The 72,089-nt window shown below is 35.8% G+C and overlaps 1 protein-coding gene across 3 annotated transcripts; it reads right to left on the reverse strand.

Moving 5' to 3' along the window:
• Window positions 1–12,128: 12,128 nt before the first annotated feature.
• Window positions 12,129–40,884, reverse strand: CRISP1 (cysteine rich secretory protein 1). Of its 3 annotated transcripts, none has more exons than XM_046005923.1 (8): window positions 40,716–40,884; window positions 34,473–34,540; window positions 28,483–28,620; window positions 24,528–24,618; window positions 23,288–23,436; window positions 20,207–20,304; window positions 18,007–18,095; window positions 12,129–13,067 (listed from the first exon to the last, which is right to left on the reverse strand). In XM_046005923.1, exons 1-8 carry the CDS (start codon window positions 40,774–40,776, stop codon window positions 12,940–12,942), a joined length of 822 nt encoding a protein of 273 aa, XP_045861879.1. In that variant the 5' UTR covers window positions 40,777–40,884; the 3' UTR covers window positions 12,129–12,939. The 3 variants fall into 3 exon arrangements, with proteins under 3 accessions (XP_045861879.1, XP_045861880.1, XP_045861881.1); XM_046005924.1 differs by lacking the exon at window positions 40,716–40,884 and adding an exon at window positions 35,628–35,644; XM_046005925.1 differs by lacking the exon at window positions 28,483–28,620.
• Between the last annotated feature and the right edge of the window lie 31,205 nt (window positions 40,885–72,089).

Below are 72,089 nucleotides of genomic sequence, written 5' to 3' on the forward strand. Positions count from 1 at the left end.
TTGGAGCTCAGCTTGGGGCTTGTCCCCAGGACCTTAAGATCATGATCTGAGCTGAAATTAAGAGTCAGATGTTTAACTGAACCACCCAGGTGCCCCAATATATTGATTATCTTGATAGTTATGATGTTTTTGTGATACACACATCTATTAAAACTCTTCAAAATGTACTTTTTAATATGTGAATTTTATTAATATAAATTTAAATTTAAAAAGTTTTTAATAAAAGGTATAAAATACCAATAACAATTACCAGTATTTTCAGCATCCAACAAAACTGATGTTGACAGTTAATTGATATCCTTCAAATCTATTTTTGTTCTGTATATATTCAATACTTTCTTGTTTACTCAATGAAAATATAATGCATATAAAATGTTTTATCATGGTTTTTCAAACCACCCACATTTCCCTTATTATTGATTTGTTATGCAAACGACAAATAGAGTATATATACATATGATATATATGACTAAATGTTTATATAATACTTAATAATTCAATGTAGCTAATAACAACTCAAATAACCTATTAACTCAATAAAGTATGATATAATAAAAATAATAATAATCCTGGCTAGATTTAAATACTGGAGGTCCGACTTAGGTTTTCTTACTATTTGTGATATTGATAAATAACAAATTTTCTGGAAACCCACTTTTTCATGATTAGAATAGAGTACAAAATGTTCAAAATTAACTGATTTCAAAATTCTGTGTCTGTTATAGTACCAAAGGACAAAAAGTAACTTCATGACTATCATTTACCAAGTAATAAAAAAAAAAAAAAGATTTCTACTTTATTAATACTATTATTGATTTGCATATTCTGTGCTTTCAGAAAGAAACGTTAACAGGTCAAAAACCAAACAAAACCAAGCACTGAAAGAGGAAGAGTATTGATTTTCAAGATAGAAAATATACAAATAGGCCTTTCATAATCTTATTCTGTTTCTGGGGAACCAAAGACTTTGAAGCTGAAGAAACTTGATTAAGGAGAAGGAATTCACAGGGTCAGACAATTCCTAACCCTTGCAAAGCATCCCCTCTGTGATGCCCTCAGAGCTCATCCCCCATCCAGAGCATTTTTTTCACTCCCAGATCCGCCCAAGGTCAATTAGTTCCTTTTGTTCCATTTTCTCCAATTCTCTCAATACAGAGATTTCCAACTAAAAAATCATGATCCAGCCCATAGAAGCATGGCTGTATGCCCTTCTAGGGTCTCTCTGACATTCCAGTCCCTGAGTTCTTACCTGCACATGGGTCAGTTCTTGAGTGAAAAGGCTTTGGTGCTGGAGCCCCTGCCTGGCTCTGCCACACAGAATAGGTACATATGGAGAAACCACATTTCTGTCAATACCATTACAAAAGCTACTGTTTGATCAGAGACTGCAGCCAAGCAAAACAAATTGAAAGAGAAATTTGAAAAGGAGTTGGGTATTATTTGCTTTCAATCTAGATGGGCATGGCTATTTCGACTTCCTCTTATTAATATTATTTTTTTTATTGTGTTATGTTAGTCACCATAAAATACGTCATTAGTTTTTCGTGCAGTGATTTCTGTTCACAAAATGTTTCCACCCACCACTTCCATTGCATGACAGGGACAATTTAAAGGGAAACTACAGAGAGTCCCCAATTTATGATGGCTCAACTTACAGTTCTCTCGATCCTTCAATGGTGCAAAACTAAAATGCGTGAAGTAGAAACTGTACTTTTGATTTTGAATTTTGTCTTTTATGGAGCTGGTGATACTGTCTCTGATCTTCTCTCCTGATGCTGAGCAGTGGCAGTGGCTCCCAGTCAGCCATGTGATCACAAGGTTAAAGAAATGATACATTTGCTACCGTTTTGTGCCCATCCTGTTTTTCACTTGCAGTGCAGTATTCAATAAATCACCATATTTATTATTATAAATAGACTTTGTGTTGGATGATTTTGCTCAACTTCAGACTCCTAGTATTCTATTGATTTCCTTATCTATTTTTCTTTCCCTCTAACATAGCACTACACAAAAGATTAAGACAACTCAGCATTCACATTTTTATGCTTCAAGTATTGACTGGTGTTTTGTTAGTGACTCCAAAGGATATCCGGTAGAGGGACAAAATAAAATGACTAAACCATTCAAACCACAAATATATATTTCCTTAGGGTATTTAACACTGAGTTCCTACTAAACTCTATTTTTAGTTATTAATTTAGATAAGCAGGAAATAAGACAAGTCTATTATGTGAGGACTTGAATGGGAATTTTAATTTTATTAAATTGATGTAAACAAGAGTCCTTTAAAAATAAACAAAAAAAAATCATCTCCAGCTCAACCTAAACCCATGAGAGAATTGTTGTGTTGCTGAAATTACATTTGCAATTTGCACTTCATATTCACTTAAAAGCCCAAATTGTAGCTGCAAAAAATGTGAATAATGTTCTATTATGTTCTAAAAATATCTTTCTAAAAAATATTTGTTTCAATGGAATATTTCAAAAGTGAACGCTTAATTAAAATGTTAACAAAACAGTGATTAGAAACTATAGAGTTCAAATAAACAGTAAGTTATTTTTCTAATGATACATCAAACACTAAGATTTTTCAAAATGTAGTTTTAAACATTTTTTGTATGATAATATTATCTATCTCTATGAGTTGTTCTTTTTTATATTTTATTTTATTTTATTTTACATATAATGTATTACTTACCCCGGGGGTATAGGACTGTGGATCATCGGGCTTACACAATTCACAGCACTCACCATAGCACATACCCTCTGCAATGTTCATAACCCAGCCACCCTATCCCTAACACCCTACCCCCAGCAGCCCTCAGTTGGTTCTGTGAGATTGAGTCTCCCTCCTGATCCTATCTTGTTTCATTTTTCCCCCACCCACCACGAATCCCTGCCCTGCCTCTCAAATTCTTCATATCAGAGAGATCATATGACAATGGTCTTTCTCTGATTGACTTATTTCGCTTAGCATAATACCCTTTATATCCAACCATGTCATTGCAAATGGCAAGATTTTATTTCTCTTGATGGTTGCATAGTATTCCATTGTGTGTTGTGTATGTGTGTGTGTGTGTGTGTGTGTGTGTGTGTGTGTATATATATATATACACCACATCATCTTTACCCATTCATCTGTTGATAGACATCTAGGTTTTTTTCATAGTTTGGCTATTGTGGATATTGCTGCTGTAAACATTCTGGCGCATGCGCCCTTTCGGATCATTACATTTGTATCTTTAGGGTAAATACCTAGTAGCGCAATTGCTGAGTCACAGGGTAGCTCTATTTTCAACTTTTTGAGGAACATCCATATTGTTTTCCAGAGTGCCTTGCACCAGCTTGCATTCCTACCAACAGTGTAGTAGGGTTTCCCCTTTCTCCGCATCCTCTCCAACATCTGTCATTTCCTGACTGGTTAATTTTAGCCATTCTGATTGATGTGAGGTGATATCTCACTGTGGTTTTGATTTGTATTTTCCTGATGCTAAGTGATGTTGAGCACTTTTTCATGTGCTAAACATTTTTTTTTAAATCGTAAGACAAGGTAATAAATTGATTAATCAAAACTTGAAATCAAGGTGCCTGGCTCGCTCAGTTGGAAGAACCTGTGATTCTTGATCTCAGGGTCATGGATTCAAGCCTCACATTGGTGTGAAGATTATTTTAAAAAATAAACAAACTTAAAAAAAAAGAAAACCTGAAATCAAATTCAACATGCGTGTATAAATGTCTTCTAATATCCAGTCCCAGGAGTCTTATTTTCTTACATAAGTTTTTATTACTGAAGAGTTTACAACTTCCCAGAGGAAATAGAAAAATGTCACTGAGGTAATTTCTCAATGAGTTTTCATAAAACATATCTTTTTATCACTATCATAGATAGGCTTTATCCTTTAGAGGTCTGGATAGTGTAAAATATATTTTTCATTAAATAACCTTATTATTCTTTATTATACTAAATTTTATAATGCATTATCAAATTTATTCATTATTATAAAGATTTATTTATTATAAGAAATATAGATTTGGTGTTCATCTCTGTTTCTGGTTCACAGTTCTCAAAACACTTGGAATTTCATTAGTGTTGGGAATGAGAAAGGTGTCTTTCGTTATGTTAATGAGGTTTCCTTTCCAAAGAAACTTTATTAGGTCTTGCTGCCTGGAGGACCAAGCAGGTGATTAGAAAGTTGGAATTTTCAGTCCCACCCCCAGACCTCCAGGGAAGTGACAGGGACTGAAGGTTAAATAAGCCAATGGCCACAATCATACCTCTTTCATGAAGCCTCCATAAAACCCAAGAGGGAAAGCTTTTTAGTCTTTCTCTTTTGAAGCACTCCCAGGTTTAGAGGACCTGAACACTCTTGTGTGTCACTGAGCCAAGGACCCAAGTTCCAGGAGGACAAAAGCTTCTTTGTCCATGACCTTGCCCTATGTATCTCTTCACCCGGATGTTGAAACATCAAGTGTTTTCCTGAGCTCTATGGGGCTCTTAGCAAATTAATCAAACTTAAAAAGAAGGTCATTGGAGCATTCGATCTGTAGCTTGTAGATCAGAAACACAGGTAATAGACAATGGGTTGCCTCTGTCATCTGCAATTAGGAGTGAGGGGCAGGCTTCCAGGACTGAACCCTTAACCTGGGAAATATGATAATAATTCAAGTAAATAATGGCAAAATTGAGTTGAGACACTGTGGTGTCTGAGAATTATTAGGTGTTGTATATAAGGGAATCACCTACTCCACTTCAGCACTTGGTCCAGGAATCCTAAAAATAATTGTATTCAATTGACTAATTTTCCCACTGTGATGTAAAATTTGGATTCATCCATTATAACATGTTGAATATAACAGTGCCATAGAGGAGATGTAAAGATTTTAGAGAAGAAAGTTTTAGTCAGCATAAAATCTAGTAAAGGGAAGACAAAGAATGAAACTATATGTCTTTGTGTTTCCAGCATTAAGCAGGTCTGAGAGTTTTTAGATTATAAAGGGGACAAGGATAATTAACTCTAACAACCTCAACAGAAATATCCTACAAAAATATAGATACTGAAAACATGGCCAGAAAACACAAAGTTTAGTATAAATTAGAGACTTAAACAATACATGCTTCTTTCCTGTCCCTCCTCTAGCCCTTGAGATGACAGAAACAAGACAGGAATTTTGAAAGCCTCTTTTTGCAGTTGTAAAACAGAAGTAATGTGGATGGATCCCAAGATGGTTAGATCAGTACTAACTAAGCCTGGAATTTATGTCAGAGCAGTCAGCACAATAAGGTGTCAAATGAAAGGAAATTGCAAAATTAAAGGAAGAAGAAGACACCTGTACCTAGTCATGAGTGTCCTAGAGAGATTGTCAATATGTGTTGCTCTTCCTTTGCCAATTACAGAGTAATGTTGAGTGTTGAAACCATGCCTGGGGCAGGGAGACCGAGAAGCTAAGAACCTAGAACAATAAATATACTTAGTTCTGGCAACCTCTGGTCCTTTTTAGTTGAAAGTGTTGCAGCCAGGAGGAGAAGTTATGGAATAGAGGAGCAAAGATGTTATCTTGAGGATGGAAAATATCTACTTGTGTGAATAATTGGGGAGCAGATGACCAGTGATTATAACATAAAGCCTCAGAATGAACATCTTTTTCCAACTCTACCAAAACACACCATGAAAAAATTGAGAATAAAACCCTATCTGATCTTTGCAGACTTAAGAAATCAAACTAACAAATACATTCATGGGGAAATTTTCAGTATATCTGAGTTACCTTGAGTATTATAGGAGAACGATAACAATGGAGCATTTGTTCAGGAAGCTGAATTATTGAAAAGTCAGTACACATTTAAAATAAACACAACAAATATCATTAGAGAAAAAAACAAAATGAAAATTAACTAATCAAGTGTTTATAAATCATAACCACTTGGCAATAATGGAAATAAAAAAATAGTTGAGATGAAAAATTCAAAATGAAAATCGCACAGTAAATAAGATACAAATGTAGGCAAAGTATAAATTAGTAAAAAGAAACACTGATGGAGATAATGCCTATGTATTGGAACACCTTTTTTTTTAAGATTTTATTTATTTATTTGACAGACAGAGATCACAAGTAGGCAGAGGGGCAGGCAGAGAAAGAGAGAGAGGAGCCTCTCTCTCTGCCTGCCTCTCTATCTACTTGTAATCTCTCTCTGTCAAATAAATAAAATAAAATCTTAAAAAAAAAAAAAAGAGAGAGAGAGGAGGAAGCAGGCTCCCTGCTGAGCAGAGAGCCCGATGTGGGGTTTGATCCCAGGACCCTGGGATCATGACTTGAGCTGAAGGCAGAGGTTTTAACCCACTGAGCCACTCAGGTGCCCCTGGAACACCTTTTTTGATTGTTGACTTTTTGTCTGGTTTCCTTGATGATCTAATAAATTTAAATATGAATTTTAACAGAAAAACATAAAAGTAACATGGGTGATCATATGTTATTGAAAATTAAAAAAATTAGCATCACAATCTTTATCTTTTAATCCCCTGTTAATTCTTTGTTAAGTACTTCTAGCCATATTTTGAACGCTTACAGTAATGACATGCATATTTTAATTTTTTAAATATATAATATTTGTTATAAGTTGTTTATATTCTCTATCAGTTTATCATATCTCTTAATTAGGTCTAATAATTTTCCTTCCATTTCTTAATATATTGGGGAAATTGAGAGAGTTACAGGTTAATCTAAGAATAGGAGACAAACCGTATCCCCTCTAGTATTCAAAAGTTCAGGGTATATGATCTCTGAACCGCCCTGGGAATCTCTGTACCCTCAATGGTGAAGGAACAGTGGTGCCTTTCCATATTAGGGAAAAGAAGCTCATGTCAATGCCGTTCCTTGGGCACATTTAAGCCTTGGGCACATTTTGAAAATTCACAATGATCCCTGAAATTTAGGCCAGCTGTTAGTCTGCACATCTTGGATAGTTTTATTATCCATGCCCCCATATAAATCTGTACAGAGCCCAGTTTTTAATATAGAGTTCTTATTATTGAGAATCAGGAGTGTGTTATCTTTGCTTATGGTATCAAATAAAAGGGGCGCCTGGGTGGCTCAGTGGGTTAAAGCCTCTGCCTTCGGGTATCAAATAAAAGTCATTTAGTCTGGCTTTTCTTCATGTTTTCCTGTAATCTGGATCCATTTTTGTGCCCATTTGCTCTCCACTGTGAACCTTACAACCTAATCGGATCTCTCATCAATGCCGCTCTTTACTATCTTTGCTTCACGGGCTTTGTGGACATGTATTAGCATATGTACACACACGCACACACACACACACACACATGTGCATATGCACATGTGTGTTCCAGCTCTTTAGTCTAATCATGACACTTCCCCTGACAGTGACTCTGAACTTAGCATAGATTTTTTTCTATGAGTAAGTGGTTGCTTGTGCACAAACTCCCCTGATAAGCTTTGGTCATGGGAGTAATGTTATGAAGCATTCAACAAGCTGCATTATAATTTGTATCACATTTCCTTGGAGATATTTAGCATATGAAATTTTGGAGGGGTGTCACACAAACAATTCTCATCCTTGAAGTAAAATTTGGTTTCTATTGTGTATTTCTTCCTTTCTTTCCTCTCTTCCCCCTTTTCTCTCTTCCTTCCTTTCTTCCTTCCTTCCTTCTTTTTCTCTCTTCTTTCTTTCTAATTTTTTAAATATTTTTTTATATTTATTTTTATTTGTTTATTTACAGCATAACAGTGTTCATTGTTTTGGCATCACACCCAGTGCTCCATGCAGTACGTGCCCTCCCTATTACCCACCACCTGGTTCCTCAACCTCCCACCCCCCCCACCCCCCTGCCGCCCCTTCATAACCCTCTGGTTGTTTTTCAGAGTCCATAGTCTCTCATGGTTCATCTCCCCTTCCAGTTTCCCTCAACTCCCTTCTCCTCTCCATCTCCCCATGTCCTCCATGTTATTTGTTATGCTCCACAAATAAGTGAGACCATATGACACTTGACTCTCTCTGCTTGACTTATTTCGCTCAGCATAATTTCTTCCAGTCCCGTCCATGTTGCTACAAAAGTTGGGTATTCGTCCTTTCTGATGGAGGCATAATACTCCATTGTGTATATGGACCACATCTTCCTTATCCATTCATCCGTTGAAGGGCATCTTGGTTCTTTCCACAGTTTGGTGACCATAGCCATTGCTGCAATAAACATTGGGGTACAAATGGCCCTTCTTTTCACTACATCTGTATCTTTGGGGTAAATACCGAGCAGTGCAATTGCAGGGTCATAGGGAAGCTCTATTTTTAATTTCTTCAGGAATCTCCACACTGTTCTCCAAAGTGGCTGCACTAACTTGCATTCCCACCAACAGTGTAAGAGGGTTCCCCTTTCTCCACATCCTCTCCAACACACGTTGTTTCCTGTCTTGCTAATTTTGGCCATTCTAACTGGTGTTAGGTGGTATCTCAATGTAGTTTTAATTTGAATCTCCCTGATGGCTAGTGATGATGAACATTTTTTCATGTGTCTGATAGCCATTTGTATGTCTTCATTGGAGAAGTGTCTGTTCATATCGTCTGCCCATTTTTTGATATGATTATCTGTTTTGTGTGTGTTGAGTTTGAGAAGTTCTTTATAGATCCTGGATATCAACCTTTTGTCTGTACTGTCATTTGCAAATATCTTCTCCCATTCCGTGGGTTGCCTCTTTGTTTTGTTGACTGTTTCCTTTGCTGTGCAGAAGCTTTTGATCTTGATGAAGTCCCAAAAGTTCATTTTTGCTTTTGTTTCCTTGGCCTTTGGAGACATATCTTGAAAGAAGTTGCTGTGGCTGATATCGAAGAGGTTACTGCCTATGTTCTCCTCTAGGATTCTGATAGATTCCTGTCTCACGTTGAGGTCTTTTATCCCTTTCGAGTTTATCTTTGTGTATGGTGTAAGAGAATGGTCGAGTTTCATTCTTCTACGTATCGCTGTCCAGTTTTCCCAGCACCATTTATTGAAGAGACTGTCTTTTTTCCCTTGAATATTTTTTCCTGTCTTGTCGAAGATTATTTGACCATAGAGTTGAGGGTCCATATCTGGGCTCTCCACTCTGTTCCACTGGTCTATGTGTCTGTTTTTATGCCAGTACCACGCTGTCTTGGTGATCACAGCTTTGTAGTAAAGCTTGAAATCGGGTAACGTGATGCCGCCAGTTTTGTTTTTGTTTTTCAACATTTCCTTAGCAATTCGGGGTCTCTTCTGGCTCCATACAAATTTTAGGATTATTTGCTCCAGCTCTTTGAAAAATATCGGTGGAATTTTGATCGGAATGGCATTAAAAGTATAGATTGCTCTAGGCCGTATAGACATTTTAACAATGTTTATTCTTCCAATCCAAGAGCATGGAACAGTCTTCCATCTTTTTGTGTCTTCTTCAATTTCTTTCATGAGTGTTCTGTAGTTCCTCGAGTACAGGTCCTTTACTTCTTAGGTTAGGTTTATGCCCAGGTATCTTATGGTTCTTGGTGCTATAGTAAATGGAATCAATTCTCTAATTTCCCTTTCTGTATTTTCATTGTTGGTGTATAAGAAAGCCACTGATTTCTGTACATTGACTTTGTATCCTGCCACGTTACTGAATTGCTGTATGAGTTCTAGTAGTTTGGGGGTGGAGTCTTTGGGGTTTTCCATGTAAAGAATCATGTCATCTGCGAAGAGAGAGAGTTTGACTTCTTCCTTGCCAATTTGGATACCTTTTATTTCTCTTTGTTGTCTGATTGCCATTGCTAGAACTTCTAATACTATGTTGAACAAGAGTGGTGAGAGTGGGCATCCTTGTCGTGTTCCTGATCTCAACGGGAAGGCTGCAGCTGGACTTATCGATTATGGTGCAGTCAATGTGCACCCTGGAACGCTTCTGTGCAATCAGGATTCCCCACCCAAATGAGAGAAAAACGAAAAGAAAAAGAAATAGAGAAGAAGAAAGAAAAAAAAAAAGGGGAAAGAAAAAAGGAAAAAAAAAGAGAGAGAGAGAGATAGGAAAAAAAGGGAAGATAAAAGAGAAGGCTCAGCCCAAATGGGCCACAAGGTAAGATTTGTGGAGTATACAAACAAAAACAGACAGACAAAAAGAGTGATAAAAGTATATGACAAGAGAAAAAAATATGTATATATAAGCAAAAAAAAAAGGGAAGAACCTCATCAGAAAGAACCCCAAGTATAAGGTTTATATATTATCAGGACAAACACAAATTCACAGAAACACTGACAGAAGAAAAAATTGGGAGAATGGTTATAGATTCTCAGTGTGGGTGAGGAAGGTTATTTTGATTCTTCCTGAAGGTATCTTGATGTTTTTGTTAAGGGACTCAACTTTCCTAAGTTACAGGAGGATTAGAAACTGGTTTGCCTATAGGGGTAGCATTGACTGGGGAAAGGGGATTACCTTGAAGTTTAACTCTATATGTATAGTAGAAAATAAAAATTAAAAAAGAATAAACTAGACTAAACTAAGTTAAAATTAAAAAAGAATTAAAAAAATAGAAAAACAAAAGAAAAACACGGGTGTATGTATCAAAAAGTTCAGGTTAGAAGGTTATTAAAGAATTTGATGTACTGGACATCTCAGTGTGATGGTAAATAGGTTAAAAATTATCTGTATGTATATAAAAAAAGAACCAGAATATTGGTAAAGAGTTAAAAATAAAAGTTGTATTTATGAAGTAGTGGTGATTGTTCTCTTGTAGTCTTTTTTTTTTTTTTTTCTTCTTCCTTCCTGGTTGGTTTTCTGGGGGAGGGACCTGCCACGTGGGTTTTCAGACAATGATGTTCCCTGAGTTAGGTCCTCCCACTCCCCTCAAGGGGGTGAGCTCTTTTTTTTTTTTTTTTTTTTTTTTTTCAGGAAACTGTTTTTTTCAGCCTTTTGTTCTCTGGGGGTTTTTATGTTCTTTCATCTGCTTTCTCTCGCCTTGACAGCTTTTGATGGTTTTTGGAGGTTTAGATGAGAGCAAACAGCACCCCAACCTCCTTCTCAGAGAGAAGCCTTAGACTGTTTTGCAAAAGCTGCTGGCAGAGTCGGTTCTGAGTCACTGTCCCTGGGGATGCAGGAGCTCCTCGTTGTACCCAAAACCAGGGCAGCGGTGGCTGTCTAGGCAGCTCCAGACCACCAGAGAGGTTCTGAGCAGAGATCGCACACTGAGATTTTCCCGCTGTCCCGGGCTGGGAATGTCTGGTTTTTCCGGCTGCCAGAGCTCCAGGCTAGCGCCTATGAGCACCTATCCCAAGGGAGGGTGTGGGACACGCACGTTTCAGGATTGCCGTCTGGCCAGGCTCCCAGCCCCTCACGGGAGCCAGACCCCACTCGTTCTCGGGCGCGCTGGCATTCAGGTGCACTGGCGGTTCAGGGACCGAGACCTGATTTCTCCGCCGCACTCTCTCTGGCTCAGTGCCAGGGGAGGCTGTCCTGGGTCCGGGGACTTAGGTCCCTGATCCTAACCGCCCAGGTTCCCACTATTACCCCCCGCGATCCTTTGCTGTTTGTTTTTTGAGTGCTTTCAACCAGACTCCAAGTTAATGCTGGTCCCCAGATGCAGAGCACTCTCGTGTTGGGGTGTTACTTTCCAATCGGTCACCTCTGGTGGCTCCCTCCCCCTTTTGTTTATCTTCCGATATCAGTCCAATGCTCCCAGTCTGCTTTACCTGCCACTAGCGTCTTCTGCTCCTATAGAGATCCAGACATGTATAATTCTGATCTCAGGCTGATTTCATGGGTGGTCGGAGTTCTTTGGTAGGTAATCAGCTCACTTTAGGGTACAGGTTGAAATGGTGCCTCCTCCTACTTCCCCGCCATCTTGACTCCCCCCTAATTTTTTAAATATTTGCTTATTTATTTTATATAGAGAGAAAATGAGTGGGAGGGGCAGATGGAGAGGGACAGTGAATCTCAAGCAGACTCCCTGCTGAATGTAGGAACCTGGCCTGGGCTCAATCCCACAGCCCCAAGATCACTACTCGAGCTGAAAACAAGAGTCTGATGCTCAACTGACCATCAGACACTCCTCCACTGCTTCTTATAAATGACATGACACATGATGAGAAACTAGAGAATTTTCATTTATATAAACTCTTAGAAAGAAAGAACACAATTACAGGGCGTGAGGGGGGAAGCCCTGTAACTGAAACCAAAACAACAGGTACTAGAATTTCTGTGTGGTCATACACGTCTCCAGGTTACTTTAATATTCAGACTCACTAATATTTACATCTTCATTTGAAATAAGGTGTACAATGTCCTCTATAGATGCATTACATTTTGTATGTAATCAGTGCTGAGCACATATTTTGTTAATGTAAAGAACACAATTTTCCCCCACTTTACAAATGTTTACAGATATAATAATAAAACAATGAGACATTTAAGCCTCCTCCAATTAAGCACTTTGCCTTACAAGTAGTAATACTTGACTCTTCATTTGCTTTGTGGATTTTTTTATTGCTCAATTTAGAATAGAAATAAGGTTATGGAATGGAAAATTACACTGCAGGTTAGTTGGAATTTTGAAAGCTTCTTTTTGCAGTTGTAAAACAGAAGTTAATGTTAATGGGTCCAAAGATGGTTAGATCCTTTTGTTTTCTTGTCTTCTTGGGAAGACAACATCAGGAAGGTTGGAGACACGGGGAAGCAGGGGAAGGACCCTCCTCTAGCAGAGGTTATTCTCAAGGTGGCCAGTTAAACCATCAGTTGAATTTTGTCAGCCTGTTTCAGAAAGTATCAGGACAGGAGTCAGTGGAATTAATGTAATCTATGGATGCTCATATATGATTAGTAAAATTTATCATCTCTAATGTAATTAAAACCAAATGAAACTTAGCAGAAGCTACTGAAGCAAAGTGAAGTAAAAGATGTAATCCAGTGGACATTTCCCCAACAACACATTATAGCTGCAAATAACCAAGATTATTTTATCTCCTTGTCACAGAGACAACTAGCTTTGCAGAATTGTTGAACTGACTGGGACCCGCATCCGAAACTTCGTTTTTGTGTCTTACAGTTACTGTATTCATCATAGTAGAGGCAGGGGTTAGCTGGAAAGAAAAAGCATATTTACACAATATTACCTCCAAAATTCACCATTACCAAAGAGATAATCTTCTTAAAGACATCAATGGAACTATCCACCCCATCCCTCCGCCCCCACATCCCCAATGCCTCTGAAAATTACCAATCTGTTTCTTCTATCTGGGAGTTTGGTTTTTTCAGATTCCACATACAAGTGAAATCATAGGGTGTTTGTCTATGTCTGACTTATTTCACTTAGAATAATCCCTTCAAGATCCATCCGGGGTGCCTGGGTGGCTCAGTGGTTAAGCCTCTGCCTTCAGCTCAGGTCTTGATGCCAGGGTCTTGGGATCAAGCCCCGCATGGGGCTCTCTGCTCAGCAGGGAGCCTGCTTCCCCCTTTCTCTCTGCCTGCTTCTCTGCCTACTTGTGATCTCTTTCTGTGTCAAATAAATAAATAAAATCTTTAAAAAAAATCCATCCATGTTGTCATAAATGATAAGATTTCTATTTGTTTTATAGCTGAACAATATACATTATAAATATATATACATACATATATAAAATACTTTATATATGTATGTATGTGTGTGTGTATATATGAATGATACTTTCTTTATCCACTAAATCTGTCAGTGAATCCTTAGGTCATTTCCATGCCTAAGTTACTGTATCTTCTTGAGTTAATGTTTTTGTTTTCTTCAGATAGCTATCCAGAAGAAAAATTGCTGGATCATATGACTGTTATATATTTAAATTTTTGAGTAGCCTCCATAAGTGATGGCGCCTATTTACATTCCCATCAGCATTGCATAAGAGTTTCCTTCTCAACACCCCTTTGCCCCCTACTTATTACCTCTTGACTTTTTGATAACAGGTATGCAGTATATCCTTGCATTCTCTGATGATCAGTAATACTAAACACCTTTGCATGTACCTGTTGACTATATGGATATCTTCTTTGGAAAAATACAAATTTAACTTCTTTGCCAATTTTCTAATTGGATTTTTTATTCAGCTTTTTAAGTTCTCTATAAATTTTGGAGATTAACATCTTATCAGACATATGATTTGCAAATATTTTGTCTCACTCAATGGGTTGTCTTTTCATTTTGTTGATGGTTTTCCTTGCTGTGAAGCTTTTTAGTTAGATACACTCTCGCTTGTTTATTTTTGCTTTTGTTATTTTTCTTTTAGTGTCAGTTTGCCCCATGTTGTTGTTTTTCTTTTAAGATTTTACTTATTTATTTGACAGAGATCACAAGTAGGCAAAGACGCAGGCAGAGAGAAAGGAAGGGAAGCAGGCACCCTGCTGAGCAGAAATGACCCAGGGGCTTGATCCCAGGATGCTGGAATCATGACCTGAGCTGAAGGCAGAGGCTTTAACCCCTGAGCCACCCAGGCGCCCCTGTCCCATGTTTTCTTCTTGTTTTATGGTTTTAGGTTTTATGTTCAAGTCTTTAATCCATTTGAGTTGATGATGTAATAATATGATTCCTGTTTCATTCTTTTGCATGTGGCTGTCTGTGTAGTTTTCCCAGCACCATTTATTGAAGAGACTGTCTTTTCCCCTTGTATGTATAAGTATGTTCCCCTTGTATGTATATGGCTTCTTCGTTATAAACTAATTGACCCTATATGTATTGGTTTATTTCTGGGCTCTCCATTGTTTTATATATTTTTTATTATGTTCAGTTAGCCATTCTGTTCCATTGATCTAGGTATCTGTTTTTATGCTAATACCATACTGTTTTGATTACTATATATAGCTTTGTAATATAGTTTGAAATCCAGAAGTATGATACCATGAGCTTTAGTCTTCTTTCTCAAGATTGCTTTGGCTATCTTTAGTTATTCCATACAAATTATAGAATTATTTGTTCTAGTTCTTGAAAAATGCCTTTGGAATTTTGATAGTGATTGCACTGAAACTGTAGATAACTTTAGATAGTATGGAAATTCTAAAAAATATTAATTCTTCCAATCCATAAGCATGGAATATATTTTCATTTATTTGTATCTTCAATATTTTTCAGCAATATCTTATAATTTTCAGTATATGGATCTTGGTGAAATTTATTCTTAGGTTTTTTCCTCTTTTTTAATGCATTTAAAATAGGATTTAAGTAAATTTCTTTTTGTGATTGTTTGCTGGTAGTATACATAAAATAACTGATTTTTGTATATTGATTTTGTATCCTACAATTTTTAAAATTCAGTTATTAATTCCAATAGTTTTCTGGTGGAGTCTTTATGGTATTTTATATATACCATCATGTCATCTGCAAGTAGAGAATGTCTTATTTTTCCTTTCTGATTTTAACTACTTGTATTTCTTTTTCTTGTCCTACTATTCTGACTAGGACTCCCAGTACTATTAAATTAAAATGGTAAAGGTAGGCATTATTGTCTTGTTCATGGTCTTAGAGGAAAGGCTTTTCAGTTTTAACCACTGAATATGATGCTTCTCATATCTGGCCTCTATTATGTTGAGGTAATATGATACCTATGTACCCAGCTTGAGGTTTTTATCATGAAAGAATGTCAAATTTTGTCAAATGCTTTTTCTGTATCTATTGAGATGACTATATGATTTTTATTCTTCACATTGTCTGATTTGTGGATGTTGAGTCATTCTGGCTATCTTAGCATTAATTCCACTTCATTGTGGTGTATGATCTTTTCAATGTATTGTTGCAATTGGCTTGCTAACTTTCTTTTTTTTTTTTTTGCTTGCTAACTTTCATTGAGACTTTTCCATCTATGTTCCTCAGATATATGGCTGGTAATTTTTTTTTTTTTTCTTTTGGTATTGCAGTGTTGTTTTCTGATATTAGTATCAGGGTAATGCTGGCCTCAAAAAATGAGTTTGGAAGTGTTCCCTTCTCTTCTATTTTTTTAAAGAGTTTTAGAATTGTTGGTACTAAGTCTTTAAATGTTTGGTAGAATTCACTGGTAAAGCCATCTGGTCCTGGGCTTTTCTTAATTGGGAGATTTTTGATTATTGATTATATCTCCTTATTAGTACCTAGTCTGTTCAGATTTTCCATTTATTCATGATTCAGTTCTGGTGTGCTATATGTTTATTTCTTCATAATTTAGTCTTTGTAAATTGTATTTTTTTAAGTTTAGTTTTGTACATTGTATGTACAAATAGGATAAATTCCTATTTATCCAGTTCTTCAAATTAGTTATCCAATTTGTTGCTATACAATTCTTCATAGCAGACTCTTATGCTCTTTTTTTTGTTTGTGAATATTGGGTGTAATATCTTTGCTTTAATTTCTAATTGTAATTATTAAACATCCTCTATTTTCTTTTCTTTCTTTTTCTTCTTCTCTCTCCTCCTCCTCCTCCTCCTCCTTGCTCCTCTTCTTCTTCTTCTTCTTCTTTCTTCTTCTTCTCTGCTTCTTCTCCTTCTCCTTCTCCTACTTCTTCCTCTTCCTCCTCTTCTTCTTCTGGTAAGTGTGGCTAAATCTAAAGATTTTTCTATGTCATCTTTTAATTAAAGAGCTCTTCCATTCATTGATCTTTTCCACTGTCTTTTCAGTTTCAATTTTATTTATTTATTTCCACTCTAATTTTTGTTATTTTTCTCCTTCTACTAACTCGGAGCTTAGTTTGTTCTTTTTGTTTTGAAGAATAAAGTTAATTTGTTGAGCTTTTTTTGTGTGCTATTATAAGTATTTATTGTTATGAATTTCCCTCTTAGAACTGCTTTTACTGCTGTTATAATATATAAATTACATTAATATATATAATTTGCCTTATTTTATACTATGAATTTTATTTTTATAAAATTTATTTGAATTACGTTCAGCTGCTTTTTTGTGTATATCCGATCTTATATTTTAAGCATTGTTTCCATTCCAGTGTGGCCCAATCTGAGATATCTTTCTCTAATATTTCTCATCTTCTCGTGCATTTACAGGTGAGCAGAGTTTAAGATATGCATCTTTTATGGCATAGATTTAATCTTCTTGAGTAATACTTTCCCTTTCCTACTCTCATTTTACTTCTATTACATTTTTTTAATACCATTATAGACGTTCCTCTTATATCTTGGATTAAAAAAAACCTACCCCACCCATCCAGCATAGGTAATTAGTAGATATTTTATTTTTCTCCAACCATTTCAGAAATGGTATGCAAAAAGTGCATACCTCTCTCTAGAGAGAGAGAGGAAATTTGAAAAAGAGTATCTATTTTCCTAACTTTAAGAATTAACAAAGTGACTCATTTAAGTGTAGGAAAATAGGTCTTCTGGCCTTCCAAGTCTGAAGTTAAAGGGTACTTTTCCTGGGCTAGTAACTTCTCTATAAACTTGTTGAAAATTATCTTATCAAGATTATGCTCAGGGATTAGGAGTTATGTTTTCAGGAACCTCTAGACAAAGGAACCCATTTGGTTAGTACTACTTTGTAGGTAACGTTTATTTACAAAATAGGGCAAGTGCTGTAAGGGGACAGTGTGACCATCAACTGATATCTTCTAACGTGTCAGTAGGAACATGGAAGAATAAGGATCACTCCATAAGAAATTACATGCCCTAATAAGTGGTCAGATAGGTAGGGGAGCTATGGAGCAGCAAGAAGCCGAGAATGTTGGTATCCTGAAAACAATATGTCTAATTTCAAGGTTGCAATAAGAGAGCCCAGAAACTTTTCTATAGAGCAGAGAAAAATATATAGTTATATTAACATCTTATCCAAGTTTTCCTTATTAGGGTCATTAAACTTTAGGGCAGGGGGCTTGAGTTTAGGCTTAGACATTCTAATATCCATTCCCATAGATTTAATCAATCATCTTCTTGGTCACTCAGGGAGGGGAAATAAGAAATAATGTTGATTTTTCCTTGTGTGATGATTCAGAAAAAAGTTATAGAAAAGTGCAATATTGTCAATCCTTAACTTGAAGGACACATGGCTCCTTGGTATACATTAAGCAAATTGAATGTGAAACTTACTGCAAAGTTTATTTTCACAGTCATTTGGACAGTCTCCACATGGACTTCCTGCATTATAAGGATTATTCATTTTGGCAGGATCATTTCCCCTTAAAAAAAAGATAAAGGAAAAGGTGATGTAATAATATTGATTCTTGGACAATGCATATAAAATGTTCACTCACTATTTATAATCAACTTTGAAAACAATTTTTGAAAACGACTTCTAGATAATGATGATAATCTTTGAGATAGGTTTAAGATTTCTAGACTTGCAATGATGACAATTCATCTTTCTGAATGTGTAACCGGCAACTGTGGGCTCCTAAGAACTTTAGAATTTACCCTATTCAGATAGTTAAGTTATAACAGGACCGGGATCTATGAACAGTCGAATCTTAAGCAGAAGAGCTTTAGAGCCATTTATAATTGGTCACTTTTATTTATTTATACCCATAAGGACTTGGTAGGCAGTCATGTAAAAGGACATGTTGAGAACATTTTAAATGAGTCAAGTTGGAAATGTTCTAATTTAATCTTGCACAAGATCATGAGAAACTTGATACATGTTTCTCTTGTGTAGAAACATATGGAGCATTATAAAATACAAAAATCTGTCAATATGGCTAAATCTAAAGTGGTAGATTTGGGGGAGAGAGAGTGGATGAGAATTTTTAGGTCTAAGCTAATAGGAAATTCAGATAAGACAGTTTTACCTGCAGATATTTAAGAAAACAAGGTGGATTATAACTGAATCTTACTTAATGTGCTTGAAAAATAAAGTAAATGTTCTGGTTACAATAGTATTCTAGTTGATATTATTCCCTTTGATATCTGAATTGTTAGAATTTCCTTTTATTTTTTAAAGTAAGTTTTATGCCCAATGTGGGGCTTGAACTCATGAACTGGAGATCAAGACTTGCATGCTCTACCAATTGAGCCAGCCAGGTGCTCCCAAATTTTACTTTATAAAAGGAACTTATTCCTTAATTAAGTAAGGGATTTTGTCAGACACTTGGTCTAATCTTTGCTGCAGAATATTCTCTATCACAGTTCCATGTGTTTTACTTTTCTGTAATTGTCAGCTCACCAGAAACCACCACCAACCCCTGAAAGATTTAGTACAGTTGATGTGTTGTAGATGCAAAGAGATCTTACTGTCTTTGGTACTAATTATATAGATAAAATCATAACAAATATTAACTACTAAAATCAAGACACGATAAGACCAGAAAATAACTCATATAGAGCTCTTATATAAATATATCTATTGAATCTAGACTGATACTGGAGACCTCATTTAAAGTATAAATATGGTAACATATTAACAGATAAATAATTTTTACTGATTCATATTGAATTTTTTTATTTTGCAACACACATGGGGGAATAGCAGTTAAACACTATGCTTAGAGCTCACAGTATGATGGAAAATTTGCTTATTCAACTATATAGGTACAGATAGCTGAAGGAGACATATGGAGACACTCATTAACTTTCTTTAGCAGAATATATTTAAATAGGCATTTGTAGTGAACTACCAAAGGACTATATATCAAGCTCTGAACAATCTCTAATTTCTCATGATTACCACTGGAGCCACACAGGGTGCTCCTGTGACTTCCTACAATCATCTTTGTCCAAAATTGATCGTGCTTATAGAGCAACCACAGTTGAGAGAGCAAAGGAGTCCACCTTCCCCTCACTGAGGCAATCAGATTATCTCTTCTAGGAGTGGTTACTCACACCTTGATAACACGTAAATTTAATTTCCAAAGAAAAGGCTTATATCAATAGTTAGACCAAAAAGTTAAATACAGGGACACTTCAATTTTCCATTTGTTTATTCTTGATACGCCACGATATTTCTGCCCTTGCATTCTAAATGTACTTTAGAATTGTTGAAGTAGATATCCTTGTTTTTTTGCTTATGCTAATCAATAACACAGAGCAATGCTACTGGTAATAGCTTTGAATTTGGCATTCTATTAATGAAATATAAATAAAAATTTTATTTTAAAAATATGATGTAAATAAAAATGTGTGTATGTGTGTGTGTGTGCAATGTTTTTAGGTATTGGCTAATTGACATTTTATCCCTAAGGTTCCACTTAAATGAAATGAAATATTTGACTTTTCTTATATATTCTTTGATAAACTGGATTATGTAATAGGGATCTATTTCTAAAGGTTTTGTGACACCAAGCTGTATAATACATACTCATGACAATAGTGACAAACATAGAGAAACTGAGTTGCCAGTCGTTTGGGGCATGATGATATTCCACAGCCAATGAGGTAAGAAGTGGCCCAAACAATCTGTAATGATAAAGAGATTATTTTATTAACAATTTGACTTGGGCTAAATATGAATACTGTTATCCATGGCTGAAAATAAACACCTTTGCTTTTAGGATGCTTTGAGCATGGCTTATTAGGAAGTCATAGAAACAGAAAGATTTGCATGTGTCTGGATAACACACATACATATGCTCACTTATGGGCCATCCTTAATCCTGGCTCATTCTATTATCAACTGTATATGGAAAATCAGGTAACATGATGAAGGCTGATTAGTGATTACATAAAAATCAAATAATGAGAGGAACTTTACTTAATCATCAGAGAAGAAGCATGGTATAGAGTAGAAAAGGCCTTTAAGGCAAAATATCTCAGTGTCAAATTCTATTTCTACCACTCCCTGGTTGTATGGCATTTACCAGTTTATGTTTTGAAATTCTATTTTTCTATTTGTAAAATCATATAAAATATTAGTATTATCTTCTATATCACAGGTGTATTGTGGGAATTGGGTAATAATTTTTTTAAGTGTTTGGAAGAGGAAATATTATGTTATCAGCTGAGTGTGATGGAACTAATGGTCTTAGATGTATATAGTGAGTTTAGACTACATTTATCTGAAAGAAATAGAAGGTCAGAATTGATGTCACAAATTTGGCAGATTTTTAGTTCTCTGGGTGATCATTTTATTTTTATCCTCTGATTGTTTGATAAGGCAAATTATATGAATAAAGAGCTAATGTTATAACATTCTTAGATTCCTAGAACATATCCTTTTTGTCCAAGGGTATCAATTTTAAAATAAGAATGCTATTTGCTAATCTTTTATTTAGAATAGCTGCATTGTTATCCATAAGTGATTAAGTCTATGATTTTCAAATGGGCAGTCCTGAAAAAGCAGACCAAAGTTGGAAGTCTTACGCTTTCTAAAATCAAAACTTACCACAAAGCTATAATAATTAAAAGAGTGTTAGTGGCATAACAATAGACATATAAACCTTAGAACTAAAATAGAGTCCAGAAATAAATCTTCACATGGTCTTCATATATGGACAAATGATTTTCAAAAGGGTGCCAAGGTGAGTCAACAGGGATAGGACTGCCTTATCCCAAACAAAGTTGGAAAAACTAGATATCTACATGCAAATAAATGAATTTGGGCCCTACCTTTTACCATATTACAAAAAACAAGTCAAAATGGATTAAATATATAAGTGTAAGAGCTGAAACCATAAAAATAATTCTTAGAAGGAAACATAGGGAAAAAACCTCACAATATTGAATTTGGCAGTTGATTTCTTGGATAAGACACCAAAAACACAGACAGAAAAGGAAAAAAAAATAGATAAATTGGACTTTATCAAAATTTAAAACATTTGTGCATCATAGGATACTATCATCCATGTGACTAGGCATTCTATGTAATAGGAATTGATGTTTGTAAATCATATACCTGCTAAAAGATAGACATCTAGAATATATAAAGAACTCTTACAACTCAGCAACAAAACCCCAAATAACCTGATATAACCCAGCAACTTTAACTGGAGAAAGAATTTCTATGGGAGTAATTTAGGTTAATGAAGTTCTAAGCTTGGGACCATGATCTGATAGGATTCGTGTCCATATAAGAAGTGCTGGCACTCATGCTTTCACTTTTTTTTCCCTCTCTCTCTGCAAGCATGCACAGACAAAAGGAAAGTAAAGTCCATGCAAGGACATGATGAAAAGAAGGCAGAAAGAGAACTCTCACAGAAACAAACTATGCTGCAAAAGTTCATAGACTTCTAGCCTCCAAAACTGTGAGAAAATAAATTTCTGTTGTTTAGTCCATCCAGCTTGTAGTTCTTTGTTACGGGAGTCCAAGCAGACCAAGACAGCATAGATGTGGAGAAAAAGAAGTGTCACTGCTACTGGGAATGTGTCAAATAATGCAGCTGTTCTGGAAAACAGTATACCAGGTCCTCAAATAATTCAGCATATGATTACCATGTGATCCAGAAATTCCATTTCTGGGTATATACTCAAAAGAACTGAAAGCAGGATATGAACAGATATGTACACACCAATGTTCATGGCAACGTTATTACCCATAGCCAAAAGTGGAAACAACCTAAACACACATCAGTGAATGAATGGATAAACAACAGGTGGTATATACATACAATGGAATATTATTCAGCCTTAAAAAAGAGTAAAATTATGACCTGTGCTACAACATGAATGAACATCAAATGAGGATATAATGCTAAGTAAAATAAGGTAGACACAAAAAGACAAAAATCGAATAATTCCAGTTATATGTGGTATCTAGAGTAATCAAATTGATAGATACAGAAAGTAGAATGGTGCTTGCCAGAGGCTGGGGAGATGGGGAAGTCATTGTTTAATGGGTACAGAGTTTGGGAAGGTGAAAAGTTTTGAAAATCTATAGTTGTGATTGCTTCATAACAATTTGAACATAGTTAAAACCACTGAACACTAATGCTACATAATTTTAAAATGACTAAAATGACAAATTTTATAAAATATATTCATATATGCATATACAAATGATTGTTATGTGTTATATATGTATATATGCAAATAATTATGTATAATAAATAAAAATAATATATGTATATATTTTACATATATATACATATAATTTTATCACAAAAATAAACCAGAAGAAGAGGATTCTCTGTATTATAAGATACAATTCTTTTCATCCTTTAGACATATTAGAAATATAATTTATAAGTGACATTGATGTTTTATGATTTTGTTAATTCCCAAAAGTCCAAATATATAAAAAAAGGGAGACTAAACAGTTAAGCAGCTTCTCTAAGCCATCTATTGAGGGAATCACATTTCCTTATGTTTCAAATTACAACAGGAACTCAGTGGGTCAAGTGCAAGTTTGTGAAAAGTGGGTAGAATGATTTTTCTCAGTCATCTGTTTTCCACACATGCTTCTAGACATTTAAACAATGTGCATATTTGCAAGTATGCAGCCTACCTGAGTGTAATGCTCAATTGTTAAGTCATCATCTGTTGATATCTGTTCCCCATACTTGAAATATTTAGATTCATTGTACCAGATTTTAATTACATTTGACCACGAGATAGGATAAGTTGTCAAATGCATATTTTCTCCACAAAAAGTATCTGAAAGGGAGAAAAAAGTCTGTGTCATACTTGAAGAAACTTGGAAATATATTACAAGGGTATTTTCCTCATTTTCATTTTACAAATATTTCATCAGTCATCCAAGCAACATCTTATAAAAAAACAAAGTCAGCTGTATCCCTGCTGGAAATCTCTGCTGGCAACTTGTGGTACTTAGGTTTGGTGAGACGTTGACAGTAGGAGGTGATGTGCAAGCTTGGAAATCAGGTTAATATTTCAGACTCTGCCACTTCTGAGCTGTTGAGAAGGGTGAAACCAGTCCAAGTAGCTTATGGGTTGTAACAGGACCCATGACTTGAAAACAGCCACAAAGAGGTATTTATTATGCAAGGGCCTTGGAATAAACATTTGCTCATTTAGCCATCCACTTGTGATGCGGGTTCTTGATCACAAATGGTATTCAGGAGTGATCTACCTTTCTCTGGGGCAGGAAAGATTCCCACTGCTAATTCATGCATCAACATTGGGCAAAAATGGCCAATAATTTGTAAATATGGAAGTTTCATTAGTATTTTAAAAAATATTTTGTAATAAACAAGTATCTCATAAGTGTTAATAATGTCTACTTGTGTAGGAAGTACTAATAGCTTTTCTGGAAACCAGCAGTGGTCCACCTGATATATATGCCATGAGATGAACTCTTCTATGAGCACGTCAATTTGTTCTCATGTACAGCTCAGTAGAGTTGAATAGAACTCAACTCTCAACTCTATTAGTATTTCAAAGGCAAAAGTATCCCTAGGTTGATATTGTGTGTAGCTGAAATAACTACATAGAATGGAAAGCTTCTAGCTACCTAGCTGTCCATCCAGTTATCATTGTATTACTTAACTATTCTGTAATATTGAGAGCTTTGATTCTTGTTTCTGATGATAAGAATCTGAAATTTGAAATTTGAATATCCAAATTTAAAAATTAATAATAAGAAAACAGTGCAGTGGGCCACAATCCACTGTCATTTATGGGGCCATATCATAGACTGAATGACTTAACTTACCTTTGCCAGGTTACTTAATGTTCCCCAAGGATTTCTGAGTATGGAGGTGAGTCATGCAGATGTATATACCTACTTGTAATTCGCCTCTTATTTGAGTTGCTTTCTCGTAATTCACACTGCTTTGACAATGTTCTGGCATTTTGTGCAGCTTCTTCACTCCAATCCTACAGTGGAAGAATAAAATATAAGAACTTGGTCTCATTGGTATTTCCATGATAATATTCTAGTTTATTGTTTCTAAAAATCCAAGGCTAGCAATATTGTCAATTTTATAATCTAACAATTTAAATAATAATATTAAATATTCTGGTTGGAAGAGAGAGACAAAACTTTGACTCACCATGTTAGCCCTTGAATTTATAAAATCAAAATTTGGTAATAATATTCAGACATAGCTTCTCTCTCAGAAGTGTGAAAGAGTTCAAGTAAATGCTTTCAATAAAACAGATCAGGGTTAGAAATCCATTCCATTATTTATTAGCAGTTTTATCTCTGACACATTATTTAATCTTTTTGAATATGTTCTTCATCTGTAAAATGAGACCCATCATTCATGCCTAATAGTTTGTTCTAAAGTCTTAATGTAGTAATTTATGCAACACAACTGCAGTATGACAAATCTTATACTATGTGCTCTATAAATAAACAACGGCTATGTACAGTGTCACACATCTCCATCTAAAATTATAAATAATATAAAAATGTAGCTAAAATCACATGTCAGGATCTGTTAACAATTCTGTACGTATATTTTCAAATTTTGACCCAGAGCAACTCTATAAGGAAAGTACTATTGTTATCCCCATTTGCAAATGGCCAAACTGAGATGTTGCATAATTTCTCAGGGTAACACAACCAATAAGTAGCCAAAAAAGAATTAGAATCCACATTATTCTCTCTTCAGAATGTGTGCTCTTAACTCTTAATCTGTGTCAATTGTGTTGAATTGAAGCATTTTGTCAGACATATCTCCAGGTAAATTGAAAGGAGGCAGAAAGTCTATATTGCTAATCATGGGACTTTGACAAATGTTCTTCCTAACACTTTTTAATCCTTACATCTGTATGCAACACATCACCAACAAAAGTTGTAGACTTCATTTTTTACTACAAGCTTTAACATAAATCATTCACTTACTTTTAGAATAAGTTTTGGATGACACCTGACTTAGATTTTCACCATTTTTCCTGATAACAAAGATGTTTAACTGTTATATGTGTATGCTGCCATCTGGGTTAGTTTTACAGAATTACCCTTCACGTTGAAGGAATTTATTAAATCTTGAGATGAATTAAGTAAGTCATTAGCCTAGGCTCAAAGCAAGAACATGGTTTTGTAAGGTTTGATTGCTTCATGTGAGAAAAGTTGTATTTTAGTAGTGGATATATCTACCGGAGGAAGTGGAGATGATACAACACATCCTGTTAGGACACAGGATATCCTGGTGGGAATATCGTCATTGCATGCCTTAGTTTAAAAAAACAAAACAAAAAAACAAAAAACTTGCCTAGTATGACCAGGTTACCAAGTGATTAGGACTCTAAGTTATCTGGGTAACTTACAACTCATTGCTTTTTGTATATGCCGTGATATACTACCAGGTCACTTTCTGAACTGAAGCACTAATTTCCTCTTAAGCTGGGAGTCCTGTCCACTGACAGATCTACTGTCTGTCCTTTCTAAAAGTTGTCCTGCACCCAGGAGGATAACCCCTTCCCTGGCGTAGTCCACACCCAACAACTGATGGATATGGGAACTGTAAATTCCAAGCCACTTCCCTCCTACTCAGAAGAGTTGTCTTAGTTGTACTAAGCTTCCTGAAGAATTATCTGAGCCCTCTGTTGTGATTATATCAGGATCCAACTTTTCCATACATCCACTGCTGCTTTTGTCTCTACCTCCACAGGTAGGTGTCAATCTGGTGATTGTTCTCCAATAAACATTCTGCGTGCTAATCTCCATCTGAATATGCTTATCTTGTTGCATAAACTACATGCAGCATTCATTACACACAGTCTGTGGTTCAGACCTCTTTAAGGAAGCTGTCTAGGATATTACCTCTGATCAATCCTGGTAAGATGCTCCTTTCTTTCCGTGATAGATCCAGAATTAAAATCACAAATGAGTAGTCATAGTTATTCCACCAAAGCTATGAATTCTGGCTTTAATACGTGGTTCCATTTAATTGGTTTCTAACCCTATGTATGGAAACTTTCAGAAAATCTCTGCCTAGCAGCTGTGATTGCCTCTTCAACCCTGCTGTACTCTATCAGCTCCTTTCTAGCCACATCCAACGCATTGTTCATGGAAGAGCTCAACTCTCGTATTCCTTTTAAAATATGATTCAGTCTTACTGGTCACCTAATTTATAGTCTCGTTGATCTCTCCTGCCTTTACACTTTAGCACCTGAATGTTTTCATTCTTACATTAGGTTCTGAGATTTCCTTTGTAGTTGCCTTTAATCCACAGTAATATAATCTCTGAAATCAGAGTCTATACTTTCCATTTATTCTAAAATTTCTTTAGAACCTCCTAGCTATGTGTGTTTGCTCTTCTGGAAACCAAGGAGTTTGGAGCCTATTGGACTTACTCCAGTGAGTTTGGACCCTGTTTGTACTAAGGGAGGTATACAGTTAAGAGCCGGTGCCTGGAGCTGTGCCATTTGCATTTGAATCTGTACTTAATTCAGTGCTTATTACTTTGGATGTTAGCTAATTTCTCTGAGTTTCAGACTCATTATCAATAAAATGGAGATGATAGCATTATTGGCGTCACAGAACTATTGATTTAAATGAGTTAATGTAACAAAGTTCTAAAAGAGTACCTGTCAACAGTAAGCACAATATACATGTCAGGCACAGCACTCACAATGCAAGAAAGCCTGTGATAGGTACTGAATTTTTATTGTTTTGTTTAAATAACATTTTCTATTTTAAGGTGACCAAGAGATAAATTTCAAAATGTTTTTCTTCACTTGCTTCCCACTTTCATCATTTGCATGAGGAGACGGTCCCTTAGATTCACTCTCCAGAGTGAGTGCTAAATAGAAATAGAAATTTCTAATTCTTGTACACTAGACTCATCCAAGCAAGGTTAAAGGGATCAGGATAAGGTTGCGGAGAAACCTGAGTGATACTTCTGGGAGATAATACGTATGCGGCTAATCACCTGGTACTTCTGAGACTGCCCTAACTTTGTTTTGTAGCACCTACTCTGCTCACACACCAGGTTTATAGTGGAAAGACAATTCTCTTTTTATGGAATGCCAGGGAACTGGGAAATAGGTTTGTCAATATTGGTTTATCTGGCAGGACCCCCTGACTTTGAATCTGGTGACATCTTGATTCTCAGATGAGAGTCTAGCCTCTCGGCTGCTGCCCAATGAAGACAGTTATGAATTGCCTCTATAACTTAGAGCTCGCTGTGCTGACAGTACTGGCCGGCAGCAGCATCAGCTTCAGCTGGGAGCTTGCAGGGGTCTCCACTGGCGACTTTTCCAGATCAGGATATCAGACAGTGGGGCCCAGGAATCTGTGTTTTAAAAAGTTCTTTGGCAGTTCTTTCAAGATTAAGAAGCACTGTCCTAGGGTACATTAGGAATGTCTGAGTTGGAATTGCTGCTCTGTCATTTAAAAACTATGTGATTTTGAGAAAGTTACTTACCACCTCTGTGCCTCCATTTCTTTTCTTTTCTTTTTTTTTTTTTAATTTTAAGATTTATTTATTTGAGAGAGAGAGAGAGGTTACACGCACACAGAGGGAGAGGGAGAAGAAGACCCTGCCAAGCAGGGAGCAGGATATGGGGATCTACCCTGGGACACTGGGATCATGACCTGAGCCAAATGCAGATGTTTAACTGACTGAGCCACCCAGGGGCCTCTGTGCCTCCATTTCTTCCTCTGTTAAGTCATAGATTTGTTTGGGAAGACCAAAGTTTTAGTATACTGAAAGTGAAGAGAACTTAATAAAAACTCAGTAAACACTATTACTATTATTGACATCATTGTTGCTGTTTAATTAATCTCACCATCTTTAGCATGTTGCTGGCTGACGGAACTACTCCTCTCCTGAGGGTGTTATGTACAGTAATGATTTCTTCTTGGACAGTTGCCAGTTCAGTGAGGAGAGTATTATATGGAACATATGGAACTGGAGTTGGTTTTGCCTGTGATCAGAAAATTAATTTAATTAGTCTTATTTCTTTTATATGTAATTCATCACTTATATTCCTAACAGACCTACAGCAATATGAATTTGTAGTTTATATTTACTAGACAATGATCTATAGGATTTTAAAATTAATGATTGGTCAATAGATTATTTTCCATTTCTCCAGTGTTAGTCTTTCGGGTTTCTGAATGTCATTTGACATTTTACAAGTGTATAGCATAAAACACTGGATATACTGTGACTGGGGTTTTTCAAATTTATTATTAGTACTTTGAGTCATGTAAAAGTACTTTTTAGGGCCATATTAGCCACAGTGGAAGATATCTTGACATTACACTGACTTCCCTTCCTTGGCTCCTATCCCAACCCATTTCCTGCAAGTGTTCTCTTTGGTTCTTAAATAAACCACTTGCACTCGAATACCGTCTAAAGGATGTGTCTAATCTAAGATATTAATTATTGAATACAAAGCCTCCAGTGTCTTCAACTCAGATTCTACCTTTTTCTCTTATGCCTATGAAAAAACATTAGCATTTGCATGCGTTTATGTAAGTATAAAATAGAATTAAAATCAGCTACAATCCAGAATTAATGACTATTCTTTTAATTTTTTTACCGTTTATCTTGCAACTAAGAAGAAAACTAAATGGCTTTAATATTTTAGGTTAACATTAATTCTATCGAGAGCAGCTTCTTTTGTGTGTGTACTATCTATTACATACACTTCATTCCTTTTGTTTAAAAAGTGGCAAAACATACATAGTATAATCTGAGTAGTATCTGTTTATTCCTCAAGTACCATAGGAACATTAGCAGTTTCTGAACAGATAGGATCCAAACCCCATACCTTGCTCAAATTTAGTAGTTATTTCATTCATTTTATATCCACATAAAATAGGAATGGGAAAAAGGCATAAATATGGAATCCAGAAGACCCTTCTAGAGACTATTTCCTATGGATATCATTTCCTCAAAAACACAGTCCTATGGTGCTATTTTCCTCCATACTTCAGATAGCCCTTGTCTATACTCGAGGAAAGGTAGGAAATGACCAGAATCCCTTTCCCATATCCAAATTAAATTTTCCTTGTTCCTCCGAACTCTGCTCCAGTGAAAGTCATGACATATTGCTCTACTATCTTGTTTCTGAACATTAATTCTCCTATAACGTTTTCCTATCACTTCCTCCCATTCATTGAAATTGGGCCTTCTGGTTTTTTGGTGTTTTTTTTTTTTAAGATTTTATTTATTTATTTATTTATTTTTTTTTTTGAGAGAGAGAGAGAGAGAGAGCATGAACTGGGGCAGGGAGGGGCAGAGAAAGAGTAAGAAGTAGACTCTCTGCGGAATAGGGAGACCCATGCGGGGCTTGATCCCAGGACTCTGAGATCATGACCTGAGCTAACACACATGTTTAACTGATTGAAGCATCCAGGTGCCCTGAAATTGGGCCTTCTGAAACAAATTCATCCTGTCTATATCTATTTCTGCAGTCAACTCAAAGGACTTCAGCATTCACATGGATAGTTCCAGCCATCTGCTATCTCAGGCCCTTGAATTTTTTTCTCTCTTAGACCTCTCCTTCAAGTCTCATTAGTCTCCACCATGGTGGTCACATGGTGGCCTGTATTTAATAATCACGCTAAATGCCAAATCACCTGGTCAAACTTTTCCCTGCCTGATCAGAATTTCCTACTTTTCCAGATTGCTAAGATCAATCACTCTATTTTCAACATAATCTAGTCTTCTCGCTCTTTTTTCATTTTCTCTATTTTCCCTCTCTCCTTTTTTCTGTTCATGTTCTCTCTCTCTCTCTCTTTTTCAGATTTTATTTATTTATTTGACTGAGAGAGACACACAGTGAGAGAGGGAATACAAGCAGGGAGAGTGGGAAAGAGAGAAGCAGGCCTCTCACTGAGCAGGGAGCCTGATGTGTGCCCCGATCCCAGGACTCTGGGATTATGAACTGAGCCAAAGGCAGACACTTAATAATTGAGCCACCCAGGTGCCCCTAATCACGTTCTCTTATTTCAACAAATTCCTTGCTAAAATATTGAATCCTTACCCACGCATTGCCAGGAATGTCCCCACTTTGGGTGAGACCACAAATTTCCCTGCCCACACAGAGTCAGATGAGCAATGGCAGAAAAATATTCCACAAAACACCAGGTATTGGTATCATACAAAATCCTGATGTCTAATCTCAAACAGTCCCTTAATTTTGCTCATCAATTCTACTTATTTTACCTGGTTAGTTCACTTTGTCTTTCTTCACAATGTTATTGCAGAATTTGTGCACTCTACCCCAATTACATTGACCTCTCTCAATAGATTTTGCTATGTCCTACTTTCCCCAGTAAAGAGACACTCTCTGATGGCAGCTGTTTCAGCTTCTCTTGGTCAGTCTCCTAATCTGCTTCTATCTGTTCTCATTCTTTTCTCCTTAACACTTGTGGTACTACAGAACAGATCATACTTTCTTGTTTTTTTAACCATCTTATGGAGGTATAATTGACTGTAAAAGCTATACATGTTTAATGTATACAATTCAATGAGTTTGGGTAAGTATACACTTGTGAAACCATCATCACCATCAATATAAACAAACAAAAGAACACAAACATATGAATCACCTCTCTAAGTTTCCTCCTGCTCCCTTTCCTATAACTATTGTTAATATTTTGTGTATCTTATAAAAGCATTTAACATAAGATTCACCCTCTTGGCAAATTTAAAACGATATCCACATGCAAAATAATGAAATTAGATCCTTATATCACACCATACATTAAAATCAACTTACAATGGACCTGAAAGGTCCTATAAGACCTAAAATCGTAAAACTCCTAGAAGAAAACATAAGTAAAAAGTTCCTGACATTGGTCTTGGCAAGCACAGACAATGAAAGAAAAAAATAAGCAAGTAGGATTGTATCAAACTAAAAAGCTTCTGCATAGCAAGAAAACAATAAAAAAGATGAAAAGGTAACTTAATGAATGGGAAAAATAATTGAATCTATATATCTGATAAGGAATTAATATAGAAGGAACTTGTATAACTAACAAAAACAAAACAAAACAAAATACCTGATTTTAAAAATACACAAAGAACCTAAACAGACATTTTCCCAAAAGACTTCTAAATGACCAATGGCTATATGAAAAGTTCTTAACCTCATTAATCATCAAGGGAATGAAAATCAAAACCACAATGATATATCACCTCACACCTGTTAAGATGGTTATTATTAAAAACAAAATTTCAAATGTTGCAAGGGATGTAGAGAAAAGGGAACCTTCAATATACTGTTGGTGGGAATGAAAAATGGTTAACCCATAATGGAAAATAGTATCCCCAAAAAAGTAAAAACAGGTCGTTCTTTCAAAAGCTATTTCTCCCCAGTGTTGTTTACTCCATTATCTTCCACATTTCCCCAAATCTTACATTACTCATTACCCTTCCACTACAACTTCAACCAATTCATTCTCCTTCCCACTTATTCATGATCATGTTGCTTGTAACTTAATAAGCAGACAAAACTTTTCATTTATTTCACTTCCCCGTTCATTTGCTGTACTTTCTATTTGCCTTCCCTATCAAAATTCCTGAAAATGTTGCCAGTTCTCACGGCCTAGTTGTTAGTCATTGTTTTCTACCCAGAGTCTAAAAAGAGAATATACCATACTGTTTATTTTTATTGGACAAATAGCAACAGTTTATTATTTCCTTTAGCTAGGATTCATGTTTAAATTTTATGCAATGAATTTATGTTTGGGGCTTAATTTGTCTTATGATGTTTTCTTTTAAAATTCTTAAGCCTTAATTTTCTGAGCAAACTTTCTGTAACCATGCAAATATTCCAATAACTATCTGTCTATGGAATGTATACCAGTTGTTTTATCAATGTCTTCAACACTCATATTTTTCCTTTGTATTCTTGGCCAGTAAGTAGACGAGGCTCTGATTCCGCTTACTGGGAGGAGTTCTTGTTACCTACTTTTTCATCTGGACTTTTAACTCTGATACTGATTCCTTCTTTCACATGGCAGCCTGGGCCAGGCTGTCTCCTAGAACATGTACTAAGTGACCTAGACCAGCCTAGTACTGATTAGGTCTTAAAGGCAAAATTTGCTTTCTCACTGTCTTTCTCCTTTCTCTCTGATGGTGGATTTACTTCAGCTCAGCTTTTCCTTACTGTGAAGTGTGAAGGTCCTGTCTCCCCATTGGAGGAATAAAATGGAAAGAGAACCAAAGGGGAAGAAGGAGAACTCTTTTTAAGACTGTACTTCTTACAGCATACTGGAGAATTATTGGGTGTTGAATGAGAGCTCTACCTGATTCATCTTTGAGGAAGAGGTGTGAGTGAGAAGACCCAAATCAGCACCCCAATTGTCAGATGTATATAGATTTTCTTTTATTTATAAAATTAAATGTATTCCATTTTTAACTTCTCTTACCTGGCACAAGAAAACATAAAAATCATTCATTTTCTATACCAAAGCTATTGACTTCAGTTCATCATAAAAATATTTTGAGTACATGGGACGCCTGGGTGGCTCAGTCATTAAGTGTCTGCCTTTGGCTCAGGTCATGATCTCATGGTCCTGGGATGGAGCCCCAGTGGGGTTCCCTGCTCAGTGAGGAGCCTGCTTTTCCCTCTACCTCTGCCTGCTGCTCCCCTTTCCTGTGCTCTCTCCCTGTCTCTGACAAATAAATAAAGCTTAAAAAGTATCTTTTGGGTAAATTAAAAAATGATTTTTTATATCATTGAAGCTATTTAGAGGTACACATTGTTGGGTGACCATAAAATATTAAAGACATTCCTTATGCCTCTGAGTGTTTTGTTTTTATTTCGTGATTGTTGAAGTTCTTGTCTTTAATGAGTAGTGAGGTGCAGACCTCATAGTCCATTGCTTACAGCTCTTCACATTTCTCTTCTTCTTGTTCACACCTTGCATTTCATATTTAATTTTGATGTGTTCAATTCTTGTTATAGTCACAGATCAGAGGGTTCAATTGGGATATTGATAAAATACTTTCTTTTCTGGGTTAAAAAAAATCCAAACACTATTTTTCCCATTTAGTTTATGGAGAATGCATGGTATTTATAAGGAAGTTATTCCTGCTTTATAGTTTTAGCTTTGTGTGTGTGTGTGTGTGTGTGTGTGTGTGTGTGTGTATTTTTTAGGTTGTTATTTCAATCTCCTTAGTTAAGGTATGGTGTAATACTAGTTTTAGGTGTTCAATGTACTAATTCAACACTTCCATACAATACCCCTTGTTCATCACAACAAGTGTACACCTCAATCCCCATCACCTTTTTCTCCCACCCCCTACCCTCTCCCCTCTGATAACTAACAGTTTTTTCTCTATAAGAGTCTCTTTTCTCTAAAGTTAAGAGTCTCTCTCTCCCTTTTTTCCCCTTTGCTCCTTTGTTTGTTTCTTAAATTCTATATATGAGTGAAATCACATGGTATGTGTCTTTCCCTAACTGGCTTATTTCATTTAGCATAATACTCTCTAGTTCCATCCATGTTGTTTTGAATTATCCAGAGGAGCTATAATGAAATTGGCATGATCCCATGAAGCCAAACTGGCTAGGTTTACTTTCAGGGTCTGCCACTTCCCAGTTATCTGTCATTGCCACATGACTTCACCTCCCTCTGCTTTGGTTCTTTTCTCTGCAATGTGAAATTAAGAATAGTACTTGCCTACTAGAGCAGGTGAGACCGGGGTGAGTAATGGGCATAGCATCCTCACAACAGTGTCTGTAACAAAATGAATTCTATGGGGGTAGCTCTTATCCTTTTCTATCAAGTAATTATAAAACATACAATCCTCACATACTCGTATAATCCAAATAGGCAGGAAACCAGCAGCAACAGCCAAATACAAGAAGTATTTCATTGTCATCCCTGAGAAGAAAACATAAATTTAGATTACTGTCAATTCCTGGGATTATGTTTTATCATAAACCTGTTTTCAATCATCTTTTGCAGTATACTTGCATTTTCTGCAAAAAGAGACCCACAGTATCAAAACAAAGTTGCATATGTTAGTGGACCAACAGAGAAAGACAGAACTTTGATTGGGAGAATGATAGATTTCATGTCTTAATCTCTAGAACATTTGAATATGTTACATTACCTGACAAAAGAGAATTAAGGTAGCAGATGGAATTCAAATTGCTTATCAGCTGACTTCAAAGTAGGGAGATTGGGGCACATGGGTAACTCAGTTGGTTAGGTGCACAACTCTTGATTTCAACTTAGATGATGATCTCAAGGTTCTGAGATAGAGCACTACATTGAGCTCCATGCTCAGTGGGGAGTCTGCTTAAGATTCCTCTCTTTCCTCCCCCCAACTTGCGAGCATACATGCACACACATACTTTCTGTCTAAAACAAATAAATCTTAAGAAAAATAAATAAATAAATAAAGCAGGGAGATTATCCTGGATCATCCATGCAAGTTTATAAGGGTACTTAAATGTGGAAGAGGGAACCAATATCAGTGATGAATCATGACAAAAACTAGATCCACCATTGCTTTGAAGACGAAGGAAAGGAACATGAGCCAGAGAATGTGGGCAATCTCTGGAAGCAGTAAAAGGCAAGGGAATGGATTCTTCCCTGGTGCCTCCTAGTTGAATCTTGATTTTAGGCCACTCGGTGAGACAATTTGGAGTTTTGACCTCCACAACTGTAAATTTGTATTGTTTTAAGACACTACGTTTATAGTAATTTGTTACAGTAATAACAGGAAACTAGTATAAAACACAAGATTATATTTGACCTCTATTGCCTATAGAGAAGACATGTGATCATAGTCCTAGTAATTTGTATACATGACTTAGAGATATTCTGTATATATGATCACTCTAAGAATGGTTGTCATTGTGAGTCAGGCAAATCAGAGTTAATATACCTTCTCCTTTATTTCTGTTTGATAAGGTTGCTGACTCTAGAGTGTGGAGGCCAAGAAAAACAAGGCTGTACCCACCTCGAGAATAGCCCGGACATAAGTACAGCCATCTTGGCAAAACAAAAGCTGGCACCTTGCACCCCCTCTCCACCAGCTCCCCTCCCCTCGGTAGTATTTGTGACATTTCTCAGCCTCCCCTGGATGCCCTAAAAGAAAAACAAATAATTAACTTGCAGAGATCACAATCCTGAAGACAGGAGTCTCCCTTGGTTTACAAATGTCCTAGTGATTTACAACAAAGAAGCTATCTTTTCAATAGCCCAATTTCCAGAGATAAATAACTCAATTCCTCAAGCCCTAATGTCGCCCTCCCCACCAAAAAACTGAAGGAGGCTGAGGCAGAAGGAAATGTAAATACAGTTAAATTTTTTCTAAACCTGAATCTCACTACTGAGGACACTTAATGACCCACTGATATACATCTAAAGGGTCTCACAAGAAGATTTTTATTATTGGTAATGAATAACCTTTTCCCCCAGACAACAGCTAGCCCCTCAAGGTCCTGGAGACCTCGCTTCCAAAATTCCTTAGAGATTTTCATCATCCATAACCCCCTTTGTACTCACCCACCACCCAGTCCACCCCTACTCTGCCTTTAAAAACTCTGACTGTAATCTGGCTCGGGGTCCAAGTCCCTACTCCGCTGCGTGGGCTATACTTGGGCCCAAGCTTAAGCTTGTCAAATAAACCTCGCTGTGTGACTTGCATTATTGAGAGTGTTCTTTGTCTAATTGAGGGGTGGTTGACTCCGTACCCTAACAAGAGTATTAAATTTATTAGTATAGGTTGTTAAATTTGGTTAGCACCTTCTTTTAACAATCTGCCATGCTTATTTCTGAATTCATCCTGCTGAGTGGAAAGCATTAAAAAGCCAACAGTTTTGCTCTTATTTTAAAGAAAAATTTCAAAGAACAGGTTAAATGACTTGGGCTGAATAATATACATAATATGATTTGCTGTTGTTCTCAAGCTTCTCCTGCCCATTGCTGAAGAAGGGAATTCTGTAAATCAATTCTTTCAGGAAACATGAACATGAAAACAATCTCCTCTTTATCACTCCTTTTTGTTTTTTCAACTCTTTCTTTCCCTTCCTTTCTTTCTTCTCCCAAAATGTCACATACTTCCAAACCTTCAGATTTATAGTAATATAGCAACATGGATAATGACATATGAATACCATTCTTTTACTTAATCCTCAAAAAGTCCAGTAAAACAGATATTTTCCACCTGTGTTAACTGAAGAAAAAATAAAATAAAAAAGAGCTTCTGCAATATAGTAGATTGATATATATATATATATTTATCATACACACGTTAATATTTATACCCATCCACAATGAAGTGTTGTTATTCAAGTTGTTCCCCATTATGAAGCTGCCTATAACTTTTGTTCCTGCATTTTCTGACTGGAAATATGGGGTGATGGTGTGTGTGCTCATTGTCTTAATGGTTACAGTGCTTTCTTGACTATACAATAACAGATATCTTAATTACACCTCAAAAAATTGTTATAAAAGATTTAAGAAATAAAGAGTTATCCATTTCATATGCATCAGACAACTGACATTAACAATTTAGATTTTGTCTTTCCAGTATTTTTCTCCTTATATTCAAATTTAATACTTAAATTTATACCTAAGCAAATAATTTATATAAAATATTTTATCCCATTTTTTCCCAGATTTTCAATTAGTATACATATATACTATATATATCATATTTTATACTATACTTCATCATACATTATACTATACTTCATCATTATTATTATTTATGTATATTTTAACACCAAGCCATTTTTAGGATTTTTCTTATGAATAACCATAGGATTTGTGCTCTAAAATTGAAATCAATTGAAATCTTTAGACTTATTTTTTAGATAACATAGATGTAATTTTATTTCTAAGATTACCTGATAGATAATAGTGTTTAATAAATAGTTAATGAATGAATTGGTTTTGGTACAGTTGAAATAATTGGTTAATTCAGACACACACATACACACACATGTATCTGTTAATTCACTTTAGTGCAATATAATAAAACTCATTCTGATCCTGGAGTTAAAATACTACTGTTTTATCCTAGGATCTCCTATTATCTATGATGCTGGCAAATACACAAGTTCTCTGAAAATCAACTTCCTTTTGTTTAGAATGAATCCAATACGTTGGAGATACAAATGACGTATCAGGAATATATAACACAACCAGATCTTTAACATTTAATTTTTTTTATTCAGAATGCTGCAATCTGCTTAATTGGCTTTATATTCCAAGTTTAAAAGCATATCATATTTTATAAATGAAATCTAATTAATTCTGATAGAAGACCTTTGAAAACATACAGTACTGCCCATATTATCATAAATATATAAATACACCCTGGAAATTTTACACATAAATATAACAACTTTCAACTGTCATAACAGGGTGAAAAATCATTATTTTATGTCATAAGATGCATAACGAATTTGACATAATCCTGTGTAGTGATGATTTAATGCCAGTATTTGTATCCTATGCAAGAATTGAGAGCAATCACAAGTAACTCTTGCAACTCTTGAGAATGATTGCATGACAATTAGTATCAGTGGGAATTATAATTAACTTAGCATTTTTGGCTCCTCCAAAGAACTTTGAGTTGTTTTCAGTAGCATATGATTTATTAATAACTAGCTAAAGCTCCTTGGTGTCTCGGTGTTAAATATCTTATATTTATTATTGATATATAATTGACATACAATATTATATTGGTTTCAGGTATACAACATAATGATTTGTAAAATAGTAAAATATTGTAAAATAATCAATGTAAATAGTCCTTGTAAAATAGTCAATGACAATTGTCAAATGACAATAAGTCCTCTTGCAAAATTAATACAGTATTATTAACTACATTCCCTCAGACTTATTTATTTTATATCCGGAAATTTGTACTTCTTAATCCCCTTCACCCATTTCACCTTTCCAACTGACCCCTCACTACCTCCCCTCTGGCAACCACCAATCTATTCTTTGTATCTTTGACTTTGGGTTTTGTTTTGTTTGTTTTGGTTTTCAGATTTTGCATAAAAGACAGATAAGGAGATATTTGTCCTTCTTTGACTTATTTTACTTTGCAAAGTTAAGGGCAAACTAAGGACAAACTCAAAGTTAAGGGCAGCTTTTTGAGTCCCAGTTTTGGTTTGAGGTTTATGAATAGGTCAAATGTGCACACTCAACCAAAAACTCCTCAGAGAACAGAAACTATGAGGAAAATAAGAGGATATCTTTGTTTATTTAAGAGTCAAACATACACTTGGAGCAACTGAATCAGAACATGAAGGTAAAGGTTAACACGGGGGCAGCAATAGTGTATGTTAAGCATTTTTGAATGAGGCTTGAATTCAGGCCATTATAAAGGTATCTTTTTTGGTCAAGAATTACCATGAAGTACAGACTTTGGGGTCTGGGCTACTCCTCACAGACAGAGTTCTAGAGTCAGGCTGAAACAAGCAATAGGCAGATATTTTGGCAAACAAGGAATACTGCAGATATAATACTACACAAAGGTGCAGACACAGAGGTTAGGATTGGAGAGCATGACAGAGGTAGAGTAGAGGTTGTAGGGATGGAAAAATAAGTGGGTCTAGGGTAAGAGGTTCTGGGGACCCAGACTGAGGCATCTTCACTAGAGAATTAGAACAGCATTGATCCCAGGGCCTGGACAAGAGCTAAAACCTCCAGAATGGTCTGAGGACTACAAACTTAGAAATCAAGTAGGTTATTTTAACCAAGGAATTATGGATGCATATACTCATGGAAGGACAGCTTTTCTGAAAAGAAATACTATGGGAGCAACAGAAATATCACCTTCAGTACCAGTATATCAGTATCAGTACTTACTTATCACAATTATTTCACGTGCAATAGGCAATTTTAAGCCAAACTCTTAAAATGTTTTCCAATAATAATACCAGAAACTTGATGCACTGGTTATTTAAATTTATTTTCCTTACACTTCTGTTTTTTTTTTTTTTTATTATACTTCATCTTAATATATAGGCAGAACATGGATATTTGCAAGTTAATATTTAGCAGGAGGAAAGATCAAGAATGAAGGAGAAAACTGAGAATTGATTACTGCTTCTAACATGCCCTTGGGAAGACATTCTCACATATTAACTGGTTAGACAAAGACCTTCCCAGAAAGCATGAAGTCCCTTCCTTGCCTGACACAAAGAAGTCATAAGAATAAGCTGTATAAGGAATACATCATGCCTTTTTTTATCTTTGCATCTGTGAATTTGTCAATTTAGAAAAAATTACTAAGGTAAAAAATTATATTTACTAAATTCCATAAATTTCAGTATACAAATTGATAAATTTGTGAATATGTATACACATGTGCAACCACAACCAGAGCAACCAAGAGGACCCTTCATTCCCCCGTTCAGTCAATAAGTCCCAAGAATAAAAACCGTTCTGATTTCCATAATGGAGGGTTAATTTTATCAATCTGAAATTTCATATGGGTAGAATATGTGTTTTTGGTGTTTAACCTTTCCCCCTTAATATTATGCCTATGAGATTCATCCATGTGGCATGTAAAATTTATTTTTGTTAATACCTGTGCAGTATTCTACTGTATGTAGACAATATAATATAATATATTATAGATATATTATATATATATAGATAATATAATATAGACAGAGATAGAGGGCTACTGTTTGCTTGAGTATGACTAACTGATTATTTTGGCAACAGTGTCACATAATTTCTGAAATAGAAGATACCTATCTCGGTACTTTAGAATCTATGTAACTAGTTAGTAGTCAGCCCTACATGAAAAAGAGTTTTCCTTCACCCTACTACAAGATATTTATGGGAATGATCTGAATTATTAATATTACCTTACATTTGTATGTATAAGTTTATCAATCCCCTTATTAATATCACAGAAATAACAAGCATTTACTTTTAGATTTTAATGGATGGTGTTAAGGTAAGGCCATATATAATCTTTTATTTAACATTTTAACAATAGGATAAGGTACTCATTTATCATTAACCTCAATTTTCAAGGAAGTAAACTAACATTTAAAGGCATAATATAACTTACCCAAGTTCCCACAGTTTGTAAAATTCAGTGTCCTGAATAAGAACCAGATATTTGGCTTCATGGTGTGCTCTTGCCTTCAAACAATACTCTGCAGGGACAATTTGCTCTATGAGGAAGTCAGTTCAAAAAAAAATTCTTGTAAGAGATCCAGAGATTAAGGGCATGAACGTATAATAATCAGAACAAATCTAAAGACTGTGAAGATTGCAAGTCATGATTGTGGATGTATTTCTAGTTTAGGATCTGGACAACGTCATCAACAGACCTCACCAGTCATAAACTTCTACATGTTGAACAAGTTGCAAAGATTAGCTGCATGATTCAGTGGAGCCACAATCAGATAACAAGAACACAGAAAGGGAAAGTGGCCCCATGGCCCAGTAAGAGAGGAAATTTATCAGCCTTATAATCATTCAATAAATATTTATTGAGGTTTTACCAGGAATCCTGCCTTCTTGTAGATTCTGAGATCACATAAAATAACCAAACATAAACTACACAATCTTACGAAGTTTGAGTTTCTGGGAATGAAAAGATAGTCTGTTTTTCTTCAGGAAAATAGGAAATTGTTCAATGGAAAACCACCAACAATATGGGAGCATTCAATTAGAAATTTGTTCAGAAGTTATGTGGAAACAACTAACTGAAAAGTCTGAATATAATAAGTCTTATTATACTACGTACTAAATAGTAAAATATGAAAGGCTTCAGATATTATTTGACCTAAATGACAATAAATAAATAGGACTTCAACAACAAAGAAGGATGGCACAGACAGAACTCATCTATGATAGTAGAAAAAACACTCTGACACTAGGTATAATCAGATGGTTTTGATTTATTATTCTGAAAACTTGGGAAATGTCTGTATTTATGAGTGTGTGGCCATTCATATTAAAGTTTCTATCTATATGACTGACTGGTATCTTTTCCTTTTTCTCTTTTTTCCCTATTGTGGAGTTTGCCTTTGTTCTCTAGAAGAAAGGAGACATTATTATTTAATAATAATGTTTTCCTCAGATCTTTCCTGAGAAAGGCCAGTTGAATATCTACAGTGAACAAAATAAAGTAAAAAGTGTGTAGTCACGAGTTATTTTGTGTTGTGTGTTGAGGTGGGGGATATGAAATAAAAAAATAACAGATTGGAGGCTCTTAAGACAGAATTTTCTGGTCTTGCCAAAGAGTTCGTAATGAATACGTGGAAACAGTCTGCAGAAAAGGAGGACTATATACATCATTCAAAAATTTCTCACTGTGGCCATAGAATATTTCTGTTGCTGTTGATGCGAGATGGTATTAAACTGGAAGCATGCCAGAGCTCATCTATAAATCCTTTAACATTTTGCAGACAGAAAATTTCACATGACTTCTGAAGTAAATCTCACAAATGAATGAGCAACTTTTTTTTTCTTCCACATTGTAAAACGAAAGCTGAAAAAGAATTCTGCTGCTTCATCAAACCAGCATGGTTTATATATTGGAAATGTATAATTTGTCATTTATGTCTTGCTATGCTGTTGTTTATAAAGAAGAGTGTTGATTCAATGGCAAGTGTTTATGGAAACTTAATTGCTTTGGTTTTATCTGCTGGTCCTGTCAATTCCTGGCATTGCTCTACCCAACACAATGCTGTCCATATTTATATCACTGATGTCTTCATATAGAGTTGCTAACCAGCTTCAAATATGGTTTTAAAGGAATTTGGGAAGTGTTGGAAAGCAAAGAATAACTTGATTTGCATGTGAGCCCCAAGCATGGATGCCAGTTGGCTGCTTCTGTTCACATCTCTCCTATTTTCATACATTGTTCTTTTTCTGTTAAAGCTTCTTCACATAGTAAGAAATGATCTGCCATGACTTTTTTTTTTCCTGAAACAAAAAAGCAAGACACATTCGCCTAACATATGATATAACAACATTATGGAATATTTTTAATTGGAACTATCCCAGAAAAACCTCCAGAGAAAGATGAAGACTAATGTGTTTGTAAACACATGATGCTTGTTAAAATATATGCATTTTAAAAGAACTTTATCAATTATTTACTTAGAAAACATAAAACGTATAACCACTGAGAAAGAAGAAACCAGGATCTATGTGTTGAACATGATCTTAAAATAATACCTATACAAGAATAGCTACATACATCATTGTTGTAACATCCTGAGGGCAAGAGTCAACCTCATAATATCTCCTGTGTGATTTATACTGTTTTATGCAGGCACACACACAGGGCATTTCTAATCCAAAGGCTTCACTCACTCCCATTTTCCACTGGCCCCAGATTTCCTCTATTCTCTCTTCCACCATGGCTGAAATCTTAGATGGCTAATTGCTTCTTCACATCACTCAGGAAAATCATACTTATGTTTCAAAGTCTTTTATGTTGCAAGGCTTCAACAACTCTAGACTTACCTGGAAACTTGAGCCCATCCACTCAAATGTCTCTAGACCCTATATAATCCAAATACGTGTCACACAGAATAAACTCATTAATTTTTAAAATTTGATTCTAAGGAAACTCTTCAATGTGACAGCCCTTTGAACTACCCCCCCACACACGTCTTATTCTAGCCTCTGTAGGGGTGGAAAACTTTTCCCTTCTTCCCTTCTGCTTCTTTGATTGATCTAATAATTAAGTTACATAAGACAGATTAACAGGAGAAAGACAAATTTCATATATACTGGAGCCCCATAAAAATATGAAGCTCATAGAAAATTGAGGTTTTCTAGGGCATCTGGAGCTAAGGACAAGGAGATTGGAATCTACGCCTTCAAAGGGGAAGAAAATTCACAGGAAAATGAGAAAATATTTGGTAAACAGATGTTTGCCCTGCCTGTGCAAGTAAATCTTTCTGATATAAAAACTTATCAATGGTAATAGCTCTCTTCCTGCTATAGATTCCCTATCTAAGTTATTTTAGGCAGTTAAGAGAGACAAAATGTTTTCTTAAGTCTGCTGGGCCTTAACTGCCTTCAACTCAAAACCACATGACAAAAGAGCACATTTTGGGGTCATATATTCTGCCTTCCTCACTTCTATAATCTGGAATGAAAGTCAGTATACATTCTTCTGTTCAGCTTCGTTTTATTTCTTTACTCTTTGTAATAAATTATCCCAAAGGTAGAGTGGCTTAAAACAATAAAAATGACCCCTCACAGTGTCTGGGGGTCAGAAATTTGGGACCAGATTCACTGAACAGTTTAGCTTGGGGTGTCCCATTGGTTGTAGTCAGATGCAATTATCCGCAGGCTGCAGGCATTTATCTCTCTGGTGGCTTAATGGCTTCCAAGTTCACTCATACGTATGACTTTCAGATTTCTTCTGTTTGTTGGTGGGAACCTTTAGTAGTTCTACTGACTGGCCTCTTCACAGGGTTGCTTGCACGTCCTTACAACAGGGCAGCTACAGGGAGAAACAGCAATAACTTGTATGACAGATTCAGAAGTCACACACTTTAGCATTCCATTGGTCTCGAGACTGGTCCTAATTCATTTAAGGAGATCACACAAGGACGTAGATAGCAGGAGGCAAAGCTTGTTGGAGCCATCTTGGAGGTAACTAATATAAACCCCTAACCCCAACTCCTTTCTAACTCTAGATTCAGTTTTTCCATCTCCAACTTAAAGGTTTGTTATTTCTCTCCAGTTTTCAGGAAGGTATCAGTAGGAAGCTAGAGGTATAAAAGTCTGTCTCTACTTTCTCAGAAGTTAAGTCCTTAAGCATTGTGCCTTTAACTTACATGACAGAGAAAGGACTGATTTAAAAAAAAAAAAAAAAAGATGCTCACATTACCCCCTGAAAAGTTTCTTAAACAATGCAAAGTGCCCAAATCATATGGATCTTTCTGAAAGATTACTCTAGAGATATAGCTATAGTTAATTTATATCAGTTAGGGGGCCAACAGGAAACAGAAGTTATTCCCAAGAAGGGTAATTTGAAGAGAGTTTAATAAAAAGAAGTTCTGATGGTGTGCATAGGGTATAAGGAGACCACTGTGGACAATGCAATAACCAGTAATGGTAAGTAAATTTATCACATCTAGCCTGAATGGGTGAAGGGAAAGTGGAGTTACAGGACCCCAGAAAGGGAGAAAGAGAGCTGCTGGGAAAGGGCTGCCTTATAGGGAGTTGTAGTCTTGGTGTAGGAACACACCCAGCCTGAGAAAATCCTTCAGAGAGAGAGATGAAGTAAACACCCCCAACCTTGGCCAACTCAACCTGAAGCCAAGTTCGAGAGATTGTTGATACAGGAATTATGCAAATATGTGTTTTAATTTCTCAACTTTAGTTCTTTGTGAGATCCAGTCATATTTCCTGCCTTTGGGTTATGAAGGGAATTATTTTCTGCTTCAAAACAATTCCTAAATTGTGCTTAAGGTAGTCTGTGTAAACTTTAGTTTGGGTTCCCAGCAATAAAACCATCTCTGCCTAAGACACCTGTCAACATCCATTCTTTTACTGTGACTCACACTGTATCCGGATATATTTTGCTAACATGGAACAAGAACTGACACGGGACATAAAGGGTATGGTTATGAATCGAGTTGATGAGGAAAGTTGTAAAGCTTACCAAGTGTGTGATAGAAAACAGTAAGACTATTTTATGAACCATGAGGAAAAGAGTCTCGTTCTGCCAAAGAACAGAAGTTTTGGAGAGAAGAACAGTAGACTTCAGGTAGACTTCAACCTGAAATTAAATCCAGGTGCTGCAAGCCCGGAGGGTAAAGTGGCAGAGAAGTATCCTGTGGAGAGAAAATGCCTGAGTCTGAGTCCTATGGCTGCTTTTCATCGAGATGATTGTCATTCAACATCTCTGTGCTCCAATTTCCTCATTTCCATAAACAGGTAATCTTAATGTCCACCTCTCAGGGATCCTCTAGTGATCATTTTAATGTATCTGAAGCATTTGATGAGTTTCAGGCACTAAGTGCCATCATCATTACCATAAATCTAATATCCATGAAAGGGCCTACAACCTGAAAAAGAAAGATATCAAGAAAAATACAGGAAAGTTGAGTTTGAAATGATGATTACATACATGAACCGGGAACCATGACATGTATGCATTTACTATGTAGAAACAGGATCTGGTGCCTTCCTTCCAATATGATGCACCCATTCATTTAACCAACATTGATCGAGTGCCAATTTTGGGCCAGGTGGTGTACAAAACGATGAAGACAGGGTGCCTGGGTGGCTCAGTTATTAAGCATCTGCCTTCAGCTCAGGTCATGATCCCAGGGTCCTGGGATTGAGCCCCGAGTCTTGGTTCCCTGCTCCACAGGGAGCCTGCTTCTCCCTCTCCCACACCTCCTGCTTGTGTTCCCTCTATGTTGTCTCTCTCTGTCAAAGAAATAAAATCTTTAAAAAAATGATGAAGACATGGTTGTGAACAAAACAGCTGCCCATGAAAATGGAACTGCTTTACAGTGACTTTGTGACTGCAGGAAATAGATACAGTTATGAGAACAAAAAGCAGATGGTGCACAGGACGTCAATAAGATAGGGAGATAATCCCTGTTGAAGAACATGAACCGGAGTTAGATTGCCAGGAAATTGTGAGAGCGTCCTAAACAATAAACCCGAAACTTCTTTCTGTGTCCTCATGTTGAGATGTTCTCTTAGGGAACACACCACTTAAAGTGGTTCCTCAATGTGTGCACTCGGACTTAACAACATTTCGGGGTGCAGTTTACACTATTCAACAGAAAAATGAGAAACAAATAAGGACAATGTACCAAGAATTAAGTTATATTAAATATAAAAGAGTGTTCTTTTCCCTAATATGTCTGGTTTATGCTGTTGGCATTAAAATTTTTTTCCGTAATGAAATTTTCATAATAGTAGATGGAAGATTTGAAGTTGTTTTTAAAGGTTAGTAGACACAGTTGACAAAATAGAAATCTGGCAACCCACTTGATCTCCAGATTTCATTTCTCCAAATAGTTTAATTTCAGTGACCTGAACCATTAATGTGAGATACTAATAGATTTCAAAGGCTATTGGACTGATAGCCACAAGCAAATACCTCTTTATGAATTGTCTCCTAATTATCTGGTTGGCTTAAATAGACTTTTGTTTCCTTATTTTTAAAATGAAGAAGTTGGAATACATGCTTCCCAAGTGTTCTACTTGAATAATAAGCCATGTTGAATTTTTAGCTTTTCCCCAAACTTCCCCAAAGTTGTCTTGTTAGGAAAAAGTAAGTGAATGAGGGGGGGTACACTTCTAGACAGTGACAGAACTTTAACAAACCAGAAACTAATGTACACATTTTACTATCAATGCTAGATCGTATTATTTTTCAGCAGTTATGGAAAAATAAACATGGTAATTCCAAACCATGTTAAAGCTAAAAAAATTATTTAGTTTCTTAAGGCAAATACCAGTATTCAGTGCTATAAGTTATTGTTTTTAATAAACCCAACTGATTTCAGATAACTAGAAACACTCAGAAGAATTGCATGTTTTGTGTTCTGCCAGAAAACTTCAAACCATAAATGATAACTTTTGAAGAGTAATGACATTTGATTTTGACTATAAATGTAAAAAAAAAAAAATTTCAGTTTTTCTGCACTTTAAATTAAAACAGATCTGATTCCTTTCTTAATTCACCTCTTGCTTTTTGGCTTTACAGAATTATTTATTGCTCCCTTGTACTTCCCTGGTTGCCTGTCAGCCTTCACTTAGCCTGGCAAATGGAGAGACTGTCCCATATGCATTACATAGCAGGAGTATCAGCACTTCTAGATCTTAAAAATTGATGAAAATATGGGCTCTAACTTCTACAAAAAGGTACTCAGGAGCAAATTGTGACTTACTTTAAGCATTTGGTTTTTCTCAGGATGTACATTAGAAAACCATGAAGTAAACCTATCATGTATTTGCTTCATTAATGTCAATACTTCTGAACACACTTTCTCCACACGGAATCCCCCCTGTGGGTCTTCACGGTTTTTATGATTTGTTTTATATCATTAGTTAACAAACCACGTCCCTCAAAATTTGAACCTACCTACGTCTTTGCTCACATTTGCCTTTGTAACCTCTTCAACCTCATTTGGAAATCTCTGCCATTGTGTTTGCCGAGTAAATCACTTCCTAGCTGTTTCTGGTAGGGGTGGATGAGATAACACAAGGAGCATGTTTACATAACATGTAGTCATTTTTCTCCATTAAAAAAAAAACAAAACTGTAAACTGAATTGGCTCTTTTTACTTTATAATTACTTTTCCTGTTTGTTGGCTTTGGTACCTCTTATTTTTATGCTCAAAATATTTGCTGATCTACGGCTGTCAGCTCATACTTGAAAATGAAGCCCTGCAGACACTAACTGGAAGTGAAATATGTGGGGGTAGGGCTTAGCCACCGGTAAACTTGACCATAGTGTAATCACACATCAGAGTGGCTTTTATTTTAGCCATCACCCTGAGATACCCGATACCTGGCCATTTACCTGTCAGAGTTAGGTAAAATGGAGAAGGGTATCTCATGGGATGCTTAAGTCCAGGTATGGCTTCTCTTGGTTTCCAAATCCAATTCCAAACAACAATGAAATTTTAACGCTTATGACTCTACTTTCACTCTTGCTGTTTTTCTCCTCTTTCCTGATTTTTTTGGTTTCTGATTCATGCATAACCAATAAATTATTGCCCATTGGTGGGTGGTAGATGGAGGACAGAAATCTGTTAACCATTTTCATTTATTTGTCTATTTGAAAACTCAGATAAATGAATAATTTTATGCCTGCTGGTGAGGGAATGTGCAAGTTTTTGTATTTATGTGACTTCTGGCTGAAGTTGTCCAACTGAAGCTGTAAGCTCTGGATGTGTTTGTACTTCTGTGAGTCTGTGTGTCTATATTCAAGAAAAGCATTGACTTTTATTGTGTGAGTATGAAATGTTTCCCTACCTCCAAAAATTATTAGTAAACTGTTATAAAAGGGATGTGCAAAACATGCCATGTGAAAGACTAAGGCATAGAACAATTAGAGAGATAATTTTACTCAGTCTATTGCAATAAGGAAATAGGGATAGGGTACAACTCAAAGAAAAGGATGAATCTGGGGTTTTAGAGGCAGATAAAGGGGTCATAAGTGTATGAGAGACATGAAAAAGGAGAGAAAATCATCATATCTCTAACTATGTGAGAGCAGGATGGTCCTTTGTGATTAGCCTTTTCTCAGAACACACAGATGGGGAGTGGTTCTTAATTGTTGTTTTCTAGGAACACGCTACTCAGATAAAATTGACATTACATGTATTCAGTTAATCTCTCAACATGTTTGCATATGACACTCAATTCTTATTTAAACCTTACATGTTTTTCTCTGTACAATAGAAGTAAGGTTATTTTGACTAGAAGTTATAAATAGTACTGTCAGTGAAGTTTATATAGGAGTAACACTGACAGAAATACGTGTGTATATATGTTCTTTTTTTTTTTCCCCAAAGAGAAATAGTTTTATCTTAAAGTTTCAGTTTGTGCTAGAATATGAAAGTATATAGAACTACATACAAAGAAAGGCAAAACTACTCTATCACAACTGGATCTAAGAAGCCATGGCACAGATTAATGTTTTTACAAAGTTTGCTCAGTTCCAATGGGTTTCCTCCTTTGTTTTATTGGTTAATGCCATCCTCTTCATTATGAAAGAGTATTCTTTACCTTCTAGGTAATGTGCTTAGATAACAAAGATTCTTTCCTTACCAGAATTATTTTTAATTATTTTGAATGAGATAACACCCTTACCTCCCTGCTTCTGTGAGAGGTAGAAGCCTAACTGTGGTGGGGTGCCTTGATCCAAGTTATAATACTATTTTCTGTCATAAAGATATGAGAAGTTTTTTATTCATTTTGGAAAAAAATTAGCAAACAGAGATGACATTTGACTTCCTTCCAATTTTTTCCAGGATTTTTCTTCTAGCTCACCCTAGACCTTAAAAATCCTACAGCTCTACACTTCAGAGTAATTGAGTTGACTTAGTTCTGATCTCTCCCCCATTGCAAAAATCTCTTTCCCTCCCTTATAATCAAAGTTTTTTTGAATAAAAGTTTGTTCTTACTAAGTTTAGATTTGTTTTTGATTTGAAATTATTACATTTCTATAAGAACCATGATTTTCTCTTTAAAAATATTTAAACATCTCAAATGTCAAAATATGGGAGCTGTCCCCCACCCCAAGAAAAAAATACTCTTTTAATTTAAAGGGTAAGGTATAGAATTGTCTGTTGGTATTCTTGGAGCAGTGGGGAAGATTATAGTTTAGAATTCTGATTTTGCATGTAGAGATTACCATGTAACATCCATTTTTAAAAATTTTTTCTTATAATTTATCCTTGCTCTGTGCTTCATTTTGCATCCCTGAATTCAAAGATTTTTATTTTTGTTCAATTTCTCCAAGGTATAAATCTCCCATTTTCAGAAGGTGGGGGGCATCTGCCTAGAGAGATAAAGAAGGGAACTGAAGAAGGCCTGGAAGAGCTTAGCTCTTCTAAATAAAGAATTTTATCAATTATTTCTTATATACCAAACATTCATGTACATTTATGTTTTCCAAACTGGGTTACAAATTCATGTTTTAAAAATAATGTCTTTCTCACTGATAGTAGTAGTATGAGACATGTAGGCATATTTTTTGATCAAATATATGATAAGCTTATAGTCACCATATTTGTTTACACCTATAAATTGCAAAAATCCCTGAGTTTGTTATCTTCTTTCATATATAATAAAATGTTCTGAGTTTTTAAATTATTTGATTATTATTACTATTATTATTATTTTAAGGACAAGCATTATCATTCAAGTATTGTTATAGTTACATTTGTGGAGTTCTGCATTTTTGCTGTGACAAACCAGACTGAATTCCCCCCCAGACTGAAAAAAAAAATCATTATTAGTATGAAATTTTAAGTGTGAGAAGAAAAGGATTTTTAAAGTGAGCCCTCTATATGTTCCACAAAGGGCTTCCCTGAATCTAAAAGGAGAAATGACTCAGGAATTCCTCTGTTTAGGAGTATAGGGGAAATGTGTTGTAATTTTAGCAGTGCCAAAGAGTGGTACAGATGGGATGCCGAGATAGCCAGGCAGATGGTGCCAAGACAAGAATGGCAGCTGCCGGTGCTCGAGCGCAGAGCAGATGGTGCGCTGACATAGGCCAGGGCAGCTATCAGCAGTGAGAAGTACAAGTTCAAGATGGAAGACTCTGCAACAGCTGTCCTGAACCTTGTACAATATGAAGCCATTAATTTCAACAATCATTTGTCATGGGCACTGGTATGGAGTGTTAGGGGGAGACCACTAATGATCATTGATCAGAGGATACCTCTATAAGATTAGTCATTGATTTAATATTTTCAACAATTCAATTGGGTAAAGCCACTATTACTCATTGTATTTATCCTTTCAGGAATAAGGAGACCTAATATTTGCACTAGGCATCATTGTTGATGGTTTTCAAGCACTATCAAAACATGTAATTGCTGAATCCTTAAAGCTAGTTTTTCTCAAGGTATGAAAACCTTCAGATGTATACGAAACTCACAGGATATTGGCTTAAAAATTGCGAATTCCTGAGTTCTTTCCTGAAAGAGTTATGTCAGGAATTCTAGGAGTGAAGACATAAATCTGTCAATGACAAGCTTCTCTAGGGATTCTTATTCACTCTACATTTAGGGTCCCCATCTTAAGGATATTTGGGGGGAAATTAGAAACAATGAAATCTGTGTGAAATATAGTATAGTTGCAAATGAAAGCAATATGTTTGTCGTCTGCATATTGAAAGTCAGATGGGATGGTTTTGACATTGTATATCTAGACCCAGAAACTCTGATGCATTTTCTCCATCTTATTCGCCATTTCTAAGGTCAGCTTGTCTCTGCTGGGTCTTGCTCTGGAAAGTAGGAAGGTTTATCTCTCAAACAACTTCTCTACTCATGAACTCTGTCCTTAGTGGGGTTATAAATCTCATCCTGGAAAACAATCATCCCCAGATCTGCAATAAGGACCTTTTCTTTGACTGACAAGTGTAATGACTGAGGGGAGAAGTGCGTATGGATCACTTGAGAGATAAAATATACCGTGATTGAAGCTACAACCAAGATGGGGATGGGCCTGCAAAATCCCCAGAGAGCAGGTCAAAATAATCAGATGCTAACAAGTTTGACCTTATTATCGAGGAAATTAAAACACTGAAAGATTTACTCAGGCAATTGACAGCTTTAGAGAATCACTTTAGAAAGATCACCTTTATCATTTACTGTATTCTCAGGTATAAATATTGTCCTAAGTCTCCCTGAAATCTCAACAAAGGAATCTTAACAATGGATCTCCTCTCATATCTCCAACTTCCTACCTCAAAATGGGCTTCTTCTAAAATTGATGAAGGGACAAAAAAAACATACATTTTTCAAAGAATTTACTATGGGACCCAGAATTTGTAATTCCGTAGTGTTTTATTTCTAGGACAAGTGTGGAAAGTGTCTTGTTCACATTCAAGAAGAAGGAGGAGGAGGAGGAAATGGAGGAGGAAGAGGAAACGGAGGAAGAAGAGGAAAGAAGGAATGTTACTTATGTAAGGAATTTATATCTTTGTGCCATGATGGCCAACTTGATTTTATCTAATTCTCTGTGATATGAAAATGCCCCATCTAAAAACTGATTTTGTCTATGTCCTGACCTAAATATTAAAAAAAAAAAAAGTTAAAGATTAAAAAAAGTTGTCAAACAACTTGGGAATTTGTGACAATATAAGAAAAATAGTTCTTCATGATTAAATGCTTAAAAACATGTTAAGATCTTAACACGTAATATCACTTGATTCTCACACAATTCTATAAGGAGGTACTGAAATAATTTCCATTTTTAGACTAATGATTTGAGAATGTAAGATATTAAATAGCCTGGCTAAAATCATGTAAGAAGTAAGTGACAATGTTTTTCTGTCAAGACGTAGCTTCTTAATTGCTATGACCATCATGCCAGAGGAACAGATTTTATCTTCAATTTCCTAATTCATAAAATGGATATAATACTGCCCCATAGTATTATACCTGAGAGTATTAAATAAAACATACAGACACATAAAGTGAGTAAGGCAATAATTTAGGCTTATCATCTTCAATGTGCAAACTCTCAAATCACTGTGGCTTTGGAAGAAACAGAGTATTGCTTACTAGTAGGTTTATATTCTTTTTTTTTTTTTTTTTTTTTTTTTTTTTTTTTTTTTTAGACAATTTACTTCCCCCTTTTATTAATTTTTTCAGCGTAACAGTATTCATTCTTTTTGCACAACACCCAGTGCTCCATGCAAAACGTGCCCTCCCCATCACCCACCACCTGTTCCCCCAACCTCCCACCCCTGACCCTTCAAAACCCTCAGGTTGTTTTTCAGAGTCCATAGTCTCTTATGGTTCGCCTCCCCTCCCCAATGTCCATAGCCCGCTCCCCCTCTCCCAATCCCACCTCCCCCCAGCAACCCCCAGTTTGTTTTGTGAGATTAAGAGTCATTTATGGTTTGTCTCCCTCCCAATCCCATCTTGTTTCATTTATTCTTCTCCTATCCCCCTCCCCCCCCCCATGTTGCTTCTCCATGTCCTCATATCAGGGAGATCATATGATAGTTGTCTTTCTCCGATTGACTTATTTCACTAAGCATGATACGCTCTAGTTCCATCCACGTCGCCGCAAATGGCAAGATTTCATTTCTTTTGATGGCTGCATAGTATTCCATTGTGTATATATACCACATCTTCTTGATCCATTCATCTGTTGATGGACATCTAGGTTCTTTCCATAGTCTGGCTATTGTAGACATTGCTGCTATAAACATTCGGGTACACGTGCCCCTTCGGATCACTATGTTTGTATCTTTAGGGTAAATACCCAGTAGTGCAATTGCTGGGTCATAGGGTAGTTCTATTTTCAACATTTTGAGGAACCTCCATGCTGTTTTCCAGAGTGGTTGGACCAGCTTGCATTCCCACCAACAGTGGAGGAGGGTTCCCCTTTCTCCACATCCTCTCCAGCATCCAGAAAAGACCTCGAATAGCCAAAGGAATATTGAAGAACAAAGCCAAAGTTGGTGGCATCACAATTCCGGACTTCAAGCTCTATTACAAAGCTGTCATCATCAAGACAGCATGGTACTGGCACAAAAACAGACACATAGACCAGTGGAACAGAATAGAGAGCCCAGAAATCGACCCTCAACTCTATGGTCAACTAATCTTCGACAAAGCAGGAAAGAATGTCCAATGGAAAAAAGACAGCCTCTTCAATAAATGGTGCTGGGAAAATTGGACAGCCACATGCAGAAAAATGAAATTGGACCACTTCCTTACACCACACACGAAAATAGACTCCAAATGGATGAAGGACCTCAATGTGAGAAAGGAATCCATCAAAATCCTTGAGGAGAACGCAGGCAGCAACCTCTTCGACCTCAGCCGCAGCAACATCTTCCTAGGAACAACGGCAAAGGCAAGGGAAGCAAGGGCAAAAATGAACTATTGGGATTTCATCAAGATCAAAAGCTTTTGCACAGCAAAGGAAACAGTTAACAAAACCAAAAGACAGCTGACAGAATGGGAGAAGATATTTGCAAATGACATATCAGATAAAGGGCTAGTATCCAAAATCTATAAGGAACTTAGCAAACTCAACACCCAAAGAACAAACAATCCAATCAAGAAATGGGCAGAGGACATGAACAGACATTTCTGCAAAGAAGACATCCAGATGGCCAACAGACACATGAAAAAGTGCTCCACGTCACTCGGCATCAGGGAAATACAAATCAAAACCACAATGAGATATCACCTCACACCAGTCAGAATGGTTTATATTCTTAGGACAAGAAGTAACTCATTTCACATTTGCTCACAGTGTAATGGCTGGAGATGTATGAGGGCTGAGAAGTATGGAGAAGTAGATGGAGTATTTGGTGAGTGGCATTGTTACTCAACGAAATAGAGCCAAAAAAACACGTTTTGATTTCAAGAAAGGATTGTCATGATATAAATCTTAATTTTGCCTTAAATGTCATATAATTATAGGAAGTATTTAAATGGAAGGGGAGCCTGGGTGACTCAGTTGGTTAAGCCTCTGTCTTCGGCTGGGGTCATGATCTCAGGGTCCTGGGATTGAGGCCCTCATTGGGCTCTCTGCTCAGCAGGGAGCCTGCTTTGCCTTCTCTCTCTGCCTGCCTCTCTGCCTGCTTGTGATCTCTCTTTCCCTGTCAAATAAATAAATAAGATATTAAAAAAATAAAAATAAATGGAAGGGAAAATTTTGATCTAATTTTCAAACACTTAAAGCTATATAATTTCAACCTTCATACTTATTTTAGTTTTTTAACATTCACTTCATTCATTCATTCATTCATTCATTCACTTTGTAAATGGCCCTCAAATCACAGATTTTTAAAAAGTGATTCTGACATTTTTATGTCTTTATTTTTATACATAATTGTTAATTATTCTGCTTTTCACAAAACACAGTGAGACTTTATATTCCTGGTTTTAAAATATGAACAATTGAACTAGCCACATTAGAGGGGGATATTTCTGTCTCCTTTGTGTCGAAGAACCAGGTTGTAGTCAGATCATGACTCATAATTAGCAAAATGCCAGCAGAATCCCCCTTTCTCATGCAGAGTCTAAACAAAGAATAGCAAAAAGTCATTTTTTATTTATAATATTAAATACCCTACATAATACACATTCATGAGAATGTTTTTCTTGTCTCTGTCTTATAATTCTGAGCTTTTCTTATGATTTCAAGTGCACATTATAAAAATGTGGTTAACATTTTACAAATGTGTAATTGATTTAAGAGTTTATTTTGCCCACAAATTTTCTTGCTTCATGGATTTCTATCAGTACACAATAACCATAACCAAGGAACTGATTAATTTGAATTCTAGGAATTCCTATAGGAATAACATTTTCCTGGCAGTGTTCATGAATACTTGCAGATGTGCCAAAAATAAATCATGAGAGAGTGCTATTTGTCAGGATATTAGCCCCAAAATGGGTTATTGTCAGCATCTAGCAGATGTGAGGTGATGACACAGTGGCAGGTCATATTCCCAACTAGATTTGGCAGTCCTTTGAGTAATAGAAGCCAAGGCATGTTGACTTTGACTTAGTCTAAAACACCCCTCTACAATTTCTGTTCTTCACTAACCCATAAGGAGGTAAGGCTTCTTAGGTCAATGAATGTATCTAATCCTAAAGGTAAATAACCAAGAATAGCCTGGATTTGACACCTGCATTATGTGTAAACTGGCTCTTTAGACGATTTATAGACAAAGAGGAAGCATCTGACTTGATGAAGGTGAGGTTTATTCTAAAGAAAATGTTAAACTCTTAATTTTTTATTTTATCTGTGTATCTGTGCCATTGTCATTTACTTTAGAGGGGGTTGCTGGGGGGAGGTGGGGTTGGGAGAGGGGGAGGGGGCTATGGACATTGGGGAGGGTAAGTGCTATCATGAGTGCTGTGAAGTGTGTAAACCTGGCGATTCACAGACCTGTACCCCTGGGGATAAAAATACATTATATGTTTATAAAAAAAAAATTTGGAAGGGGAGGCGAACCATAAGAGACTATGGACTCTGAAAAACAACCTGAGGGTTTTGAAGGGTCAGGGGTGGGAGGTTGGGGGAACAGGTGGTGGGTAATGGGGAGGGCACATTTTGCATGGAGCACTGGGTGTTGTGCAAAAACAATGAATACTGTTATGCTGAAAAAATAAATAAAATGGGAAAAAAAAAGAAGTTGGTTCTACTTATTTTCTTTTTAGGTACGGTTATAAGAAGCTCACTTATGTTAGGGAAACTCATTCTAAAGTTCTTTTCATAAATTATGAGATCCTTTTCTATGCTTGAAAAATGGATTCAATTCACCATGTAAAAATATCAATTAATTTGGTATAGATATTTACTTTTTAATAAAGTAAAAGAATTGAAATGAGTCTACTCATATTTAATGAGTAGACAGTCCAAAAATGACATTGCAGATTTATTTTTAAGAAAGCCCTATGAAGGGCGCCTGGGTGGCTCAGTGGGTTAAGCCTCTGCTTTTGACTCAGGTCATGATCTCAGAGTCCTGGGATCGAGTCCCACATCGGGCTCTCTGCTCCGTGGAGAGCCTGCTTCCTCCTCTCTCTATCTGCCTGCTTCTCTGACTACTTGTGATCTCTCTGTCAAATAAATAAATAAAATCTTTAAAAAAAAAAAAGAAAAGAAAGCCCTATGAAGGGGTACCTGGGGGGCTCAGTGTGTTAAAGCCTCTGCCTTCGGCTCAGGTCATGATCCCAGGATCCTGGGATCGAGCCCCACATCGGGCTCTCTGCTCAGCGGGGAGCCTGCTTCTCCCTCTCTCTCTGCCTGCCTCTGTCTGTCAAATAAATAAATAAAATCTTAAAAAAAAAAAGAAAGCCCTATGAAAAAATTATGTGACATTTGTTCTTGTAATCATCCAAACTTTATCTATTTAGAAGGATTTTCTTAGTTACCAACTTTCTAACGTGCTTTTTACTCATCATTACAGGTAATTCAAGAAACATGTTTATTATGTATGAACCTAGGTGGTAAGATGAAGACTCATTATTTTATGTTTAGTTAAGAATCTGTCTTTAGGGACTCCTGAGTGTCTCCATTATGTGAACTCATGATTTTGGCTCAAGTCATGATCTCAGTGTTTTGAGATCAAACCTCTTGTGGAGCTCTGTACTCAGTGTGGAGCCTACTTGAGGTTCTCTCTCCCTCTCCCTCTGCCCCTCCCCTTGCTTTCACTCTCTCTCTTTCTCTAAAAAAAGGATCTGTTTTAAGGTATACCTACACCATAAAGAAAGGCTTTACTCTTTAGTCTGGAATATATAAGAGCTTTGCAAAATGTTTTGTGAGCAAAATATATATTCAAAATATCTCAGTGTATGAGTTTTGAAAGAAGGGATAAAGAAGTAGCATATACTGTTAGAGCAATTTTTAAGATAATAAGAATGAATATAATATCATCTATCATTTTGTATCTTTACTGCCAAATGCTCAGCTAGCCATTTTATCTCTAACAACAACCCTGGAGTTAGTACACTTTATAGAAGACAAAGAGGTTATCTAATTACCTGAAGACACATAGTTATAAAATTCTTGAGGTAGGATTCTAATTCAGTGTTTTGTATTTCTCTGCTCATGATCTTTCCAGGGCATGACACTGATCTTATCTCATGAACATTTTTCTCAATATTAGGCTTTTTGGTCTAGATTCCAATATTTGCATTAAAGTCAAAGAGCCATGCTTCCAATTAATAAAGTAAGAATTGACATAGAAATGAAAAGATATAGTATTGGAAATCCATGGTTAATTTTGTTCATTGCAAACATGTTGAATTTCTTCTACATAATGAAATTTATTCTCTTATTTTAAAGCAAGTTTGTAAAGCATCTTAAGACTTAAAATATTTAGTCCCTAAACAGTAACATTGGTTATTAACAGTAAATAAACTTTTCATATCACTTTCATGTATCAAATTTCACAGAAAGCTTCTACTGCTTTTGATTTGAGTTTTACTATTAGTGTATTCATCAAATTACATTACTCCCCAACACAGTATTTGAAATTTGGTTACCACAATGACACATTTGCATGTGACTTTAACTCTTCCTTCAGCATGGCGACTAAAAGCAAAAGAAATGACAGGATAATGATTAATGATTTTGGAGATAGGAAGTACTTATTATGAGTGCTGTTTGAGAAAGGTATATTTATAAAAAGGTACAATCTTATAATGCATTGGAAATGAACTCAATCTCACTTCTGAGTCCTCCTCTCCATTAAACACCTCCACGAAGTACCCAACAAATGCCAAAGTAGCCAACAAAATGCAATGATCACACAGTGGTCTCTTTTATTTCTTACCTTCTATTTTTATCTTTCAACTGAGGATGGAGACCAGCCTTACTGATGTGTAAAACCTTGGAATAATGAAAGCAAGGAGGTTAAACTAAATGTAGATGTGTGAACCTTGGTATTTTAAGGCAAGAACAGACCTCTGAGAAAGACATGGTTAGAAACTTCAACACAACCCCCTTGAAAAAAATGTGTTTGTTTTTAAGTAAACAGATAATGAAAAATAAAATTGGGGGCAACTAGGAGAAATACTGACATAAAAAGTCCCTGTCAGGGACACATTTGGCAGAACATACAACTCTTAATTCCAAGGTGATGAGTTCAAGCCCCACGTTAGGCCTAGAAGTTACTTGAAAAAAAAAATCTCGGTCAGTCAGTCTTAGGAGGACACTGCCTATGTGGAGTGATAACAGTTGCTATGTGACCAAAAACAAATACACGAACAAAAAACCAAAAACGGAAATAAAACAAAGTATATCTATTTAAGTTATATACATATTTCAAAGTTGTTATTAAGGATAGAACACACAAATTTAAGGAGAGAGAAAAGTGGGGAGAAGTGCAGACCTGGTTGCTAGTTGTACTAAAATACAATGCTGAGAGTCTCGAAAATGGAATATTGCAGAATGTAATGTTCCCAAAGTGGAATATTTCAGAATGTAATTAAATTCAAAGAGCATTTATTGAATGTCCAACAATTTCTTACTACTGGCTTATATATACAGAAATAACCTGTTTCTTATGTTCACAATGAGCCAGAAAATTATTTTTTTAATATCAGATATAATGTAATTATTTTCATGGCTTTCTTATTTCCTTAAAGTATATATTTTTTTCTTATGTGTTCAAATTCTTTGTCCTTTACATTTGTTATCTCATTTAAATCATACTGTGAAAATGAATCTGTATGATCTAATTTAGTAAATGTTGATAGAGCCCTACTCATTGAAAGTGATATGCCAGGTTCAGATGTCTACAGGATAGAAAATTCATCAAAGAAGAAGCTGTTATATAAATAAAAATAACACGTAATCATTAGTAAAAAATGTGATTTATTTTGTGTTTCACATAGAACTTACTCTGCTCTATTCAGAATAGAAGCCCCAAAATTCTTTATGACTAAGTAAATGAATGGTTCAGTTTTATTTATTTATTTATTTATTTATTTATTTATTTATTTTTGCCACCACAAGAGAATTTATGTATTAGTTCATTCAATTATCGCCATCCACTCATTGGCGCTTTTCGTATATTAACCCCTAATAGCTTTACGTAGTGTTAGAAAACAAACTGGGGCATGTTAAAATCTTAAAGACTTTAGTTGCACATTTATCCATTTTTTTCTTTTTTTAAATTTTTTATTTTTTCATAAACATGTAATGGATTATTAGCCTCAGGGGTACTGGTCTGTGAATCGCCAGGTTTACACACTTCACAGTACTCTTTTTTTTTTTTTTTTTTAACACATATTGCTTCATTTTCATTTGGAAAACTAGCACAGAAAATTTGGAGAGTTGGGCACAATGAAATTTTGACTTAAGTCAATTTTGCTAGCATTGATAAGATTAATATATGAATACTTATACAAATCAATTCTTTCCAATGGAACAAAAAATTAGTCTACCTATTTCTGGATAGTATGTATATTTCTTCATTTGGTTTCTGCAATTTCAAATTGAGTAAACTAATAAGAAATTTTATTTATACTATACTATACTATAAATATACTATATTTATTCTGAATATTAATATTACCTATTTTTGTACTGAAGCAATAAAGTGATTTAATGTGATACTAGATTTTTAAAAAACCTTTTGTGTCAAATACTAATTGATACTTTAAAATATTTTATGGAGTAACATATTTTATAAAGTAAGATATTCTACAAGGTAAAGTCAATTGTACTTTATTATTGTACTTTATTAATAGTATTTTGTTGAAGACTTATACATGGCAGGATTACATATTCAAATCTTATAGTCTCTTAAATTATTGATTGATCAATTATACATTAGTAGATCCCAACAGTTTTTTTTAAAGGTTTTATTTATTTATTTGACAGAGAGAGACACAGAGAGAGGGGGAACACAGCAGGGGAGTGGGAAAGGGAGAAGCAAGCTTCCTGCTGAGCAGGGAACCTGACAGTGAGGCTCGATCCCATGACCCAGGATTATGACCTGAGCCAAAGGCAGATGCTTAATAACTAAGCCACCCAGGTGCCCCCCTAATAGGTAAGTTTTGACATATTGGATTTTGTATCCATGGGCTAACTATATTAAAACTGTAAAATATTCTGTATACCAATCTTAAAAGTGATCTAGGTCTCTCCACACTTGTATCTAGAACCTCATGCTCAAATAAATATTCTGCTTTTATTTGAGACCTAATATATTCTGTATTTCTTCTCACCTTTGGATTTTGTAGCAGACATAATTTATTATAACACTGTACAAGTTTACATAAAACTACATTTTAGAAAATGCTTTTGGGAGGTCTTCTGATAAATATGTTAGAGATAGTATCACTGAATCCCTATACTAAAAACACACATGGAGAGGAAACATTATTAGTAAATATTTTTAAAAGCACACTTGTGCTTGAAAGCAGATTAACTTTATCTGGGGGGTAGAAACAGAATGAAAAAACAGAAAATGGCAACTCAAAGAGGCAAGCTTGCAGGATGTCATAATAATTCGCAACGTCTTGGTGTTCAACTCCCACAAGAAGCAGCTCTAAGAATATTGCACTCACTGTGAAGGAACAGAGCATGGGTTTGCAAATGGAGACTGGAAATAGCTTTGATTCTGATTAGGATGGTCGTCTACAATAAGCAGTATTTCTGGAGTGTCAAGGAAGGGCAGTGACAATACCACAATCAAGAAATGGGCCAAATGACATACTAACTCTGGAAATGGATTGTTTATGTTTCCGTAAGACAACACTACAGAATCAGAAATAAAAAAGCTGGTTTTCATATAAGAATTCTGGGGTCCTGCGAAAACAAGTGCATAGCAAACAAACATGGAGGAGTAAGTGTGCAGAGAAAACAACCAGCCGGCCAAGAAATTCCTTTCCAAAACATGGCTGTCATAAGAAACATTAATTTAATGGAAAGGATCCCAATAAGAAATTACTCCTGAGGTAACATAAATAAAAGAATAATTTGAAAAAGAATTAAAATAAAACTAAATAAGCTTCTCAAAAAATATGACTAGCATTCTAAAAATAAACAGAAGGCTATGAAACAAAAACAGTTGGATATGTATCAAGAACTGTTGAAAATTTGAAAAAGAACACATTAGTAATCTCAAAAACAAGGAAATACAGTCATTCAAATGTATGATCCCTCACTCACATAAGGAATCTTCAGCTCATTCAAGATTGAGTGGATGGAGTTGATTTTGTCATGAAAGAGTCTAGGATTTGCAGTGTTACTATCCATTAAACAACCCTTGATTTGAATCACCCTCAATAATTACCCTCAATAAAACCTTGACACTGCCTGGTAGAACAAAATAAATAAATAAATAAATAAATAAATAAAAGAAGAAGAAGCATTAAGATTACATGTGAAAATTTCCCGAGTCAGTGAAATAATTCCCCCCAATCCAGACTAACAGACTTTAACATATCAACATTCTGAAAAAGCCTGCATTGGAAAAATAAAATAAGAGGAAATCAGAGAGGAAGACAAACCATAAAAGACTCTTTTTTTTTTTTTTAAAGATTTATATATTTATTTGACAGAGAGAGATCACAAGTAGGCAGAGAGGCAGGTAGAGAGAGAGGGGGAAGCAGGCTCCCTGCTGAGCAGAGAACCTGATGCAGGGCTCGATCCCAGGACCCTGAGACCATGACCTGAGCTGAAGGCAAAGGCTTAACCCACTGAGCCACCCAGACACCCCGAGACTCTTAATTATAGGAAACAAACTGAGGATTGCTGGAGGGGAATGAAATAACTGGGTGATCTAGGTGATGGGCGTTAAGGAGGGCACGTGATGGAATGAGCACTGGGTGTTATATGCAACTGAAGAATCACTAAATTCTACCTCTGAAACTAATAATACACTATATGTTAATTAAATTGAATTGAAATAATTTTTTTAAAGCCTGCATTGATATGAGCTGCTCTGTGAAGACCAGAGCTAGGAGGAAAAAGGTGCAGCATATATCCCAAGCATTTATTCTGAAGTCAAGTAAAATGGCCATGTAGTTGAGTTTTCTCATAGCTAAGATCTCAACAGTCATCTAGTTGAAATAACCATGCATATTAGCTTTATGCCTAATTCAGACCATCCATTATTACCCGTGGGGCCCTCCATGCTAACTGGGCCACAACTTTTCAGCTAGAAAATATTTCTAGGGAAACAAAGTCAGCTGACAGATGACCATTTGAGTACTACTTTTCATTAAAGAATATATTTATTGCAATAGTTTAAATGGTTACAGAACATTTGTTAAATCATTTTATGCATACATGACTCTACTTAATGCTAAATAAGAAGAAAAACGTTAAGTGCAGCCCATTTAGGCCCTCGGGGTCTGGATTGTGTGGTATGTTGGAAATGTTCAGTGAGCCAAGAAGCTGTCAGCACCACGGTTGCTGGTGCCAAGAGAGGCCTGAGCAGCCTGCTCAGTGCTGGCACTCTTCTTTCCCTGACAGTGATACTGATGATGAGAAGGACACCACGGCTGTTGTTCTGGTCCTTGTCAGAACAAGGAATCACAAGTAGATCTATTTGAAACAGCCTTAGAGTATCTTCTAGGAACCAAATACGAAACATTCTTAGTTTGTGTGAGACAGAGGGGGATTGGAGGCCAGCTAAAGACTGCAACTAAACGTGGTACATGCAACCCTTTATCTTCTGCAGCTATATTTCTTTCTGATTGTAAATGAGATTAATGGGGGTTGGAGAAGAGATTCACCCTTCCACTTAGCTTGCAAAATTATATTTCCAATTCTACCACTAAATTATTTCCATAGCTACCCAGTGCAAATGTCAGGTCAGATAACTTTGGAATTTATGCCAGTATTCAGTGTTTATAGTTAATGAAAGGGAAAAAAAATCCCAAAGATATAAGTAAAGCATAATTAAGGCACCAACCAAATCTGACCCAATCTGTTCTATTGGAAGTGACAATATTCTGTCAAGGGCAGGTGTTCATCAACAAGAACATTATAAATAATTATTCACTAATCACTCAATTACAAAAATGACTATTGAATGTAGTTGATATTCTTTAATTTTCTTATGCTATAGTTTAGATAACATTATAAGGATACGTTTTGCAATGTGTTTTCCTTGTTAAGATTGTGGTTAGATATCATTTGTTCACTTCCTTGTTAATAACAAAATCTATCACAAGGAACACAAATCATGAAATTAATAAGGTTCTGGAAATGTTTTTTTTTAATCAAAACAATTTCTGTGTTATTGCAATACCTGTATGACCTCTTAATATGTCTCAGGCAGATTTTAAACACAAACACTAGCTGCTCTGTCTATTACCTATGGAAGGATTAATTCATGTATGTACCAGCCTTCTGGGTTGCTGACGGGAATACTTGGCATGCCGAGTATTAACTGGTAATATTGCATGCCCACAGTATAATGTGTTTTCTTTCTTTTTATTGTAGGGAGTATTAAACTGTTGAATTAAAAAGTAAAGAGTTTTCTGGAGGGAGTATTTCTAATCCTTTACCATCCTGATGAGGTTAAGCACATGCTAATAATGATTAACTGAAAACTTACTGTGTTCTGGAGGTACTTTGAAGAACATAGAGCAAATATTTTTATTGCCAAGAATTGTACAGTTGAGATTGATCAACAGATTTTTTTTTCATGGAAACACACTATAAGGTCTCATGATTTATTATTTCACTCTTGGAACTTATGTTTCTCAACAGCCTCACCTGCCCCTGCCACCCATCACCTTTTTTTTTTTTTTAATATTTTATTTATTTGACAGAGAGAAATCACAAGCAGGCAGAGAGGCAGGCAGAGAGAGAGGAGGAAGCAGGCTCCCTGTGGAGCAGAGAGCCCGATGCGGGGCTCGATCCCAGGACCCTGAGATCATGACCTGAGCCGAAGGCAGAGGCTTTAACCCACTGAGCCACCCAGGCGCCCCCCATCACCTTTTTTGTATTGTCTGTCCAAGTTCTTATACATTTAATTCTGAAATAAAGAATTTAGGTAAAACTCTTGATAGTTTTCTTCAGACAATTCTTTTAATATTATCTAAATACTTGCTCACTAGGCACACGGACAATCCAGTCTTGTATTATTTATACATATTCTTAAGTCCTATCTCTGGGCCCCATTGGGTCTTAAAAAGTCTGCCTTTGTTTTAGCCAGTGCTTGATTTATAATAATGCAGGTTTGAACCTATTCTGGAAACTTTAGGATTCTTATCTGATGACAAAACACATCCACAAGACGTGGCACTCACCTGAGCCCGTCAGGTAACGAAGGAGGGGTCAGAGATATATTATGGCATGTAGGACATAGGATTTGGAATCAGGCTGTTTGGGTTCTAACCCTAATCTAATCTAATCCCCCACCATACCACCACCTGGTTGATTACTGGCAAGATCTTCAGCCTTTCTTCAGTTTCCTCCTGTGTGAACTGGGATCGTATTGCCTAGCTCATAGAGGGCTGTGATGCTTGGCAAGAAAATGCATATTAAAACTTAAGGACAGTTTCTGACACATGTAAATACTCAAATATGTGTGTGTGTGTGTGTGTGTACATAATCTCCAATTCATATATATCATGGAATATAACTAAAAAGTGTTCTGATAATGATATGAGGGTACCAATACAAACTGACTTATTTAACAATATATTTTACTACTAAGTGAGTATTTTTGATTCATGTATTTATTTTCTATGAAATATTAAATTGTGAAGCTGGACACCAAGATTGACATTTTCAACAGGTATAGATATAACATTAGGGCTCAAAAAGCCAAGTTTTATTGCAACAGTTAGCAATTAAATTCCCACCCCAAATATATATGCCTCAAGGAATTTAGAAAAAAATACACCTGTCTGAGAAGCATTAGATAGTAGATTCTGGTATCAAGAAACTGGACTACTCACTGTGGTGTATAATTTAGAACCCGAAGAATGGATGGCTTCCAACTAGGGAAGAGCTTCTATACAGAGCAGATCCCAGTAAAAACCATTTTCAACAATCTGACTATTTGAAAATATATGACTTTAGCTATAGAAGTCTTTTCAAGTACATGAATAAAGACAATATCAAGATGAGTAACCATCATGTTCATTTTTACACAGCTAAATTAGTTACTTTTTTGTAGTATCTAATTACCTATAAAAGAATAAAAGCAACATTCAAAATAAAAGCAGAAAGAGGTATAATGTGCTGATAGAGAGTACACCGAGAAGTCCATGAAGGCATACAAGGAAGGTGTGCTGATTCTGAAGGAAGGCTCACATACACTGTTGTCATCTGTAGTTTCTGGTCTCCAGTCCTATGACGCTGTTGCTCAAAAAGTGTCCACTGACCTTCAGCGTTAGCATTGCCTGATGTCAAATCTTCTCCCATTTAGATGCTCCAGGTTCAGATTTGAGATAATTATCTCTTCTTCTATTAAGGAAAAAGGAGCTTATAAATTTTATTTGTTTCTGTATTTCTGGGCATATTAGGGGTGGAAACATATACATATATGCATTCACACATATGTGAAACATATACATCGGTTTTTCCTCCTTTATCTTTAGGTGACTGAGATGGTATTTGAAACACTGAGTCCAAATGTTACCAATTTTTATGATACATTGTATGCCAATCCTCAAAATCATTTTTCTAGAATTTGTTAATGAATTCAATATGAAAATGATTAAAAACCTATAAAGCAAAACATAGCAGAGTGAAAGAAGGGGGGGAAGAAACAGTTTATTAAAGTGTCTGAGAACTTGTATTTTTTTCATTTCATTTTATTTTATTTCTTTTCAGTGTTCCAGAATTCATTGTTTATGCACCATACCCAGTGAGAACTTGTATTTATACTTATTTATCTTTCGACAAACCTGGCTGAGAATTGGAAGCTTGAGACCTGTATCTCAGGTCAATGCAAAAGACCCCAAAGTGAAGAGAGATTCATTCCAGGAGGACACTGAATAACAAATGAATTACAGATTAAAATTTACCCTGGCCTTACCAAATAGGGACGGGGGAAAAAAAAATGTAGTTAGCAAGTTTCTTACAGCTTGTATGAAAGAAAAAACAAAAAACAAAAAACAAGAACGAAAATTCTCATTTAAACTATAACCAGAAACTGGTTATAGTTTAAATGAGAACTACTTCTCAGTAGAACCAGAACTACTTCTCATTTCATGAAGATAGAAGCCTGTCACTTACATTGAGTTCTGATGGTCTTGACACATTTGTGCTGGAAGTGGGTGTCTGCATGTGTCTGTGTGCAAATGCGTGTGGGTGCATAGAACTTTGTCATGAATGCAACCATTGAAAATTAGAATTCCACGACCATGAACATTTGATAGGTTTCTGCTCCAGGACCTCTCACTTTTTAAAGTCATATATGATTTTTTCATTGAGAATGGTCAAAAGGTTTCTGAATTGAACATAAGACTCAAGGTTCGACTCCTGGGCTTGCCATTAACCCTCTGTTTTTTTTTTTTTTGAACCTCATTTTCCCATTTACAAAATGATGTGATTGTAATAAATGACCAAACCGCTTTCTCGTTCTGGAATCCATGATTCTATGACCTTAATATCTATGAAGATTATCTGTAAGAATAGCACAATCATTCTTTGAGATAATATTAATCTCAATTAAATCACTGAACATAAGTGTATGTTTATCCTACAACTTTTGAGTACCCGCTCTTTATGAGGTATTGGGGTAAGTCTTGACAGGGTTTAAGCTTCTAAGTTAAGAATTGAAAGGAGGAGGTGAAAAAATCAGAGAGGGAGATCAACCATATGAGGCTCTGGACTCCAAGAAACAAACTGGGGATGACAGAAGGGAGGAGGGGTTAGGGGTAATTGGAGGATGGGCATTAAGGACGGCACGTGTTGTGATGAACACTGGGTGTTGTACAGAACCAAAGGAATCTTTGAACATAAAAACTTATGAGGCACTATAAGAAATTAAGTTAATTTAAAAGAAAGAAAAGAAGGAGGGGAAGACACACATAGAAACAACTGAAATCTGACTTAAATTGTAAAAGTAAATTCTCTTGGTGTTTCAGAGCAAGTCAAAATGACCTTCATAAAGAATGGGTGAGGCTGAAGGAGAATCAGAATCTGCTCTGTGACGTAGGTTTAAAGTAATAGCATAATTCCAACAAGTGGAAAATTTGGGGAAAGGGTATTTCTAGAGCTATGAAAATGTTCTTAATGTAACACAGTTTGTAAAACTCAGGACATTTAGAGAGAAGTTTCAGTTTTTCTGGAAAGCAAAGTTTGTACAGGGCTTATTTTGACTATTATGGTAGGTAGGAAAACCTTTTCTTCATGTGAAAGGGATTATCATGTTAAGCCTTCTTTTTCTTTTGTTTTGTTTTTTGTTTGTTTGTTTGTTTGTTTTTTAAGAGGAACAGGTTGTTGACAAGAAAAACCAGGAAAACAGAGTAAGTCACGATCTTTACTGTATTCTCCTTTTTTTTAAATTTTATTTTATTTATTTATTTGACAGACAGAGAGCACAAGTAGATAGAGGCCGGCCGAGAGAGAGGGAAGCAGGCTCCCTGCCAAGCAGAGAGCCAGATGCGGGACTTGATCCTAGGACCCTTGGATCATGACCTGAGCCGAAGGCAGGGGCTTTAACGCACTGAGCCACCCAGGAACACCTCACAATTTTTACTGTATTCTTAAGTGGCTCAAATCATTATTTTTCATACAAAATTATAGGTAAGGTTATCTGTTATGTAGAATACTTTTTATCCAGAGTTTTTTTTGTGGTGTTCTTTCTTTGCTGGGGAGATGTTCAGGTTTGAAATTAGTGCTGAAACACTTGAGCTCGGTATGGAATCTATCAGAAAATGTCTGCCATTCTGGAAACAGTGGCCAGAGAGAACACTGTCTTTATCTTGTCATGCATTTTGTTGTTATTTATGACTAGAAAAAAGAAAAAAAATTTAATGCAAAAAGATTTCTACTTTATGGTTTTCCTGCAGTTAGATTATATAGAAGTCTTATAAATGATGACATAAACACTTTTTTTGTAATCAATTCTCTCTGTTTAAAGAGAAGATTTGGAAGCTGCTGAACATTTAATTTGTCATTTTTCTTTTCTCCTCCTTTTCTTTTTTCTTTTCCTTTTTTTTTTTTTTTTTGTGGTCATGATTATGCTTGAAATTGTGTCACAAACCTCATCCTTCCATATTGTCTCTTCAGGGATTTAATAATTTATCACCTTTGCATCATTACACAAATTAACCACAAAACAATCTCCTTCTGTGTGTTACCTTCACAAATTGCAAATGGTGTCATTGCTTTAGGGGCTTGCACAAGTCATTAATCAAGAACATTTTAATTAAATGTAATGTGAGAATTGTCTTTCATGAGCAAATTCAAGGTGTGAGACCTAACAGACAAACTGACAAAGAGGAGTATTGGTTCTGTTTATTTGGGTTTGGTAGTGTTTAAGTCTTAACTGATGGCTCAGATCTTCTGAGGAACTGGAAAGAATAGAAAAAGATGCTACATGTTATAACACATTTTTTTAAAGATTTTATTTATTTATTCATTTACTTATTTATTTGACAGAGGGAGAGAGAGATCACAAGTAGGCAGAGAGGAAGGCAGAGGGGGAGGGGGAGACAGGCTCTCTGTTGAGCAGAGAGCCTGATGTGGGGTTTGATCCCAGGACCCTGAGATCATGACCTGAGTTGAAGGCAGAGGCTTATCCCACTAAGTCACCCAGGCACCCCAACACATTTCTTTAAAAAGCCACACACCTGAACAACATTATTCAGAAAGAACATGTCTTTCTTCTTCATGTGAGCCTTATGTTGGTGAAAGGTGACAAATTTGGCAACTTTGGGGGAAGAGTCTTCCATCCAGAGATGCGGTACCAGATTGACAATGAAAAGACTAAACCTCCCACTTCACCTCCACCAGCTCATCTCAGCCAGGCAGAAGCTGGCAGCCTTGGAAATGCCTGCTTATGATTCACATCCTATGCCTGTTCAGCAACTGACCTCTCTGCAGAGACCACCAGCAGGGGAGCTAATTACTATAAGTCTGTAAGGCGGACCCTCCCCACCCAGGAGTAGCTGAACTGAAGTCAGTTCTTTCACAGCTATCCCATATCCCAGCTGTGAACAGTTATTAACCAGAGAGGACTTGTGCCAGAAACGATAGAGTGAGGATTTGCACTGGACCTGGTAGGCTCCTAATGAATCCCTGGAGTCACCCAGGTTCCCACTCATCTTGCTACAATTCTAAAATGAGATCTTGAAACTCCCTGCAGATTCTTTTTTCTTTTACTGGCTGTATATTTTTACTCTCTGTCTGGTCTCCATTTCTCTCTGCATAAGCAGTTTTAGGCTTTATTTAAGTGTTGCATTTCCAAGTGTTCATGACTTTGTGTGGGGTTCGCCACACATCACTCATGCCTTATTTTACAGGGTGAGTGGGTAATTAGCATCTTTCACAATTAGCCAGGATTTGCTCTGCTAATTTCATTCCCTGATGAAGGTGCTAACTTGGCGTGAAACTGTAATATGTTGGGTGATTTATTAAGTCTCTACTGATGGGTAGAAATCACATGCCATGCCTTTACTGTTGAGAAAGTTAACAGCATCCATTTGTAAGAGATGGTATTTGAAAAGTGATGTTGGTGTGATTGAATGTGTGAATGTATAATGAAGTCAACCCAGATAGCCCTTTTCTGATTAAATTGTATTAAAATTATGTGGCAGTTCTTTAAAAGAGACTCTTAAGAAAGAAATATGGGCTCATCTTTTAAGAGTAGCTGTCAGTCACATTCTGTCACTCAGGGCTATGGAGGAAAAAGTCATACCTGTTTTTTAAGCAACAAATAGAAGACACCATACTGATATCAAAGCATTTTACCCATGCAAGCTGTAACATATAACTATTCACAACACAAGGAGAACACTTCTTTAAAAAATCCCCACATTTAGCAATTTGGCACATATATCATTAGATTTACTATGATTTTCCCTTATCTTATTTATACTCCAAGCATAAGTCCTTAATATTTACTATATTCATAAGCAATCAAGAAATGCTATCTTGGAAGTTAGGTTTTTGACAATCTGAGTTATACTTGTTGCTTTTCCTCATTTATCCTGAGTTTCTAAAATACTTTGTTTTTAAAGTGCTTTATCCTGATTAACCCTGGAGGACATCACCTTAACCAAGTGATTAAAGTTACATCATCAGTGATGGGGAAACTGCCATTTATATGCCTGTTGATGAGATGCTTTAGGAAGGACATTTAATACAATATTCTTATACAAAATTGAAGGATCAAGTATCAGGTATTCATCAGGAAAAAAAAAACAGCAGAAATTAAGAAGTACACTATAACTTCCTTCCTAAATAATTTTGAGGTGTGCTTTAAAAAAGATCTGTGTCAGGAAAGGCAAAGAAAGGCTTAAGAATGATGTCAGATTAAAGGAGACAAAGGAGATCTGAAACTAATGTAATGTCTATCTCATAGTGGATTCTTGTTGGAGTAAATTGCTGTAAAGATATTATTGAGATAATTTGTTAAAACTTGAATATAGATTTTTTTTAAAGATTTTATTTATTTATTTGACAGAGAGAAATCACAAGAGAGGCAGGCAGAGAGAGAGGAAGGGAAGCAGGCTCTCCGCTGAGCAGAGAGCCCGATATGGGACTCGATCCCAGGATCCTGAGATCATGACCTGAGCCAAAGGCAGCGGCTTAACCCACTGAGCCACCCAGGCGCCCCTGAATATAGATTTTATATTTGAGAGTAGCATTGCATCAATTTTAGTTTTCCTCAATTTTATAAGCATTCTATGACTATGTAAGTAAATGTCTTTGTTCAACGACAATATATGCTGAAGTATTTAGAGGTGAAAAATCTTTAGGCCTGCAACTTACTGTCAAATGATTCATTCAATAAATAAATAAAAGACTTATACATGCATACATTGTACATCTCTTAAGAGAAATGAAAGTCTCTTTCATTTGCAAATATAATCCTGCAGTTTTCTGTAAGTTGAACTTATTTTCAAAATAAAAAGTGAAAAATACATATTATGTGAAATCACATAATATACTGAATGGAATTCATCCTAAGTGGCATATTTTCCATTGGTTTCACTTTCTGAAAGTCCTCAAGACTCAATTAGGTTTGGCTTTTAAGAACTTAAGAGTCGTATGGTCAATAATAATTTAATTTCGTATTCTCAGACACTGAGATTCTTAGCTGTTTCCACTTATATAAAATCACAGAGAACCA

This window comes from Meles meles, chromosome 5 (genome assembly GCF_922984935.1).
Source record: "Meles meles chromosome 5, mMelMel3.1 paternal haplotype, whole genome shotgun sequence".
Lineage (NCBI taxonomy): Eukaryota > Metazoa > Chordata > Mammalia > Carnivora > Mustelidae > Meles > Meles meles.

What these genes read in the sequence shown, in the direction of transcription:
- CRISP1 (XM_046005923.1), bottom strand. Translation starts at nt 40,776, where the DNA reads ATGAAGCCAAATATCTGGTTCTTATTCAGGACACTGAATTTTACAAAC. An exon ending in TACAAACTGTGGGAACTTGG is followed by an intron (nt 34,541 to 40,715) that starts GTAAGTTATATT and finishes TTTTCTTCTCAG; the next exon opens with GGATGACAATGAAATACTTC. An exon ending in CAATTGAGCATTACACTCAG is followed by an intron (nt 20,305 to 23,287) that starts GTAGGCTGCATA and finishes TTATCATTACAG; the next exon opens with ATTGTTTGGGCCACTTCTTA.